The sequence below is a fragment of the Kryptolebias marmoratus genome, linkage group LG17, assembly GCF_001649575.2.
Source record: "Kryptolebias marmoratus isolate JLee-2015 linkage group LG17, ASM164957v2, whole genome shotgun sequence".
In the NCBI taxonomy this organism is placed as follows: Eukaryota; Metazoa; Chordata; class Actinopteri; order Cyprinodontiformes; family Rivulidae; genus Kryptolebias; species Kryptolebias marmoratus.
Genome location: NC_051446.1, coordinates 20,220,172 through 20,290,473, shown reverse-complemented (window position 1 = coordinate 20,290,473; position 70,302 = coordinate 20,220,172). Strand labels below are relative to the sequence as shown.

At 40.9% G+C, this 70,302-nt stretch overlaps 4 protein-coding genes and 1 long non-coding RNA gene across 6 annotated transcripts in view; 4 read left to right on the top strand and 1 right to left on the bottom strand.

Annotated features, from left to right (window-relative positions):
* LOC108246095 (disintegrin and metalloproteinase domain-containing protein 12-like) overlaps positions 1–26,137 on the top strand; it is an 85,036-nt gene extending 58,899 nt beyond the window's left edge. The window contains exons 7-23 of one of the 2 annotated variants that reach the window (XM_025002256.2): positions 302–367; positions 1,475–1,546; positions 1,908–2,077; positions 3,173–3,257; positions 5,147–5,295; positions 12,439–12,616; positions 15,807–15,896; positions 16,024–16,219; positions 16,315–16,423; positions 16,727–16,925; positions 18,843–18,920; positions 19,986–20,094; positions 20,493–20,628; positions 21,119–21,233; positions 22,241–22,501; positions 24,987–25,168; positions 25,578–26,137. In XM_025002256.2, coding sequence (XP_024858024.1) covers positions 302–367; positions 1,475–1,546; positions 1,908–2,077; positions 3,173–3,257; positions 5,147–5,295; positions 12,439–12,616; positions 15,807–15,896; positions 16,024–16,219; positions 16,315–16,423; positions 16,727–16,925; positions 18,843–18,920; positions 19,986–20,094; positions 20,493–20,628; positions 21,119–21,233; positions 22,241–22,501; positions 24,987–25,168; positions 25,578–25,647 — 2,265 coding nt within the window. In that variant the 3' untranslated portion in view covers positions 25,648–26,137. The remainder of the gene's footprint in view (positions 1–301; positions 368–1,474; positions 1,547–1,907; positions 2,078–3,172; positions 3,258–5,146; positions 5,296–12,438; positions 12,617–15,806; positions 15,897–16,023; positions 16,220–16,314; positions 16,424–16,726; positions 16,926–18,842; positions 18,921–19,985; positions 20,095–20,492; positions 20,629–21,118; positions 21,234–22,240; positions 22,502–24,986; positions 25,169–25,577) is intronic. The other variant, XM_037981011.1, reaches the window with a different exon arrangement.
* A 3,870-nt stretch (positions 26,138–30,007) lies between these two features.
* LOC108246936 (BRCA2 and CDKN1A interacting protein) lies at positions 30,008–32,639 on the bottom strand. The gene is made up of 7 exons (XM_017434718.3): positions 32,396–32,639; positions 32,159–32,233; positions 31,989–32,069; positions 31,814–31,903; positions 31,542–31,729; positions 30,866–31,034; positions 30,008–30,775 (listed from the first exon to the last, which is right to left on the bottom strand). Exons 1-7 carry the CDS (start codon positions 32,534–32,536, stop codon positions 30,605–30,607), a joined length of 915 nt encoding a protein of 304 aa, XP_017290207.1. The 5' UTR covers positions 32,537–32,639; the 3' UTR covers positions 30,008–30,604.
* Positions 32,640–32,935: 296 nt separating this feature from the next.
* uros (uroporphyrinogen III synthase) lies at positions 32,936–37,120 on the top strand. Its single transcript, XM_017435683.3, has 9 exons — positions 32,936–33,438; positions 33,525–33,608; positions 34,020–34,116; positions 34,230–34,304; positions 35,710–35,784; positions 35,896–35,979; positions 36,116–36,201; positions 36,679–36,777; positions 36,856–37,120. Exons 1-9 carry the CDS (start codon positions 33,376–33,378, stop codon positions 36,976–36,978), a joined length of 786 nt encoding a protein of 261 aa, XP_017291172.1. The 5' UTR covers positions 32,936–33,375; the 3' UTR covers positions 36,979–37,120.
* Positions 37,121–37,267: 147 nt separating this feature from the next.
* On the top strand, positions 37,268–42,938 carry mmp21 (matrix metallopeptidase 21). Its single transcript, XM_017434386.3, has 7 exons — positions 37,268–37,585; positions 38,014–38,842; positions 39,758–39,897; positions 39,975–40,116; positions 40,208–40,465; positions 40,546–40,718; positions 41,838–42,938. The coding sequence occupies exons 1-7, from the start codon at positions 37,439–37,441 to the stop codon at positions 42,141–42,143; spliced, it is 1,995 nt and encodes a 664-aa protein (XP_017289875.1). The 5' UTR covers positions 37,268–37,438; the 3' UTR covers positions 42,144–42,938.
* A 16,103-nt stretch (positions 42,939–59,041) lies between these two features.
* LOC119617908 lies at positions 59,042–60,791 on the top strand. Its single transcript, XR_005234362.1, has 2 exons — positions 59,042–60,260; positions 60,403–60,791. It is a non-coding gene; the product is annotated as an uncharacterized LOC119617908 (long non-coding RNA).
* Positions 60,792–70,302: the final 9,511 nt, after the last annotated feature.

Sequence of the window (70,302 nt, the reverse complement as noted above, 5' to 3'; positions counted from 1 at the left end):
AGCATTTGTCCAGAAGCAGTGATTTATTAGTTAATAAGCTTGTTCCTGTACAGTGTTGTGTGACCTCAGCAGTTCCTACTGGGTCAGACGTAAAGGCTAACTGATTGCTTTGTGCTGATTCTCATTTGTGCTTCATTTTGTATGACATGCATGAGAAAAGTCATATTGAGTGGGCACCTGATGAATTTAGGCTGCCCTTTATATCCTCCTTTCTCTTTCTCAAACTTATTCCTCATTCCAGTGTCTATATCGCTCTCTTGCACCTTTCCCACCGATTATTTTTCCGTGCACTTCCTTCCAGCATAAACGCCACCTCCAGACAACAACCAAGTACGTGGAGCTCATCATCGTGGCTGACAACAGAGAGGTAAGCAGAGGTCACAACCTCTTCACCTTCTGTGCAGAATCCATGATGAAACAGACCCCGAGCTCACATGCTAAATGGCCCTTTTCTCATGACGCATGGATAAGACGGCTCCATTAAGGCCATGTTGTCACCTCTGATGTGTCACTAACTCATCTGTGTCACTCCTCGGCTCCTTCTGCAGCCTTCTGCATACATCATGGCAGAACATGACTCACAAATGAGGCTTTAAATGCTCTCTAAGCAATCCTAAATCTTCAACTTAACATCTTAAAGAGAGGAGAGTGTTCTTCGCAGGCATGAGACCTACACTGTAGGTCAGCATCACATGATTATAAAGCAGGAAAACAAATAACATGTAACCTGAGAAAACTTGCTAAACTGTAGGTAAAATTAACAAAACAGTGGCTAAAAGCTATAACTAATTAAACCATACATCAAATAAGAAAATCTGTAGGTAAAATCTAAAATTTGCTAAATCAAAGCTGAAGACTAAAATGAGCAAAACTGTAGATAAAATTGGAAAAACTGTAGCCTGATGCTAAAGTTTGCATAACTGTCTCTAAAGGTAAAAATAAAAGCTAAAAGGAGCCTAAGAAGGCAAAAAAAAAAGAGAAGCAGATTTCAAAGAGCACAATATTCAGAAGGAACCCGAAGAGATCTCAATGTGTTTCTATGGGGATTTTCTTTTAAATAAGGTAAGGTTGAATATTTTGTGTAATAGTATAAAAGCTACAAAAATCAAAAATCACAGCACACTATTACCCATCAAGCTGAATGTTTTGATTTATGGACACTTAAAAATAGTAGAGTAGTAGTAGAAAGGAACTAGCATAAACAGGAAAACAATAGTGTGCATTATGATTCAGCATCAGTTATTTCTTTAGCTTAAAAGCTTTAACAAGAAGCTCCTTGATGATAACAAGTGCTGCAGAAGCAGTAGCTGAATTAACGCTTTGCGAATTGTCGCCCAACACAAAACTCAGCGTTGAAAATGTTCCAAATTTGTGCAAGTTTCTTTTTTTTCTTTTTGTGTGAGCATAATAAACATTCAAGAACACACTCTTTCCGTCCCTTTCATGTTTTATTCTGTTTGCTTGTGCCGTTCAGTTTCAGAAGCAAGGTAAAGACATGGAGAAGGTCAAACAGCGGCTGGCTGAGATCGCCAATTATGTGGACAAGGTAACAATTGAAGGAAACGAGTGAACGTGGGGTTGGAATGTGATTTATTAGAGGTCACATCAAGCCTGGTGAGAATTATGCGACCTGTGAGCAGAGGCTGATTGGATTATGAATGGAAGATCGATTTCAGAACTCAGCTGAGACATGTTGTAAAGAGAACAGTGCGAAAGATTGTGCCGTGTCAGTTGAATAAAACAGGAACAGAAGATAATTTATTCTTAATAGGAAGTGGTAGTTTGAAGGACCTCAAAGTCCCTTGTCATTTCATGGAACAATTTTCATAAAATCTATCTGCAGATAGTAAAAGAAATGAAACATAATAGTAGACATGTCTCCTACCCCTTCTTCCCCCTACCCTCAGTTCTACAGGGCTTTGAATATCCGAGTGGCATTGGTGGGGCTCGAGGTATGGAGTGACGCTGACAAGTGTCCCATCACCCAGGACCCCTTCACCACCTTACACGAGTTTTTAGACTGGAGGAAGGTCAAATTATTACCTCAGAAGCCACATGACAACGCCCAGCTAATCAGGTAGATTATTTAAACCAGCATTTCTCAATTCGCTTAAAAGGAACTCAAAATTAAAGCACTTTATATGGCATTTATCTTCTTAGAGAATATAAACGACAGATGTAGTGTCACCTATTTGGTTTTGGCAGTGGTTTTCTGAAACCAGACATGGTCATATTAGGAGTGAAACTGACAGAAAACATGTGCATACTTTTACAGTAGCAACTTATCCATCACAATGTAACCACATCTTCTAAAATAAAACCCTTCTGAATAACCCTTTTAACTCAAAACTGGACTACAGTATTTTCCAGTGAGTACAATTTAAAAGTTTTCACCAAAACCTTCAAGAAAAATGTTTGTTGATAAATTAAATTTGGTTTTGTGCTTAACCAGCCATGAGAGGAAACCAGGCTCTAATCTACGTGAGACAAAAGCACAGTTGTTTTAGACCAGGGGTGCCGCTCTCCTGCATGTTTTAGATGTGTTCTTGCTTTAAAACACCTGGTTTAAATGGATGACTTGTTGCCGTGCTCCTGGAGAACATGATGATTTGGTGAGGAGGTAATTAAACTATTTGAATCAGGTGCGTTAGGCAGAAAAACCTAAAACTCCCAGGACAGCGGCCCTCGAGGCCTGGAGTTTGACACCCTTGTTTTAGACAATACATCCCAGTCCAATTAGTCCTCTGCAAAACTGATATTGAGATTGCACACATTGATATTAGATATGGATACATTTCTTTTACGTTGTGCAGCCCTAGTGAGATGGTAACCACTTTGTTCTTTTCCTAAAAGTTTCAAAACAAAGCAACTGGACTTCTGTTCTATAGTAGAAGACATTTTGTTTCCTGTCTGAGAACTTTTTCATTTCAAAACTGGAAAATGCGGAGTTCCAAGCTTTAAACTTCGAAGACCCTAACGACGCTCAGGAGGGAGAGGAATGAGTTTCATCTGCGTGTCAGTTTAGCTGCATAAACAAACCATCTCCAGATGAGAAGTAAAACATCTTCAACTGCAGAGCAAAAGTCCTGTTGCTTTGTTTTTACAACCTTTAGGATTTGCCATGTCCTGGTTGACTAAGAATACACACCAGCACTTTGTTCTCTGTTTTTAGTGGCGTGTACTTCCAAGGCACCACCATCGGAATGGCACCCATCATGAGTATGTGCACGGCAGAGCAGTCGGGAGGAATTGTTATGGTGCGTCAATTTACTCAGACTTTCAAATGGTTTTAGTTCCTCTAGAGGGCAATACATATTGGCAGATCTCCCTTCTTCCTGCCTTGTGTCCTTTACTCTGTTCTCCCTCTTGTCCCACAAAAAAACTTTTAAATATTCCATTGGAGTTAAAGTTGAAAGAATGATTCCAGAGCTGATATTGCCTGCTATCAACTTTAGGGCAAACACATCATTAAGTCCTTTTATAGGAAGGTCAAGTGAAAGGAATATATGGTATCAGTGATAAATCAGTACATATCGATTGCATGAGTGGAAATGGTTTGCTTTTTAATGAGGTGCAATAAACGAGTGAATTTAGGGCTACAGTATGTCGCAGCCTGAATGAAAATGCAGGGGTATGACCCATTACAGAGCTGCAATCCTATACGTTGTGCTTTAATGTTGCTTTAGCACAAACCATGGTGTCATTTTACTTTCACTGTCTCTCTCTCTCTCTCTGGAGATGATTAACATCCTTCCTAAAGATTGTTCTCCACTTTCATCCTCTCAGATTATGAAGTTGGGACCCGATCATTATGATAAAGTGTACATGCACCCATTTTTGAGGTTGAAGACGAAAGGATTAACCGCTGACGTTTTTTGTTGGACAAATCGCAACCATCTTGCCTGAATTTCGTCTCTTTGTTTAGAGAGTACTCTTGGGCTCATTAGTTCAAAAGTGCTCATTATTATTATTCTTTTAAGCAGTTAAACTAAAAGAAGACATCTGGAATCTCTATGTAGCAGCCATAATTGTTTTGTTGATTTAATTGGTGCAATGAAATGCAGCATAGATGATTTTCATGAAGTGCCCTCTTGAGTGTCTCAGCTTGGTCTGTTGTGCTTGTGTGTTTTTTTTTTCCAGGAAACAAAATCAGAGGTTGTTGTTGTAGTTTTTTTGTTGTTTGGTTGTTTCATTCCCATTAATCCAGGCTGCTGGGTTGGATCGTAGTGCTGACAGCTGATTTTTGTTCCTTTCAAAAGCCCCCAGCAGAGCGGTTCGTCAGGCTGAGCTCGACTCGTGCGGCTCTGCTGAATAATGCACGGTGTCAGAAAATTCCAGAGGCAAGGTGCTCTGACACGCGGCTCTGCATCCATGAAGAGCTGATAGCTCCTGCACCTGCATTATTAATCTGGCCTTTTCATGTGTTCATGTTCGACACACCTTGCAGGAAATCCTCAGCAGCTTTCAGTCAACACGTCACCGCAGCTTCATCTTTCTGCTGCTTAACTTTTAAACAGTTTATCTGTGATTCTCATGTTGTCCTTTTAGAGCTTTTTTATGTGCTTAGTGGCTAGTTATTGCCCACCGGCGAAGGTGATACGGTTTTTGCTTGTGTCTGTGTGCCAAAAAAAAACCCCTGTGAACTAGTGGTCAGATTTTACTGAAACTCAAAGCGTCTACAACTGATTGACTTTTGGAGTCAACCTCATTCAAGATGGCTGCCACAGCAAGGCGGAAACTTTAATTTTCTTCTTTCTTTGGGAGGATGTAGCAGCACATGTGGCCTGTCAGAATTTGCTTTAGCAAGATGAAGATCTGTTTGTTTTTACAGAACCACGATGTGGTGAAAACACTCAACAAAGCCCAGATTCGTCTGAATTGTTTAATTTGGGCAATTTGTAATTATGCTCATTTGCTCCAAGTCCTAATTCTTCAGCCTGTCTAATAGGGAGCAACAATTTGCTTTGCACTGAATCTTTTATATAACGTTATCAAAATAATCTGTTACTAATTACCTTTCTGTGTTTATTTCTGCGTCAGAGCTGTCAGGCCAACAGATTTCTTTTCCGCACATTTTTTTTCACGCCTAGAAATATGAAAGTAAGTCTCATTGGAGAGGTAAGATTTCACTCTGGTCCATTTTTAGGATCATTCGGACAATCCTCTGGGAGCTGCAGTCACTCTGGCCCACGAACTTGGACACAACTTTGGGATGAACCACGACACACCGGAACGGGGGTGCGGCTGCAGAGTGACAGTGGATCGTGGGGGCTGCATCATGACTCCTTCCACTGGGTAGGTCGCATCATTCATCGACGCAATTAAAACTCAATCAATCTACAAGATGGATTACTCCTTATTCTTTGCTGCACTGTTTAATATTTTCTTACCTTTTTTGTTGTTTTTTTTCATCTTCGAGTCTCCAAAACCACAAAGAAATACATAATCACGATGTGATGTAGTAGTTCTCCCTCAAAGGCCCAGATTATGATCTTAGGTAAACATCATTCCACATGTGCTCCCTTTTATAATTTATTGTCTGTTGAGTGGTAAGCAAATGAAGCCTTTTTTTTCATTGTTGGTCCATTGAGTTTTATAGCGGATTCAACAGCTGCACGGATGCCCCGAAGCAAACTGACTCACTCTGAATGAGGGAAAATCAACGGGTCATTGGCAGTGCATGGTCCAGACGGCACAGTTTGACAAATTCTGATACAAAATCGAGTCGAATCTTCAAAACATGAGACGATATTCAAGTCTGCACAATTGTTTTGTGTGTAACTAAATGACAAGACTGAAATATCCTGTAGCTGCAGAAATTTGGGGGATGTTCTGGTTGGAAACTGCAGCCAAGGTCGGCTGGTGTGTGGGAGCCACAGACGAGTGTTTATGCTGGAAACATCTCTCTGTATTTGATTTGGACCGGACCCACAGAAAGCACAGGAACACTCTTCTCAATTATAGACTTAGCAAACAGCACAAGGATGTGAGGTTTACAGATTTATATTTAACCCTGACTGAGGGTTTCCCTGGGTAAGAACTTTGCCAAAAATGGCAACGCATTGAGCACAAAAAGGAGAACGAAATGTTTGGTGAGGTGTAAATAAAATATTTTTCTCTGTCAGTCGTCCTGCAGCTCTGTCTGTCGCTATCATTCTCGCCTTTTCACAGTGAAGCTATTCTTTGAAATACACGCAACTTTAATGTTTAAAAATCTCCCTCCAGCTTCGAATAAATAGTTAACGACATCAGAAAACTTTCTACTATCCAGCTTTTATCACACTGAAACTGGATCACAGGTCACATGTAGCACAGATAAACATCAGCAAATATTAGAAAAATGAAATACTTTAAATCAACTTGAATTATAGAGAGAAATAAAGGAAGATATGTTACTTTGTATTGTTCTGCTCACTTCTGAGGCATTTATGGCATTCGATTAGACAAGAAAAATATTCTATAATTCTATAATTCTTCAATGTAAGGCATATTATTTGACATAGGGATGTTTAATTAGGATGAAAAATAGGATTCGAGACCCAAAGGATTTTTGAGAAACATATTCTTCTGAGGTTAAATCCAGGTCAGCATCATATTTTCTTTGGCGCTGTGCTGCATTTTTTTTTTTTTTTACAAGTGGATCTCAGTGTGCTTGTAGTTTTATGGCGTAATTTACCACATGTAGCTGAAATCACCTGAATGTTGCCCGCTGTAAAAAGTGGCTGCCAAGTTTTTCTGTTCAGGAAATTAGGTCTTTTCTGAGCACAGCGGGATCGTACCGAGATCAGGCCTTGAACGAGTTTTAACAAACTGATTATCAGACTCTTGAAAAGCTCTGGCAACCCTCATCTCCACTTTATTAAAAAAAACTAAAGTCTCGTATTTTACTTAACAGGAAGAAGAGCCCCATCTTGCTCCTATCTTGATTCACATCAACCATGACCGGTTTTGTTGTGGCTTCAAGAGCAGGAGATAAAGGGATGCAGTTTGCTCTTGTTAAACTGTAGTGGGGTGTTAGGGATCGTTAGTCGGATGTTTGGCGAGGGGACAATCAAACTGCAAGCTGTTCCTGAACCAGCAGCACATCTGCAAAAAGCACCGCTTGTTTCCTGTTCAAACTGGCCAAGGCCAAATGTGACCCCCCCACAACTTCTTTCCATCTGACTCTCCATTCCGCTGATAGCTCTAAACAAGAACAGACTGGTGATTCTTATCATCTGAAATTATTTCCTCTGAAAGCACACCAAACAAACCTTTCAAAGCCTCTTCAAGGACACAAAGACACATATATGCATTTCTAAAAACTAATGCAGAAACTTCATATTGGTTTTGTATTTCAATATATCATGCCTCTTCTCCATACTTGGGGTCTTGTAAAGATGGTTGGCTTTGAGTTCATTAATTCTGAGATGAAGGAACCTTTGATTGTTCCATTGAAGAAAGTCAGGTAATAAACTGAGGCTCGGGTATTGCCTGTCTGCTTCCAGGAGCAGCAGCAGCTCCAGAACCTGAGGATCAGTCGGCCAACGTTGGTCTCAGCACTCTAACGATGGAGTCTGACAAGTTCATCTTCACGCAGGAGAAAGTGGGGGAGCAGGCCCAGGTGGCCATCGCTGATATGGCTCACCCTGATAATCCCATTCGCTGCCCAGTATGTGCTCACTTGCTGTTTTTTTTTTTTTCTCGCTGACTCTTTTTTTCCTTTTTCTTCGACTTGTCATTCATCAAGGAACACCATTATTTGAACACTTTTTATTTAAAGAGGTTTATGCTACGTCAAGATCTTGCTTAGATTTTGTCAGACAGGTTACAAGGCTTTGTAATTACTTCACTATTCAAGTATATTTTTTTTCATTTCAAAATAAAGTAAGTTAAAATAGAGTTTTAGATTCTCATACATTTCTTTCCAGGGTGAATCTTTGCATGTTTTAACTGTAGTGGAGCTTTATATTACTCACATGTAACTTTAATTTTATGTGAACATTGTCAGACTTTATTTGACTCTTTTAGTTTTTGTAGTTCATCATGTTTTCTGAAACAAAACCCTGGTGTTGTTGCTGAGCTCTTTCTCCATTTAAGTTTGGGAAATAAAACTGATCACTGCTTTAAGGTTTTTCCCTTAAAAAAAAAAGGCAGGGAGGATATATCAGGGCAGAGAAATGTGAGGATTACAGCTGCATTCTCAGTAAATCATAACTTTGCAAACGCCTGACTAAAAGAAGGTGGTTTCCAAGCTTATAAAAAACAACCACAGAACTGTCTGCTGAATTTGTACCAAAAAATGTTGGGAGGTTTTGTTTTATTAATCATTACACCTTCATAATGATAATCAGTTTATTTCATTTTTTAAATATATACTTCATATTCCGTGTACATAGTTCTTTAAAAATTTAGATAATTGAATATTCAACGAGAAGATGGGACGCTTGAGAATTGAAATCTCTTTTTCAAGCATGTCCGTGGCGTAATAAAACAGTTTAAATTGATACAGCCTAATGAGTCATGCATGCTGAGCTGTCAATGGACTTATGAATAATCTGAAATCACAGAATGTCAGTTCAAGGAACTGAATTAAAATGTATCTTATGCCTGCAGTAAAACAGCATCTCACTGGTTCTCTTGCCTTATTTAATTAGATCTACAGGGAAATCAATGTGAAAATGCTTTTCAGTACCTACAATGTAGGCCAGACTGCCAGATTCAGAGGGCCAAAACAGATTATATCACCTAATGTTCAGAATATGCGGCACAATGGATGCAAAGTGAATCAACAGTACTAAATATTTATCATTTATCACTTTAGTTTGGCATCATTCAGATGTGACTCAAAGTCTTTCATTGGGTAATAAACTATGGCAGTAGAATCATAAAAAGTCACATTTTGAATTCTCTAAAAAGTGTTCCCAGAAGTGTTGGGAAATGATTTAGCCAATGTTCCATCAGAAAAACTATGTTTTTGAATAAATTTATGAAAATATGGCCACGTAAGCTGTGCTGAACAGGTTTTCTTGAATTCTCTGTGAGCTATAACCGTAAGAACTAGAAATGAGAAGCGTTCCCTGCCCACTAATTTTATAATAAAATGTCTTGAATTTCAAAGCAATATTTAGCCTTAAGAGTGTAGTAACCATTAATGACGATGGGGATTATTTTCCCTACAGTCTACAAAAGCATGTCACGCTAATTAGTTTTCATGTTAGTGCCAAGTTTGTGAAGGTTTGTTTTTCTACAATTTGGGTTTTTTGGATCATGTTTAATATAGATTTGAGATTTGTTGCTATATTTTTTTACCTAACACTACATTACACTGAGTGTCCTTTATTCAGTTTAGTGGAAATATTTCACTGAAAAAGTCTGCAAATCTGAGTTTCTTATCCGTTTAAAACATTTGAGAGTTTGTTTGTGAGTTGTCAGAGATTATTTGTGTTTTAACAAACTACTTATTTGCTCTAATCCTTCTAAAAATTGGAGGTAATTGTTTGCTGTGTGAATTTATTAGCTCATTAGTATCGTCACAGTATGGGAGAGATCGTGGTTGTCGATGACAGACCAGAAAATGATTCAGTGTCACAGACCTCACACAGATCCATCAAACCTCATCTCTGTCGCTGCTGCTTTGCCACAAAGATTTCTTTATACTTTATCATCGACCGTCGTTCCTCTGATGCTTTGGGGTTAACTATCAAACACCGACTGTTGGTTCAAGGTGAACAAAACGGGGCAAAGCTTGAAAGATTTTAGCCCGTAGTGGAACTGGAGCTCGATCAAGTGGAAAGCAATGGCTCCGTTTGAGACGGAACAAAGACGAGTGTTAAAGACCAGACGGAGGTGAGCACAACTCATCTTAAATTGAGAACAGGCTGAGAACAAGCTTAAGGGCCACAGAGTCATGCACCTTTTATTTTTTTGGAGGTGGTGAGCTGGACTTTTAAGCCACGGCTGGTTGTCCACAGTGTCTTTATTTACTGTAAGCTCCGTATGGGCCAACCTTAACTGGCTCTGAAAGGGGTTTTTAGTGGCTCTTGGGACTGCAGCTGCTTAAATGCCATCCAGTGTATTTCATCAGGGCCTTTGCCATCACAGACATTACTCTTTTTTTCCCTCCCCAGGACTGTTGCTGGGTAAACCAATTATTTCTGTATTGCCGCTCATAAAGAACAGCTGGATCCCTGAACCACTCATGTACTTCAGTTACTCTGAAAAAAAGGGGGGGGGGAGTGAAGGAAAACAAGGATGTGAGTGTTTATCATGAATTACATTTGCTCGTAATTGAAGAGCAGGGCTGAGTTCATGGAAATTGAATGATTGCAGCGAAAGGAGNGGGGGGGGTGCAGCATGACTGAGCAATTTAGGCTCCAGCTTTTAGGGCAAAGAGGAAATCAACAACAGAAGTTGCAAAGGAAGTGACCTTCCTGTTGAGCAGCAACTTTGACGGCTGTACATCAGAAAAAAGAGGGTGGGAAAAAGGGTACAATTACAAGTTTTTGTAGTTATTTACCTTTACTAATTCCTGTCATAAAAATTTTTCTGTGATCTTTTGCTTTAGCACAGAATGTTTGAAGCTCTACTTTCACCCTATACAACCTATGGACATGGTTGGGGGGGGGGTCCAGAAACATGATTTGATGCAAGCTGCCTCCCCACATCAAAGACAAGCCAAAAATGAGGTCATGTCAGAACATTCAAAGCGTTGTGACGCAGTTAAAACTCTATTTGATGTGAAAACGAGAGCAAAAGACAGATGGAAAGGGCTGCCATAACTGAGCAACATGGAGGCACCTCCTTCCTGCAAGTTTAAAACAATCACAAGAGATATTTTCAACAGTTTCCAAATCGGTAGGCCCAGTGGATTTCAGTTTAAGGCCCGGCCTTACACGAGTGGCTGACTTTAACTCAACAGCTCGAGCATTTAAACTCATGTTTCTCTGGTTTTAACACCTCAGAGAGTTACAGCCATTAGTCAGTACTTTAAAAGCACTTGCCCTATATTACGTAGGTCTGCTTTGTGTGATCAAAACAAGCTAAGATCATCACTGGCGGCAGATCTTTCAGGAGCTGTGTTTTGTTGGTTCAAGATGTGGCTTGCCTTGGTGTGTTTCACATGGATGCTTTTTACCTAAATTTAGATCTTGGGAGTTTTGGAAACTCTATTAACACATCAGACTTAGGCTGAAACCCATTTCCTAGTGTGGCCCGTACCCCTGTATCTTGGCCTTCGATTCAAAGTCACAAAGGATAGAAGTGAAATAATTCCACTATGAAATTGGACACATTCATCAAGGCTAATCAGTCGTCAACTGACCGGTTTCTTTTACATAAACAGAAGTAATGTTGTGTGATTGTTGTGATATCGAACATTTGGGTGATTTCATGAGTCATATTTAAATGACTCAGTCATTAAAACAAACTAATGAGGACACTTTTTATGGAATAATACTTTACCTCAACGCTCTGTAGCTTACATTATTCTAAACATGCATTCTGACTCTTTTGCTTGACATCCAGATGTTGAGCATATTGCAGCCACTCCTGCTCTTTTTTTTTTCTTTTTTTTGTATTATGCTTACTGCAAAAAACGTTAGAAATCCCACTTCTGTAATAAAAAAAATAGTTTCACTGGCCCTTTCAAAGGAGAGGAAGTCAACCGTTTCAAGCTCCGATAGGAAAGTGGGTGGCAGAAGTAGGAGAGGTGCGGAGGTATGATTGATGGCATACTTCACAATGCACATTTTGAAAATTCAAGAGCCCTTTATATGGCTTGTTGAAAGAGCTGACCTGAATTTCTCACTTCCTGTCACTTACCTGTGTGCTCGGAGACAAGCGCAGCTATAAATGGGAGGATTACATTCAGATTCGCCTATAAAACTCAGCCCCATGCTGATTTTTTTAACATTTGTAGAGTTATTAAAAATCTCATATGGTGCTTTTGTATCGTGTGGCATGCACTGAGAATGTGATAGAAATCTACACATATTCATGCACATTTTACACACTCTCTTTCATCCGAGGTGCTCTGTTATCACAGAAAAGCTCAATAAAGCCACATGAGGTTCTTAACAAAGCTTTTGGCAAGCAGAGTCTCGGGTTTTGTACTTTCCCTGCAGATCCAAAAGTTGTAATAAAAGCCCCCCCATTCTCCCAAATTTATGCCTTACAAATCTAGCAAAGCATTTTTGAGTTGAGTTTTTATAATTCTGTCTCATAACGTATGCCTAATCATATCTCCTTCACACGGGGAGATCTGTCTCTGCAGCCCTGCGCTGTTTGCATGCTGATGGTGCTTTCAGAGAGGCTGCTGAGCCACAGCGGTTAATTGATTTTGTGATTAACAGTAATTATCACTGATTACATCAGAAGGAGGAGGGCTCTCAGGGGCAACCTCAGCCATCGTCCTCCTTGCTCTGCGTGTCACTCACAAATCGTTTCTCTCGCTCACAGGTATCCCTTCCCCACGGTGTTCAGCAGCTGCAGCAAGAAGGACCTGACAGCTAGTTTTGAGAAAGGTGTTGGGATGTGTCTGTTTAACATGCCTGAGCTGAAGGTGCTCTACGGCGGGCAGAAATGTGGCAACGGCTACGTGGAGGAGGGGGAGGAGTGTGACTGTGGAGAACTGGAGGTGAGGGTGCTATATAACACAATAAACAGACTTTTCTTTACTTCAAACCGCCTACAAATCCAGTAAACAACAACACAACAAACAAACGCACAAGGACACAGGCAGAAACATGATTGCCCACCTTTCACCTTTTGGCATCGGGCGATAAAAATATGTTTGGTTCATGCAAGCACTTTTTTATTTATACTTATTCATAACCTTTCCACAGAGCTATCCCTTTAAAATCTAACAGCAAAGTTTGTATTTTTAATTTTTTTTTTTTTATTCAAACACCTCCAAGAACTGAGTTAAAGATCCAAGTGGGATTTTATTCAGCCTGAGAGCTGAAGAGGTGTTTAGGAGTAGTGCTGTCTGACTTTAATAAAAGTTGCTGAAAGGAAACACAGCTGACAGTTTCACCCTGTCAGCTGGTGAATTATTTAAGTGAATCCACATTGACATGCACATATGTAATGGTTGCACATGTTGCTCGCTCTTCCAAGGGCAGGATGCAAAACCGTGGCACAGCCGACAATTAGCAGAGGTGGGGACGTGGAGAAGACAGTTATTCTGATTAGGAAGGATGGTTTGAATTATGTAACAGCCCAAATGAGAGAATGCCTTGTTGTCTTCTGTGGTTTGTTTATATTTTTATTTTTGTGGGCTGTTCAGTTCAGCTAGGGCTGAGCTGAAAGTGTCTCTGTTCTTCAAAACAAAGAGCTACCACAACCTCTGCAGCCCAAGCCAGCAGCAGTAATCAGGCTCTCACCGGGCTGAGCGGCATTGTCCCAAACCAGGCCAGATCAGACTGCTCCACCATTAAAATAAAGCCCTCATTAAACAGCCTGGATCCCGCTCCTCACAATCACAAGTTACTTCTTGTGGCCCCTAAGGGCCATGGGAAAGGCCCCTTTATGGATTTTCAGCCTGAAAGGGGGTTTCTGGAAGGCCCATCATGTCAGCCATGTCCCCTGCCAGCTCCATCCATCCTCCTCCTCCTGACTCTTACGGCACTCTGATGCACGGTATACCCAGACTATAACTGCGACAGGGAACGGCCCAACCCTCGGGGGTCCAGTCAACCTGCCTCTGTGTGAGATCATACAGTTAAGCTCAAAATGATGCCAAATTTTGATTTATAGTGAGTTTTTACTGACCAATAAGTTTCCCCTAACTGGAAATGATATAAACACATGGCAAACGAGGATAAGATGCTGCACTGGAGTAACTTCTGTCACCATTTCTGTTGATTTTTCAGATACACCACACGCAGACTGAGCCATGTTCTTTCACTGTAATCATTGAGTCAGTTTGACCTCATAACAGTCCCACTTTTATATTTGTCTGTTTTTTTTTTTGTTGTTATCTCCGCTGGGATTCTGGCGTATTCCTCGTTGATGACGATCTCCACACATTTGACGCTGAAAGGAGCCAGCTTTCATAATTCTGAACTTAAACTCTAGATTAGCCAATCCAAATTTGCTGATATTGCTTTTTGTTAGCCATTTCATGACCACTTTGACTGAAGTGTCTCTTGGAAAGCTCACAGCCCAGTAAAGACTTTTTTTTTCTGCACATGAACGGATGTTTTTATTGAGCTTTTTTTCCTTGAGACTGCGGTATACAAAAAAAGGCAACCATCAGCTAATAATCTTTCATCCTAACTGTATGTGCACGAGCAGACTCACAAACACCGACACACTGAATCTTATCCGGCGAGACTTGATTAAATTCTGTCGTCCGTCGGCATCAGGAGGCAGAGAGCTGCTGATTGGTTCAGTGCATGGATCATGATAACAGCTAACATAAAACAGATGTTCTACCGGAGTGTGATAAAAAAATGTTACGTTATAGAGGTGTGTTGCAGATACGGCTCATCCCTCGCCGCACTGCAGAAAGACTGATTCAGGAACGTCTTCATATGTTAGTTTTATTGATTAAATTTGTTCTATCCTGAAACAAATGAACTTATCAGACGTCTTTTAATGTAATTTAAAAAATGTGAGGTATTCCGTTTATATCTTGACTTGAGATAATAAGAAATAAGTGGGCAATTAAGAACCTTAATTGGAAAATGTGATACCAATATTTAGCTAATAAGATAGTTTTTCTTTTTTGCCAATTTGAAGAATATTACATTATAGCAAAAGGCAAACTAATAGTCTTGTTTTCCATCAGCATGAGTGACCTATTGTAAACAAAATATGTTGGTTTATTTATAGATTATTAAAAACTGTTTAAACTTGTGCAGACTGATGATATATTAGTATTTTAAAAAATGGTTCAGTTTGAAAGAGTTGGATTTATGCTATAATAACAATGACTGTGATAGTTTCACCTCTCTGAAACCTGAATGATTCTGTCTCTGTATGCCGCTCTTAAAATAGCAAATAAACTTATCACACAAACTAAGAAAATTTGAGTTTAGTTGCTTATTTATTTGTTATAACAATATTTCTTGGCAGTAAATCTTAGACCTTTGGAGAGCCTGTTTATTTCCCCTTAAATGGTGTCACATTTGTTAGGAAAACGCTTTTGTGGCTTGAGCAGCAGAGTTGAGTACGTGGGCTGTCAATGGCAGAATAAGTTGTTTGGCAGAACAGATTTAGCAAGTTTTTCATGGGTGCAACCCACATACTGAACTCTGCTGCATTTACTAACGAATGTGGCACCATTTAAGGGGAAATAAACAGGCTTTTCAATAATATAAGATTTATCGCCCAGAAGCATTGATACAACAAATAAAAAATTTACCAAACCCAAATTTTCCTCATTTTTTGTTCTGTGTTTATTTGTTTGTGGTCAGATACTATCTAAAGTGATAGCTTGAGATTTATATTGTTTTCAGCTTGTATTTGTCTGTGTTAGTTTAGTTTTATTAACATTTTTATTTTAATAAAATAAGTTATTTCAGTTAATATTGGTCTTTTATTTTTTTTAGATGTTATACATCGTTTCAGTTTTTTGCACTTTTTTCTGTTCATTTGCATAATAATCAAGTCTTATAGAAGCATTATTTTAAAGACACCCTCCTCCACCCTTCAGAGTACAGTCCTGCCAGGGCTGCTTCCCCTCTGATAAGAAAGTCTAAGCTCTTCCTCTGACGTGAAATATGATCTTCTTGTGCGTAGCTGGGTTTTTTTTTCCCACCCTTTAGCTTTCATTTACTTACATTTCCTTTGGGTTTTTATTTCAAAAATTGTGTTTGCAGGAATGCATGAATCCTTGCTGCAATGCTACTACCTGCACCCTGAAAGGAGATGCTGTCTGTGCCCATGGACACTGCTGTCAGGACTGCCAGGTAATATGTACACTGATGGTAATATTTGAGCATTTGTTTCAATGATATTTGTTTGATAGTCCTCCAGAGCTCACCGTATCATCTGTCCAAGCTGAGCTTTGAGTTTTAATCAGCCATTTGTGTGCAGCTGAAGCCAGCAGGAACCCCGTGCCGTGAGTCCAGTAACTCCTGCGACCTGCCCGAGTTTTGCACCGGCGGTAGCCCCCACTGCCCCACCAACGTCTACCTACACGATGGCCACTCCTGCCACAATGTGGACGGCTACTGTTATAATGGCATATGCCAGACCCACGAGCAGCAGTGCATCACTCTGTGGGGCAAAGGTGCGTAGAAAGCCTCCTCTCTGGTCCAGCTCGACTACGAGTGGTTCAGAAATAGTTGCGAGCTTTTGAAGGTGTTTTTATATTGTTTCTTGCAGGAGCCAAGCCAGCTCCAGGGATCTGCTTTGAAAGGGTCAACTTAGCAGGAGACCCTTATGGCAACTGTGGCAAGGATTCAAAAGGCTCTTTTGCCAAATGTGAAGCACGGTAAGAACTAATGCTCCCACAGAAATCAGCACATGAGAAAAGCTTTTAGATCTGAATCACTGTTAGAAAAATAGCTGTCACGTTTAGCAATGGAAGTGATTATTATTTGCAGCCATAATTGAGGAATACATGGTCTTTTAATGCAGCTAGGTCCATCACTGAAATGGCTCTGGTCCTAAAATGGCAGTTTGTCTGTCCGTTTAATTGGGCAGCAGCAGCAAGGGAAGTTATAACAAGAGAAAACAGTGACATGAAACTGTGTTGCTCAATTGTTTTCCCTGTCCTTGTCCGCTGTGTATACAGAGATGCTAAATGTGGCAAAATCCAGTGTCAAGGAGGAGCGAACCGCCCAGTAATTGGCACCAACGCTGTTTCCATAGAAACAAATATACCCCTGCAAGAAGGCGGAAGGATACTGTGCCGAGGTACACATGTCTACTTGGGTGATGACATGCCCGATCCCGGCCTGGTTCTGACGGGGACGAAGTGCGGGGATGGAATGGTGAGAGCTAAAGCTTGAGAACAATACATCAGTACAATACAGGGCAATTTTAAGGTACTTTCTGGGATAATGTTGCTTCTTAGGTTTTATTACATTTATATAGTACAATAATTCAGAGAAACTAGAGACGAGTATTTTCAGTCAATTGCAAGACAACCGTGAGTAAATAAACTTTTAATTTAAAAAAAACAGGACATATCAACGTCTAATCATTGTACTGTATTCGATGAAGTTTATTATGTAATGAGCATAGGATATTTCTGAGGAAATAAAGAATATATATAGTAAACTGTAAGCAATGGCTCAATCTCAGTAATCTAGTTACCCACTGCAAGAAAGTGCAAGAAAGTAAATACATGACATTTGGGGTATTTAAACTTGTTATTGCAGAGGCTGAGATTTGCAAATAAAATTAAAAAGTCATGATTATCAGTGTCACAGTGACCCAGAGGAACTTTGTTCAGGGTCAGAATGTCTGCCAGTGTTATGAAAACTTGCTTGTTTGTGAAGACAGTGTCTACGTGGAATGTGTCCAACTGTGTCCAATCACTGCCTTAGAGATAATGTAAAAATATAAGCATCATTGTTGCAACTCTCGGAGGGAAATTCATCCTGCAAGACTATCCGAACCATGTGAAACTGTAGTATGATTGTTCAAACAAATCTCCCAGCTGTCAATTTTTGAGACCTTCGTTGAACTACAAAGTAAAATCCTCACAGCGCTGGAAACACCAGCCATCCACAAATCAGCCAGCAAAGCTGTCAACCATCCACAGGTCATTGCTGATTTGGTGATAGTTGACAGCTTTGTTAAAATAAAAAAAAATGTTTCTCTTTGCAGATATTTTGAGAAACACTTTTAGAACTTTTCCCGCCTTTTTCATGCTAATATGTTTGTAGCAAAGTTAGCATACTTGATCAAAACACAGCAAATCTCTCTTTGCATAACAAACATACCAGAAGTTAAGTTAAATGTGACAATAAAATCAAATGTCAGCTCTTGATAAAAAAAACAACATCTAGAGTATTTTTTTATTTATTTTTTAAGCTTCAATCTTCAGTCGGCACAACTACAGACCTTCCTAAGCTTAAAGCTTTTTTTAGTCATGAACAAGATGAGAGACTTTTGCTGAAACATGTACAGAGGTTGTACAGTCTTTTTTTTTACTAAAACCCAAGTTTTCAAGGATTTATTTTAAGTTGCTTTGTTTTTTATTAAGAGCTGGATGGCGATGGCTCAAAGTCCACTTCTGGCCCTCGAGCCACATCTTTGTCGCAGAGCATGCCTGCAACTGTTTTATTCTTTCATTTCTTAAACCTTCACTTTGTATCCGCTACACCGTTACTGCGTGAAAACAAAGTATAAATGGATTTGCTTAAAATAAGGGTGGAATAAGTGAAAGGGCATGACTAAGATGTTAAGGATTTTCTCATTGTGGTTTATTCTTGCACGGGCTCGGACACTTTATAGACTCGCCATTATTCAGTCTATTTGGCATCTCCCAGTGGTCATCAGTTTCAGCAGGAGGTCACTTCACTGATTCACTTACTCCAATTACACTAATTTACTTCTTTATAAACCTCCACCCAAATGAAAGATCCAGCCTCTTCCTTCTTCCTCCATTGCTCTCTGTGCCAGCTGCTGTTCTCCCTCACATTTAGCTCTGTTTGGGTGTGGTGCCTTTAAGGGGGCTATACTGTAACTTTTAAAGGATCAGATTTGATGTATTTTAATTACATTTAATTCAATTCTGATTTACAGCCATAGAGGATATTTAGAAGAAATGCCAAAGTGGATGCCGCTGTTCTTCTTCCCTTAAAAAATTAAAGGATTTAGGTTTTTTGGGTTGGTTTTTTTTTCGCCAGTGTGCTCTTTGAGCTCCCCCTGTCAATTTTTAATGTCTTTGTCTGCCTCAGATGTGTCTGAACCGTCAGTGCCAGAACGTCAGCGTCTTTAATGTGCACGAGTGTGCGGCCAAGTGCAGCGGTCGAGGGGTAAGTACGGCACCTCGCCGTCGTATTTCAGACACACATCTCGGCCCGGTTAATGCCCCGTTTCTACCTGGCAGAAGCTCCTGAAGCTGCAGCCTGCTCAGAATTCAGTTTATTGTACGACGGTCGGGGAATAAATGGTGAAGCCTCGCAATAAATCACTGCGAGCGTTGAAAGGATCAATCAATTAGATATAATGATCTCATTTGTGTTCAACTCTAGGTGCCATTCATCATACACTCAGGCTGCCATTCTTGTCATAAAACCTGTATTAAAATTTGTTAGCCAAATTTAGTTTGGAGAAATGCAAAGACACACAGCTTTAGGATTTAGATTCAGAATTTTTTCTCATTTCTATGGGTGGTCCTATTTGAGACGAGTTATGCAGCTTAGTGGTATTAAAATCTCTAACCGGTCCCAGAGGTTTGGGTTTTAACTGGTTAAGTCGTTCCTTCATCGCACAAATCGAAGAAACGGTTGTGACTGCCCCTTAAAATGAAACATCACCAGTTATTAGGGGGTCATATTCGCTCGTGCAGTTCCAGTCAGGACGCAACTATAAAACGCTAAGGGATGTTTAAAGGCCTGAAAAAAAAGGATGTGGCTCCTGCAGGAAAGGGGGCACCCCTGCATGCAGAGATTAGATCAAGATGTCGCTCCAAAGAGAAGCGATCACCTGTTCCGAATTACCCAGGCAGGGAATCCTTCAAGACTTTGCTGCTTCTGCACAACAGGAAGACAAGAGGGTGAGACTGTTAAAAAAGCAGCATTAAAGGACAGGGTCTGCTTTGTTTTTCGTATCGGACATCTTGATTCGCTTATGTAGAAATATTTTTAAACTTCTCAGTCAGAAATACCCAAAACATCTTGTTTAACACGACAACTTTGTTTAAACGAGTTATTGGGTTTAAACAAAGAGGCATTTCGAATTTTAGCCACTTTGGAATAAAAATTTATATTAAATTTACCCTACAAGTTCATAAACGTCCCTTTTTGCTGGCCTTTTGAATCTTGCTTTGCATTATAAAGGTGCGGAGTGACGCTTCTTGTCCTTTTATCACGCTGCAGGTGTGCAACAACAACAAGAACTGTCACTGCGAGGCTCACTGGGGGCCTCCTTTCTGCGACAAGGCAGGTTTTGGAGGAAGTGTGGACAGCGGCCCCATCAGACTTGCAGGTAAGCTAACAGGAAACACAATCAAACCACTTAGTTGTTGCATTATAGTCCGTTTAGTGTTGTAACAAACCCTAATCAGCCAATACATTAAAACCATCAATCTTAATAGATGCTGTACAAGCCTCCTCATTCTATTCCTTCTTTTTCATCAAACCTTATAACAATGACCTAGTAATAATAATATGATGCTAATAAAGTTCTTAAGTTTTCCAAATTCCATTTTGTCCACCTCTGTAACTGTTTTTATAATAAAAGCAGCCTAACTCCTGAGTGGAAGCGTTAAAGGAGGCAAACATGTGCACTATTTACTAAAATCATTCCACAAAAGCTTACAGAAAACTGCAGACAGCAAAACAAAGAGAGGACCGTTCTGAAAATGGCCTTTTTCTTCTGAGCAGACAGCAGGAAGGTGACGGTGGGCGTCCTGGTGTCTCTCCTCACTGTGCTGGTAGCTGCTCTGATCGTCTGCATCAAGAGGAAGACCCTGATGGGTCTGCTCTTCACCGGCAAAAAGAACCCCATCGGGAAGCTCAGGTTAGAATGAAGTCATTTGTAAAAAGAAATGGTCTTTTCTTTTCCATGCAGCACTTCTTTTTTTTTGTAAATATTATGTGTGCAAAAGATATTATTGAGCAAGGAAATATTTATTTGTTCAACATTAACACTACTGTTTTCCTGTTTTTAATTTTTTTGTTTGCTGCATTTAGGAGATGGCTGCTGACTTTTGTAACTTTTATACTTAAAATTATTAACTTTATTTACAAAAAAAAAGTACTCAGATCTCTTCAGTTCCTTCAGAAACCTTGTTCTCTTCCAAATCTGCTTCAGCAAACTTGTTCTAATATTGTCCTCTTCTGCTACTTTTACTTTTTAGTTAGCTTTTTGCTACTTTTAGCTTTTAGCTAGCCTTCTGCTACTTTAGATTTTAGCTACCCTGTACCCAATAGTTTATTTGTTTTAACTCTTGGATCAGAAGAATAAAATGGCTAAATATAAATGTTTCCCTTCTCGTTTTGTGTAACAGATCAGAAGCGGCTGCGATCACCGGACCATCAGCTCCTAAACCTCCATCCACAGCGAGCGCAACATCTCCATCCCGACCGGCGCTGCCGCTGCCGCACAGTGCCACCATCTTCAAGGTCACTACAGCAGATTGCACGTCTGAGTCTGACTGTCCGTCTGACGGACACGCAAACTGTCGGTATCTGCAAACGGAGACGAACAAAAGGAGGTTGAGCAGCAGACGAGCTCTGCCGCAGCCGCTCTCACAAGTCGTTCTTGGCCGGATGGATGTGTTGTTTTCACACAAATGGCAGCTCATTCAAATCCAATTAAGCCGTCCCTCTGAACGTGGACGGGTGGAGGAGGCGATGGTAATGGAGTCGGGGAGGGCTCAGGACACTTGAATGCATTTCTTGTCATTAACAGTTGCCTGTTTCAGAGAGAAATTGATTTATCTGCATGTTGGCCGCATGAATAATGTTGACGGAGCTGCTCAGTTGACACCTAAAGCAATTTTGTCGCTAATAATTGCAAGACAGAGAGCTCGTTTTTGCTGTAATGGCTTGTGTGGCCCCGTCGCCGTGTGCCTTAACCAGCGCATTACTGCCTTGACATTATTTGTAATAGGAAGCGATCCGACCGGTGTAGGTTTGCTGGGGGATGAAAGAAGCTGGGTCAGAGGGGTTGCAGGGTGCCACAGGAGTGAGGCGGGCTCGTCTGTATTAGCATGAGGTTGATATTTTCAGTTAGCAGCATGTGCTTTTCATTTGGCAAGAGGAGAAAAGATGTAAGGGCTGTTTGATGTGAGCGCAGTGCAGGTGAGGTCATTTTCCAGTTGGGAGATGAGTGTAATAAGCTGCTCACATCTGGTGTGGGCTAAATAGGAAGCAGCCAGATATTTTGGCTTAAATTAATGTCAACCCTCTCTAAATGGGAGTGTGTGTGGCCCGTTAGCTGCGTCCATTTTAGAATTAGGCCAAACGGACGCCTAAGGGACAGTTTAGGTCTTTAATTAGTTACCGGTGGAGGATTGGGGTAATTCTGAGTGATGGATTTACTGACAGCGTCAGGAGGAGGAGGTGAACAGGATGGTTTTCTGAAAGAGCTCAGACGGTTTGACCAACTGGCTTTTGTCTTTCTGCAGTCTCCTCACCGGGGGGCCGAGGCGGGGCCCCCGCAGGCTCCGTACCCCGCTCACAGCCTGCGCAGACTCCCCCAGTGCCCTCCGGTTCACCTCAGCCACCCGGTCCCCCTGTCCCTCACGCTGTCCCTCTCCCCCGGGCCCCGGCAGCCGAGGCCCCCGGCCCCTCCGCCTCACCGAGCCCCTCCCCCTCACATCCACGCGGCGCCCAGGGGAGCGTCGTTTCGCAGCGTGTCACACCATAACTCCTGCAGGATGGTGATGGTGAGTGAGTCTCCTGTTCCCTCGGTTTTATTTGACGATGTTACTGTAATTCGTCTGGAGAGGCTTTTAACCGCCTTCGCAGCCCGTGACACCTAACCAGAGGAACCACGGCGCCCTGCTCCCGCTTTCAGGCTGGTGTTTTGATGTTGATTGTTTTCACGGCACTTTTGCGTCCTATAAAACTTTTAGTCTTGTTGAAACTAACCAGGGTAAACCAGGAGCTGCTGGCATCCAGGCGTGACGTTGAATCTGCAACACAAAACGCCACATAAATAATGAAAATGGAGCCAGACTTGTGTGTGTGTGTGTGTGTGTGTGTGTGTGTGTGTGTGTGTGTGTGTGTGGTGGCTCTAAATATCACACAGTAGTAAACCTGCTGCCACAGCCACGGCAGACTTTAGTTATGGCCTTCCAGGCTGTAAAGGTTGGAGGAAAGAGAAAGTTAGAGATTTTTGGAGGTAAATCTCCAACTCTGTGATCCTCAAAGACTTCGACTTTTATTTGGTTTGATTTTACCCTCTCTGTGGCAGAGGGAACCAAACAAAAAGAGCAAAATGAGACAAACTGATCAGTGTTTTACTTATAGATGGAAAATGCATTTTACAAGTCTGGCTCTGCCTGGTTCCAGCCTCACTTAGCTGCTTTTTTTTCAACCTTAAAGTTTTAAAGTGTTGGTCATAAATAAAAAAGGAGCTATCTGAAAATGTCCCCTTGGCTTTAGTAAAAGTTAATTAACATTTGGAATGAACATCACGTGAAGAAAGGCGACCATCAAAGTTTCTAGATGTGAAGTTTGGTTTTGGACATTTGATAACGATATTACAGTCGTGCTTTTGTCTTTTAGGGTCTTTAAAAGACTTCATTGCTGAATAATTTCAACATTAATACATTCATTTTTGTTTTCTTTACAATTTTATTTGTTTATGTGAAGAACTGAGACTCATAAGGGCAGCAGAAGGTTTTCAACTTCTGGTGACGGTGTACGCAGAGACAAAACAGGATTTTCACTTCCAAGACTTTTATTTTTACTGAGACTAAAGTTTGCGAGTTTGCTTCAAAGCAAACAAACCACAAGGTTGAATTTGCCACTCACGAGGTGCAGTGAATGCATCATGATTTGAAGGTAAGGTTGAGAGGAGATAAAGATGATGAGATGACATTTCTTCTCCTCCAGCCTGAAGATGAAATGAGACATTTTCAGACCTGAGGGCATTTTGGCCTTCAGACACTTATCAAGCTCAGAAAAAGGAAAAAAAAACTCCTAAAATGTTCCTTTTATTGCACAAAGGTGCATTTAGATTTTGCAGCGACATCGACTGCCTTTAAAACAATAAATTTTACACAAATGTTCTTCCTTTCTTTAACAGGACGGTGTACTTTAACAGACGTTTCAAATTATAGCTGTGGAATAAGATCCTCCTGGAAAATGTGTGGAGGATTATGAAATGCAACAATTCTGTTCTTTTCAATACTCTTAAGACAACTTTTACAAGAAGTGGAAGACAAAACAAGACCCGAGCCTCTTCATCAAGTCGTGGTCTCCTTCATCCCAGGGTCGTGAGACGGAGCAGAAAAGTTGTCAAAACTTTGCCAAACTTTTCTTTTTTTAAATGTGTCACTTGGCTAAAATAAAGGTCTGATTTCATTCAGCAAATGAAATCAGTTTAGAGACAAACAGACTATTTGGAGTTTATACTGGCTGTAAAAATAAAAGATTTCCATACCACCTCACTTTCTTCGGAAACGGCATTTAATAAGTAAAAAACTATATTTGGCGTAAGATTGCTGACAAACAGATATTAACAAGCTGCATTTTGTGCATTTCCTCAAAGTAATAGGTATAAAATCTGTAAGCGTGTGGTTTCCTGAGGACTGGTGACTGTCACACCTGTTCACCAGGTGCTCCTGGCTCAGTTTAGTTTTTCAGAAGAAGGCTCTCTCAGCTGCTCCTAGTTGATGTCAGAATGTGAAAGTGATTCCTTTTGGCAGCAGACTTCTCTGACAGGATCTCTGGCAGCTGTTTGGCAGCTTTCGAGATGTTGACAGAAGACATAAACCTTCGGTGAACGCTCTCTGCTGGGGGGCGCTGGAGCTCAGCTTCCCCTCAGAGTTTGGGGATTTTCTTTCGGTGGGGGAGGCCGCTTTGCTTTGCTGAATCTGCAGAAGCGTTTTGCGTCGATTAATCACCTTATCAGACGTTTTGTTGTGAATGGAGCTCGTTCGCTGGCTGTCAGTGGGAGCTCCGGGGCTCTTGTGGCTCTTTTGTGTTGTTTGTGAATTTGAATAAAGGACAGGAAGCATCTCTAGTTCTCTAAAGTAGATTAAAACCACATGATGGCCCTTCCCATCATATGTTGTCTCAACGGGGTTGCCAAGGTGCCTAAAAGGAGACAGCAAGCGATCAGATCGGCTGTAATAGGTTGCGTGTGAGTGCCCTCTTGTGGCCATCCTTGATTATTAGGTTTATATGTATTTGCTTCTGCAGGAGCTGGAGAAACCCAGTCCTCCACAGAAACCGCTGCCTGCCAACCCCAGGAGCTCCCGTCTGGTGCGAAGTCCCTCTTTGGTGCAGGACCTCTCTGCAGGCCGAGGGTCTTCTGTTATACGTGGACCTGCACCAGTACCAGGTGTGCCCAGACCCGGGCGCCCGGTCCCACACCCCAACAGGTGAGCATTGTTCTGAAACTGTTCCCGTATTTTTAGACACAGTTTTCTTGCAGCCTGGTGAACCTTTGCCCATCTTTACTTCTGAGATATTCAGCCTCTAAAATGAGTCTTTTTGGATCCAGTCCTATAAAAGACCTGTTGTCAAAAAAACAAGTTTGTTGCAAAAATTCTCCTCCAGCTGTTTATTTTACATTCCTCTTACTTTTGCAGCCTTTTATCACCCTGTCCTAACTTTTTAAGATGTGTTTCTGCCCTTTTTTAAAAAAAAATGGGTACAATTTTTTAGTTTTAAAGTTTTTTTTTTAATTTATACTTTACACAGCGACCCAACTTTTTTGGATTTGGGGTTGTAAAAAATACAAACTGTTGTATCTCACATATATTTATGTCTCTGTCTTTTCATCTCCAGGCCGAGTCCCAAGCAACCCCCAACACTACCAAAGCCTTGCATTATCGCCAACGTTAAATACAGCAGCTGAGACTTTGGCCAGAAGGGACATCGTTGAGATACAAAAAAAAACGAAGAATGAATTCCTAATTTGCACTATAAAAGCTCTGAGAGCCCTAAAACGATGGTGGCGTCTCTGAGTTGTGAATCAAGAGATTTGCCGTGTCCCTTTGGTGCTCCGTCTCCAAAATGGTGCTACGAGTCTGCGCTCAGGTTCATGTAAAGTATTTATATTCTGTATTTATTGCCACCCAGTGCACTGTGCCAGACACTTTTACCACACGGTAGCAACTTTAAATCTTTTTTTTTTTTTTACTTCACTTTTTCTACATACACTGATTTTTTTTTTGTTTGTTTGTTTTGATTTTTAGAAGAAAAAACAAAAAGACATGATGTGAAACTGCAATCGTCAAAATGTTCCCGGGACTTTTTTCGTTGTGATTTTTGCTCTCTATAAAAAAAAAAAAAAAAAAGTACTTTGCAGCGACGGATGAGCCCTCTGGGGTTTTCTCGAAGGGAAATGCTCCGTGTAGCATCTTTGAGCCAATCTGGCAAGACTTGAAACAGCTACGGGGGAAAAAAAAGAAAAGAAAACGGAGTTACGGCGAGAGCTCTGCGGTGTTTGTCCTAATCAGAGGGTTATCGGATGGCCTTTCTTCTTTACAGAAATATAACAGAAAGTTCAACAAAGTGCCACTAATTCTTTTTTTTTTTTTTTGCAAGACTGAAGAAGCTCTCCTGACGGCACTGAGCACAGATCTTAAACGAGCTGAAATCGAGAAAGCATCCGTCTGTCTGGAAGGTAAACTTTGTGCTTTTTAAAGGTTCGATCTATGCCTCCCTCTCTGCACAAAAACAAACTCGAATCAGACTGTGCTCACATGCAAACATCTGCCGCTCGGCTCCGCTTGCTCATAAATATGTCAGGAAGGACTTGAAAAGGATGCATTTCTGGTTCTGTGAAGTTAAACGATGTCCAAAGAGCCACAGCAAACAAGCAGTTGTTCATTTCTTTAGTTTCCTGTTTCAGTTTGGCTCCTAACAGCCAGTTTACAGGAACGTGACGGCGTTTTATTACTCTGGTACAGTATATACACGCACACAGTCCTGTACCGACATATAGGTTGCTTTTATACTTTTCTTATTGTCATTTTTTTATTAAATGCACATTTTTCCTTTGCATTTCCTTTGCTTTTCCAATACTCTGTACTAATAGACAACGTTCGAGTGTAGTCACATGTTCCGTCCGTATGTTCTTTGTATCTCGTGTTACAGGTGAACACACTTTTATGAAGAATGCTTTTTTTCTTACTAATGACTGTTTGATATTTTCTATGTAAAAAAAGAAAAGAAAAAAAAAAGAAAAAATGATATATAAAAATAATAAAGTGTTATTCATGGTGTTTCAACACACAAACAGTGAAACTGTTTCTAAAACAGAAAGGAACATTTGTGGGATGTTTTCTTGTATGCGTGTGTGTTTTTGCACTTTTTTCACTTAACGCTGGTGTGGTGTCGTGAAAGTGAGTCACTACGTGCACAGAACTCACTTTCAAAGACCGTTATTTTTTTTAAATCTACAAACATGAACCGTTTTGTCTGAAACTGCAGCTCAGAAAGGTTTGTTGAAAAAAACTCCTGAGTTTTTAGCATGATCCAGAACAGATTCTTACTCAGCCTTCTCATTTTACTGGCTTACAAAGCAGCTGTAGTAGTAGTAGTAGTAGTGGTAATAGTAGTAGTAGTAGTCCTTTTGTGATATAGAGCATTGTTGGCCTTCATGGTTGCCTCAGGTGCTTCTTCCTTGGGGAAGTTGCTATTTTAACGTTTTTGCTTCAATCTGAGAGGTATTTTACACTTTTTAAAGCCATTTCTGAAAAAAAAAAAAAAATTAAATTAAGCCTCATTATGCAAAAATAAATAAATAAAATAACAGTTATTCATTGCTAAGCATTCAGATTTAAATAAAAAACTTGGCTATAGTAACAGACTCCTGATAATCGGGTGTTTGGTGGACAGGCAGGATTTTATTTGCTAATTGTCAACCTCATTCAAGATGGCTGCCACAGCCGACTGACCCTCAGAAATACAAGTCGATCCGTTTTACAGATGTTGACCTGATATTTGGTGTGGTAGTAGCTGAGACTGACCCCCAACGCCTACTCTGAGAGCTAACAGACTACAAATGTATTTGGGGTCAACGCTGTACGTCTGTTAGCAAAATATCTCTTGAGTTTTGGCGGTTTGGCTGCGGCTGATTGGAATTATGAGTCTGTTAAATCCAGATGTTCCTTCATGCTGCTACGGCTGTACACGCAGCCTGCGTGTACAGCCGTAGCAGCATGAAGCATGCAGGATGGAGAACATTCATGTGTTCACCTCTTTTCTCCAGGTTATTTGAAGGATCTTATCTTCAGCAGGTTCTGACTCTCTCTGTGGTTCGTGGATCAACTTTCTCCATCTAATCCATCTCTGATTTAAAGTGACATGAAGTTAGTGGGGGGGGGAAGAAGACATTTTAATCTTCTCGTCATGTTGAGTCTAAGTGACTTCTTCCCTGACAGCCGAGGAGGAGCAGATCTGGTTTTGGTGTCTGGGAGCTCACAGGTAAGAAGTCTATGGCAATATTCATGTTTTATTGCTAAATCAGTATGAATTTCACTTAGCTTGTCAAATTCATGTTGAGCTCGAAGGGACATTTTTACCGTTTTCCCTTCTCTTGATCTGGTGTCAGTGAGCTCAGCCTTCCTCAGCAGATGCCCTGGTCCCTGCGAGGCTGTCCAAGCTCCTGCCTGATTGGCAGTCCGCACAAAGGCTCCATCGCGCCCGTCAGGGGGACCGCCTGCTGCTAAAAGCCCCATCCACCGGAGCTGCCAAAGCAGATTTTCCAATATGAGCGATGATGACTTTGGACCTTTTGTCTCGTTTGTTTTTTGCCGTGTGTATAACCCTCGAAGGACGCAAGCCAACTGGGAGGACAAAATCAACGAGATGCTAAATGTATTGCAGATGTTTCATGAGGCAGATGTTCACTGAGAACGACAACTTCTCTGGGTCCTGAACCCATGGCTGTGACGATGGTACGCGTGCTCATGTGAGGATTCTGCATGGAAATAAAACGATTTGAACATTAGGGTTGTGTTCCTGCATCCAAAAAGTGAAACCCCTAAGAATGAAAAGTTTTAGTTTCAGACTGAGATCATTTTATGTTGAGAAACGACGGAGCTGCAGGATCAGAGTGTGTCATGAGTGACTCTCAGCTGCAGATTCCTCCCGCAGGTAGAGCAGAAACTTGTCGATCAGTTTCCTCCCGGCAGTTATCTTGAAATGTTTTGCGATACTTCTTCTTTGTCAGACTGCTCGAGCCGTGGACGGATCCACTCTTCATCTTTGGAGCTCAGTCCCACAGGCCGAGGCTGCCTCAGCGGCTCGTCTCCAACGAGTACATCCTGTCAAAAAAGGTCTGAAAATAACCTTTGGGTGTGAGTTTCTGCTTCATCTCTGTCAGATGTTTGAAGCAGATTACAAAGAGCTCCCTTGTGGCTCATGTTCCTAATTATTACAATAAGTCTGAGCTACCTGATGTCAATCAAATCCTTTAAAGTTCCTTGAAATCCTCACAGTTGGTTCGATCTCTTTTATTTGAATTAATGTTTACATCTTTTGTTTCTAGGTGTGTGTTTTTTTGTTTTGTTTTTAAAACGCACTGCTGTACTTTTTCAATCCGCCCCCTAGTGAGGGCAAAGACGTCCTGCAGGACATGTTGGACCCTGAGGGATCCGCACAAAGAAACAAAACGGTGCCGATAAGAGGCTGTGCAGCAGATACACGGATGTGTGACTCAGTGAGGGGAAACACACGTTTTACTAAATATTTGTCATCAATGAAAGCTACAGGCTGATTTACAATCCAGACATTTATGGTCATGTCATGTAAACACTTTGCAGAAGGCAGATTTGTCAACTCAGCTGATATGTTGGAAATAAGATTAGTTAGTCTAATATGGCTACGTTTTTTTTTTTAGATTTTGTCTTAATTTGTCTTTTCCTGCTCGACTCCTGCTGTGCTCAGCAGTACTGCCGTCATCCTGAACGTTATTTTTAATTCATGAGTTATAAAAAAAAAAAGAAAAGAGCTCCAGCACTTTATCAAAGCTGCAAACACCCGCTTAAACCTCCTGTCGACATAAACAAGATTAAGATTCAGTAAGATTCGGACACTTTGATGCAAACTGCAGGACACCATTTGTCAAACAAGTCTGCTAACCTTATTTCCAGCCCAACTGTCTTTTTTTTGGTTTAAATGGATTTTTTTAGTTGCTGTTAAATGAAAAAACCCACAACTGAGACAATAGGATGACGTGTTGCAAACAAACAGACATCTACAAATTATTGAAAGATATAATTTAATGATTTTTCAATCATTTCAAGAGATATAAATGTACGAATTCAAGTACTCATAATGGGACGTTGGCTCAATTATCCATCATGCTTTAATAACAAAAACAGAAATTGCTAACTAACAAAATTACAACTAGCCATGTCAAGAAAAGTATGAGTTTTCTCAAAAGATAGTCTGAGTGGCAAAAAAAACACACCTTTAGATCAAGTTTTTCACACAACAAACTGTCGTTTAAGAAGAATCAGACTGCTCTTGACGCAGCTCTTTGCAGTTTTATAAAAATATCCTTTTTATTAAAGAAGTGTGATGGATAAATGAGCCCAAAAAAATCTTAACTGGGAAAATGTCATGTTGTCATTTTTAAAACCTATAAGCTAGTTTAAAAACTATTTATAGGAGGTACAGTGTGAATCTATTCATACTGACAGGTTGTTTTCTGGTACGTTGTACTAAATTAGGTCAATAAAAAAACATGTTGGAAGCTGAAAACCACAATCAAACAAACACTATTGTATCTGATGGCGATAAGATGATCTTTTACGTAAATAGACAAGCATCTCGAGCGTCCGCCTGAGCCTTAAATGATTTCACACGGTCAGGTATTCCTTCAGTTTGTCCATGATAGCAGGCATTTTGTCTGCGGGTATCAACATCACTGTCCTAAAAGGCTTCATGGGTACGTCGTCAAACGACCACCTGCCGCTCAGACAGGAATCTGCGTCTTCCTGGACCGAGTAGTGGAACTTCACGATGGCTTGCTGCAACAAGATAAAACATTGAGGCTTGTTTATTTCATAGCTGATACGAGATTAAATATTTAGCTGCTGCCTGGACTGATTTGACTTCACCTCGTAGAAGAACTCCTCCTCTGCGTTGACGAACATGTACTCCTCTTTAGGAGCTCCTCCTCTGGCTGGGATATTCGCGGACGCCTCTTTGCACGTCTTGCTGATCATCAGGCAGTAGTGACACTTCCCACTGGGCTTGTTTGTCTTCTGAGCTTCAGCCATTTCTTCCCTAAAGGACAAATTAATATTTGTTATTTTTCTGCATTCTACCATTGACAAAAAAAAAAGCCTCAGTCTGGAAGGACATTCATTAAACCATTCTATCTTAGGAGTGGGCATCTTTAAGTACCTTATTGTAAAACCATAAACACTGATTTATTCATGCCAATAAAAGAGTGCTTAACTTTGATTGTGGGGAACATCTGATTGTTTTATTAACTTTGTCACTGAATTTAAAATTACATATTTGTGTCCAAAATCCAAAAAAAGTAAGTCTGGACTTGATCTGAATTACATTTGCTATTCCTCCACAGTCAAATCTTTACATCCCCTAATAACTGGAAACCCTTTTCCCCTTTTTATTTCCACTTTTCACTCATTTTATTTCAATCTTCCACGCTAGAACCGTTTTCGCATTCTGCAGACTAAAACGCTCTTTCACCAAGTGATATTCTTCTTCTTCTTTTGTGACTTTAAGCAGATGGAGGGAAGTGCAGGCGGAGAGAGCGGCACTCACTGGAGCTGTTTGTGCAGAGGGAGGGCGATCTGCGGAGGCACGTTGATGAAGCGCTCACTCAGCAGAAGCCCCACAGGCTTGGTCGTGTCATTCAAGATCTGCTGGAGCTGTTCCGTTACGCTGTGGGGGGAGTTCTTCTCGCACTGGTCCACAATCAGCTCCTTGACCTCCTCCACACACTGAACGCCCTGCAAAAAAAACAAAAAAAAACCCATCTGATTTCAGTTTAGATTCGCTGCATCGATCCAGCAGAAAAAGTGCAGCCATGTTACCTTTCTCTCTGTGAGGTTGAGCATCGTTATAAAGCCAAACACTTCATCTGGGTCATCGTTGTCATCGCTGTCCTCTGGAACTTCAGCTTGCTGCCAAATGAAGGTATGATGGTTAAGAACAGCTGAAACAAGTTAACTTAACATTTCAGACCAGAACAAACCATGAAAGACGCACCTTGATGACGCTTCCAATATGGTTCTGCTGGATGATGATGTCTGTCATCTCTGATGTGTTTACATGAGCCTTCAGAAAGAGCTGTGGCCCACACACAAGAAAACTGACGTCAGTGGCACCACAATAACAATCAGTAGCTCATATATGAATATGAACACACAGATCCACACCTGCTGCAACAGTTTCTTAATGCCGTTGAAGTCGTTGTCTGAAATGGTGTGGGCTTCAAAATCCACCACGACCTCCTGGAAGAACAAAGAAAAAGTTACAAATTAGGATAGAGAAATAAAAAAACGGCACTATTATCAAAACTAACAATAAAAATACTATTGAGCCACTCTAGTGACATAAATGGACTGTTAGCTGGCTAGCTTAGCGGCTACGCGTCGTTCTTACGACTTCGTCACCTCGTTGATTTCCTCCTCCGACGCATCGCTGTCGTCCTCCCCAGATTCGTCGTCGTCCTCCGGATTCTCCTCCGAGCTGTTGTCGCTTTCTTCGGGATTTTCTCCCAGCCCCACGGCTCTCCTCTTAGCTGACGAAGCCATGTCGAAGCGTGAAAACACGTGTGTATATTTTTAAGTGGGGCGGGGAGAAGGTTAAAGTTCAACAAGTTAAAGGCTGGAAACTAACGTTTAGTGGTCGCCATTTTGGCTCTAAATGCATAGTTTCGAAACGCTGTTCGGAGCCGCAATGTCGGCTCATTGGAGCGGTTGGAACTGGAATAAACCATTTAACTAAACTAAATTAACTTTCAAAGCTGTATTTTACTGTAATAATTACTGGATTACACAATGTAATTGTATAATACGATTATAAATATACTGTCTGTTAATTTTGTTTTGTGAATATATTTAAGATATATAAGATTATCAAACAGGCATCTCCACGGACACCCCTTCCCTGACTGAGAATGAAGTGGTCTACATAAACAGCTGAAGGTACATCAATTTTATGCGACGCTTTGGTGTTTTTTAACCTTTTATCGTTGGTTGTATTGTGGCGTTATAAATGCTAGGCGAAATAACTGTTAATATCACCGACTGGTTCTTTCAATAAGGATGTCACGACAGCTAACCTGTCACCTATTATGTTTTGCTAATGTAAACCATAACAAACCGACTTAGCTAACATTGTCCAACTTCTCGACTCTGGCTTTAGCTGTACATTGTCAACATTTATCTATTTTAATAGTCGTTTTTCGTAATCGTGACTCATCAGTGTTGCTATCATCAGCGTGCATGTGACAGTTTTTTGGGTGTAGCTGAGCTAAAAGAGCCTCCACACCCCTCTTGTCTGTTATGGTTTCTGCACATTTGAGTTCCTGAAAGTTGCAGCAGCAGGTTAAAATTCACCTTGTGTTGTTTAAGTCTCCTTCTTTGTCAGGATGCATGTGTTGCTCCTTAAAGAACCAAGAGACGGAGAGTCTGGACCTGATCCTTACATTCAGGTAGACGCGATTTTCTTAAAATCCAGCAGGTTTTAAGATTATGTTGTTTAATTAAACCAAGTGTTTTTATTGTTTTGACTCTAAAGGAGCTGGAATCACAAGGACACAAAGCAACCCTAATACCAGTTCTGTCCTTTAAGTTTGTCTCACTGAACACCCTGTCGGATAAGGTAAATAATTGCCAGTAATTAAATCAATGCGTCATTTATTTTCATTTCTTAAACTTCACGCGCCAGGCATTAAGCAAAATATCTCCTGAATCACAAAGTGAATTGTAATTAAACTTTAAGATAATGTTGCATCTAAAAATATTTACCTTTTGGAGTCAGCCATTACAGCTTATCAACATTAGCCATCACTAAAATGTCTCTAACTCAGTCAGCTTTACACATATGTAGCTAAAATTTGATGTGGTAGTAGCTGAGGGTCATCCACAATTGTCCATCTGAGCTGGACAACTCATCACGCATAAAATGACCAAGACGACCTTAGTTTGAAACTCTGGCATAGAAGTCAGCGGGCTATAACCGTGTCTTCTAGGAACGCCTTTAAAAGTTTAAAATGTTATATTTGTTTTTCAGCTTTTCCAACCAGAGAAACACGGCGGACTGATATTTACCAGTCCGAGAGCTGTGGAGGCTGTGAAGACGTGTTTGGAAGCAGAAGGAAGGCGAGAAGGTGAATTTATCACATGAAACAAATAGATTTTAACCGTTAGCCTCCTCTTTTTCTGCCAAGCCAGGAATTAAAATTACATTGGTTACAAATAATGTTTTTCTTTTATTATTCAGAATGGGACAAATGTGTAAAAGACAAATGGAACCTGAAATCCGTCTATGTGGTTGGGAAGGCAACTGCGGCGTTAGGTGAGTTTCTACATCATCCGTCACCACGTTTTTCTTCAAGGGATTTTCTTCATGGGTCGTTGGCCTTTTCAACCAATTCTAAATGTGTTGGAGTGCGACAGACACCTGTGTGTGAAGCGGTTTGACCACCCTCAGTGTGACGTTTTACACAAGTGACAGTTTGCTGCGAACAACAGAGATAGGGTTTGGTCTTTAGGAAACGAGCAGCTGCTTCCTAAAGTTTGCTTTACCTGATCCTGTGACTTCTTTATTGTCGTGTTCGATTATTTAGATAAAACACTTTTTCTGTTTATCTGGCGGCACTGAGACCTTTCCTGCTCAGCACTTTGTGGCTCTTATTGTCACAAATCAGATGTTTTCAGTTTCAACTTTAAACTCCATACTGCTGTGTCTAAAATGTCCTACAGGAATCCCACATTTAGATTTACCAGACCACAGGTTAGTTTTAAATTCAGCAGCTTTAGGGTCACTTTAATGGGGGAAAAAATATTCATTTGTTTCCAAGTTTTGACATTAAACTCATGTCGATAATAAAGTTAAGCCCAAGAGAGCAGAGAGCTCTACTGTCTTTAATATTGTTATTTATTTACTTATTTATCTGGTAAAATCATCATCGTTAAAGATGGACGAAGCTTCGCTGTCTTCTCGCGCTGCTCGGTTTTGTTTGGGCGCCGCCGTTTTGTCCCGCTTACACACCCTCCCAACTCGCTGACGGGCACGTGTCAATCAGTGTAACGTGACACTTTTTAAGCGTTGAGTAACTAAACATACAGCTGCATGGTAAGAACTACACAAATGAACAATATCCGAATGTATGTCCCATTTGTTTTCATGGAGGGGCGGGGCTTAAAACTCATACTGCAGCCAGCCACCAGGGGGCGCTCGTCCTTTGTGACATCAAGGTCCGGTTTCCTGTCCCGTCTCTAGTTATGATATATTTCAGTGCTGCAGCCTAAACTACTAAAACCTTTTGAAAAGTTTATATATAAGGTACAAAAATACTAACACTTCTTATTATCACAATGTACTTTTCTGAAATATAAAATCACTTGTTCATTTACGCAAGGCATAAGTGAAAATGTACATTTTTTTTCTAGGCCAGGGCTGGACTTAATTTTGGTTCCTCTTTTAATGTTAAAATAACTTTATTCTTATTATTAAGACCTTAAAATTGAAACTGGAAAAGAAGAACAAAATGTTGTTGTTTTTTTAAGACTGAAACTCTTTATGATAATTTACTTTTTACTCTGATATAAATATAATCCTATTTAAAGGCTCTCTTAATTCTCTTTTTCAACCTAGCAAGGTGTGAAATTCTCCACCTGGTGTTTTTGTTTCTTCTAACCTTTTATAGATAAAGTTTTATTATTTTTTTGAACAGGGTTGTTTTAATCTTTGTCCACAGTGCAGAGTCTGGGTCTGACGCCGCTGGGGGAGGACACCGGTACCGCAGACGTCTTATCACCTTTCATCATCCAAAGTACGCTGTGATATATTTAAATTTTTGTGCTCCTTCATCAGTCTCGACGTTAATAGAATCTTTTAATTGTTCTAATAACGTGTATGACTTGATGCTTGATTCCTTTCTTAGGAGAGGATAAAAATATCCCGCCACTTCTTTTCCCCTGTGGTTCAATTAAAAGAGAAGTCTTGCCCACGGCTTTGAGGGAACACGGTGAGCATTCTCCTCTTTTTGTGTCTCACAATTAAAGCTCAGGTCGATAAAACGCCCTTTGGGGTTAAGCTAATTAACAAAATAGTGATTGCATTACCTTTTTTGCCACTGTGGGGATCTGTTTCTTTGTTTCCAGGGGTTCCTCTGGAGACGCTGACTGTCTATCAAACCACCGAGCATCCTGATCTGGAGAAGAATCTGAAGAACTATTTCACCGAGCAGGTGAAACTTCATCTCCTTTTTTGTTGTTTCTTTTAAAAAAACACTTTTTCTATTTAGCAAACTGCCCGTCCGTATGTGTGTGTGCTCGTTTGTCTGTAGTGTCAGCAAAATATCTCACGAACCAGAAAGTAATCACCAGATGTTCGCCTACAAATGATTAACTTTTGGAATCAGCACAAAACAAGATGGTTGCCACGGCCAAGCTGATGTTAAAACACATAAAAATGGCTACAACTGGGTTTGAGCTAAAGTTAGGTGTGGTTGGAGCTGAGAGTCATCCTCATTACATCATTTGAGCTTCATCAAATCCTGCAAGATCTCCCCGTGTTGCAGAGGATCACACTTAATTTACACAATTTGACCAAAACGGCGAAAACTCCATCTCGTCTTATCATAAAATGATGTTAGTTTTCAACTCTGGCACGGAAGGTGGGGAGTGATATGCCTTTTCATTTATTTTCGTTTTTTTTTCTCCAGGGCGCTCCAGCGAGCGTGGGCTTCTTCAGCCCGTCCGGAGTGACGTTTTGCTTGAAAGCGATCCGGAGGCTGTCAGGTGACCGGCTGACTCGCATAAAGGTGCAGCATTTTTTAACAAAGTCGCGCTCAAAAAGATGTTTATGTTTCCGGCGCCTCAAAGTGTGGTTTGGTTTCCAGTTCGCAGCCATCGGGCCGACCACGCGGGACGCCATGGCCGCAGCAGGTCTGAGAGTGAGCTGCACTGCGGAGAAGCCGACAGCTGAGCACCTGGCAGCAGCCATAACCGAGGCTCTGCAGTGACCACTGATTTATATACTACTATAGATTTCTTTGACTTCAATCTTTTTTTTTTTTTTTTTTTTTACCAATGTTTGAGCTTCAAATTTGCACTGAAAAGTAAAAAAAAAAAAAACTGGCTTTTAATAAAGTAAAATGTAAATTATTTTCAAAAACAAACCTCATTCAGTTTTTTTTATTGTAAAAGACTCCGGTGTTGGAACCCTAACCCTTTCACTGCTCAGATAAAAGTGAAGCGTTTTACTTTTTCCACAGTTTAGTGACAGTTCATTAAAGTCGTCGGAGCACGAGCGACACGTCCGTGGCCGACTTAAAACGCGTTTACTTTTCACCCACAGCTGCAAAAAGTGTGCCGCCCTCGAGCGGTCGCGCCCTTCAGGTGGGTGGAGAAACTCCGGATGTTCCTATAAAGCCGAGCCGCTCCGGGGTTTCATCCCGCTTCGCACAGACACACGAGGACACGATGCTGACTTTCATCCAGCTGATCGCTTTGCTTTTTCTGACCAACTCGAGCGGCGCCGAGAAGCTTTTCCACAACCGGGATCACTCGGACGTGCAGACGCCGCCGTCTCGCCACGCTCCTGCTGTAGCAGATGAGTTCGAAGCTGAGGTAAACTTTTTAATCGCCTTGTGTCTGCGCCTGTTAGCAAAATATCTCATGAACCACTGGATGGATTTTACTGAAACGGTCAGAAAGTAAATGTTGGGCGTACATCGATCCAGTGGAAGATGGACGTCACAGCGAATCAACCCAACTCAACGCAAAAATGGCTACATTTCAGGCGCTTTTACAGAAATTCAGCTCAAATCTCATGTGGTAGTAGCTGAAAGTTATTAACACAGTCTAAGTGTGACATCTGGCATATGACTTCTCAAATTTTGACCAGAAGGCTTCAACTCCATCATTTTAAGATGATCTCCGTCTAAAGCTCTGGCATTAAAGGCTGCAGACATTCCTTCAAGGAATGCTAGTTCTTTAATTAAGTAATGTTTTTCCAGTTTTGTCACCTAATGATTAAGTTCTGGATCTTCTTCCAGCTCTTTCTCTCCAGATATGGGTTCATCAAGCCGGTTGACTGGGAGGAGAACCAGTTGTTGGATTCAGACGCTTCTTTCCCGGATGACTTCCTGGATGACCTGCAAGCCAGAATCCAGGAGGGGACATCAGTGTCTCGATCGAGGGACAGTCCTCAAAGTGGTCCCCATGAGCTCCACAAAAGCCAAGCTGAGAACCAGGCATTCGTTTCAGCCCTTAAAGAGTTCCAGAGGGTGTCAGGCCTGCCTGTTACCGGGGCGTTCGATGAGGCCACGAAGGAGGCGATGAACAAACCGAGGTGCGGGGTCCCTGACAAGAAGACGGACCCGGACGCCCCTGTAGAACCCGAGACCAGTCAGACGGACGGCTTTAATGAGACTGACAGCGACAACACAGCAAGTGACGCCTTCGGCAGCTCTGCTAATTCCTCAGAAGATGACGCGTTCAGTTTTAACAACACAGAAAGTCTCCTCGTGGGCGTTTCCAACGATACGAACGCGAATGCGACGTCGCCGGACAGCTTCAGCTACGACGGCGCGAACACAAGCCAGGGCGACGCAGCGAGGCGCAGAAAGCGTCGCCTCGCCTCTCTCGTGTTGGAAAGGCGCCGGAGGAGAGATCTGGGTGGATCCGGTTCAGCGGCGTTTTCCAAGACGGTGCTGAGGTGGCGGCTGATCGGAGAGGGCTACAGCAGTCAGCTGACCGTGGAGGAGCAGAGGTACGTCTTCAGGCTGGCCTTCAGGATGTGGAGCGAGGTGTCGCCGCTGGAGTTTGTGGAGGACGCGCGGTCGCCGCTGGAGGAAGTTGATATCAAGCTGGGCTTCGGCACAGGTAGGCATCAGCCAAGACGCTCATTTGGACGTAGAAGTCGAAAAAATCTGTACTTTGGCTTCCTAAGTAACCAGAATAGTTAACTGTCCCGTGTTTTTTACAGCAGCTCACCAAAAGCTTTACCAGATTTGATGTGAATTTATTTTGAGCAGCTTTGGATTCTGGTGACTCAAACTGCATCAAGATGCAGATCTGAAACAGTTTGAGTGCCAAGATTTTGGAACATCACACCTGGGGAGAGCAGTTTCCTCCTCATATGACCATTTTTACATTTTATACAGTTTAAATCTCCCTCTGCCAAAGGAGATAGGACAATAATGTCTGTTATTTCCTGAAGCACTGGATGGATTTTAATGAAGCTCTCAGAAAGTTATCACTGAATGTACATCTCCAACCGGTTACATTTTGTAGTCGCACCAATTCAAGATGGCCACCACAGCCAACTGACCTTAGTAAACACAAAAATGGCTATACTCAGTCAGTTTTACAGATGTTAAATTAAAATTTGCCGTGATGGTAGCTGAGAGTCATCCTCAAAACATACTCCAAGATGTAGCTCTGGTGACCATCTTGAATTAAACTCTGCCAAGAAAGTTGACTGTCGACATGCATTCCTTTAAGGAATTCTAGTCCTTGGATATTCGGTCATTTCTCAAATTTTAAAGAAAGGTGGTAAATTTTAAATTCCATTTTTGACAATTTTATGAGGTGATAAAATCAGAAGCATCAGTAAAACAGTTTAAAAGAGGTGAAAACCAACGTAGACTGCAGCAGCTGCAAGATTTGCCCCAACTTTGAGCATCAAAAATTGATTTTTTTATCATATATCCCCATCCTTGGCGGTTGTGTTGAATACTGCACTGCAAAAGGACACCGGTGCATTTTAATTATCCAGGACCTTTGTCCTCTGCACAGGAAGACATCTGGGATGCAGTCAGAAGTTTGACGGAACGGGACAGGAGTTTGCTCACGCCTGGTTCCTTGGTGACATCCACTTCGACGACGACGAGCATTTCACGGCTCCCAGCTCTCACAGCGGAATCAGCCTCCTCAAAGTAAGCATCGGATCAGGAACGGTTGACAGGAATACGGACAGGTGGAGTAACAGCACTTTGAATTCCCTGCCTGTTAGGTGGCGGTTCATGAGATCGGCCACGTTTTGGGACTTCCCCACACCTACAGACCTGGATCCATCATGCAGCCCAGCTATCTGCCTCATGAGTCAAGTTTTGAGATGGACTGGATGGACAGAAAGGCTATACAGCATCTGTATGGTACAGGATTATGCCGTCACCTGCTGGATACGCAAAAACTGAAGAGACTGACGGGAACAAGCTAACAGAAAAGCAAACTGTTTGATTGCAGGTGCGTGTAAAGGCCGGTTTGATACGGTGTTCGACTGGATCAGGAAGGAGAAGACGCCTTCTGGAGACGCGATCGTCCGCTTCAACACCTACTTCCTGAGGGACGGCTGGTACTGGCTGTACGAGAACAGAAACAACAGAACACGTTACGGCGATCCGGTGGCGCTGCAGATCGGCTGGCACGGGCTTCCCAGCGACGGGGTGGATGCACACGTCCACGTGTGGTCCAGGAAAAGAGACGCCGTTTACTTTTTTAAGGGTAGGGGAACAGTTTTCTGCAAATGAGAGGTCATTTGACTCTCAGTGATGCAAACAGTTGGTTCTTCTTTTCAAAAACAGGTACTCAGTTTTGGAGGTACAGAATTGAGAACGATCAGGTGTTCATTCAGGAGCCGGATGGTCATCGGTACCCGAGGATGATTTCTGAAGGTTTCCCCGGGGTGCCCGCTCCCATCGACACAGCCTTTTACGACAGGAGGGACTCCCACATCTACTTCTTCAAAGGCACTCTAGTAAGAATAATCCACCTTTTTTTTAATGGAGTTAAATTAAGATGCAAAATCTCATCAGGTTTTGGATCTACCACTTTCACTTCTACAGCTGCAGAAACACAAGCAGAGGGTTGTTCCTTTACAGGTTTTCCAACATTCGCCCAAAATTAATGGAATAATTTCAGTTTTGCAAACCTGATCATATGAAGTTGAACAAACCCAACCTCTCTGTTGAGCAAAAAAATCATTCAGCTTTTCTTTTTTTTATTGCAAACAAAACTGTAAACAGGATTAAACTTCTCATTGTCCAAAGAGGAAATGACTACAGCGTCAGGCCTGTTGTAGTTGGTGGCGACTTCAGACACCAGATTGTTGCTTTCAGATTAAAACAAATTACATTTGCCTGAGCGAAGGGCTTGAAAAAGTGCATGAGGATTTATTTAAAGTGTTTGGAAGAGGAATGGTAGGTTGAAATCTGTACTCAACGTACTTGTTGGAGCCAAAATACTATTTTATGCCTGACAATTTATGTTATCTATGGTATTTTTTTTAAATTCAGCTAAAAAAAGATGTGTTTTTGTGACGGACTGCTTATAACAAAAGGCCTAAAGATACAAATAGGCATTTTTTTAAAAAACAGCAAAAATCCAAATATATATTTTGAAAGATTTTCAGGAATCCAAAACAAATGTTACTCAATAACACTTTAAAATATGACAAATACTGACTCCTTTAAGGCAAAATATAAAGAAATGATGGTAACAGTACATGCTACAGGCTGGTACACATCTGGTACTAAGAAATACACACCAGATATGTACCTAGTAATTAACTTGCATGTACTAGGTACTTATCTGGAAGAACCGGGTACACATCTGGTGCATACCTGGTACATACTGGGTGCATACTTGGTAAGTAAGACGTTCTTTCAGCTGCTTCCTTCTTCAGGGGTTGCCACAGCGAGCAAACTCGCATGATCGATTTGGCAACTTAATTTAACTTGTAAGCACCCAGTACATACCCAGTACGTAATATGTACTGTTATTGTTTTATTAGTGTTCTAAAAGAAGGCATTCCTGCAGACAGAAATGCAGTTTTCTCAGTGATTTGTTGTAATTAGGCAGATTTCTGTCCAAACAGGTGTATGCATTCAGCGTGGAAGGCAGCAGCTTGGCAAGAGGCTTCCCCAAACCCATCAGAGACGTTTTCCCTCCAGTGGAGAGAGGAGACCATCCAGATGGCAACATCGACGCCGCCTACTTCTCCTACACCCACGGTGCCATCTTTCTGCTCAAGGGCACGCGCTTCTGGCGAGTGGCGGGCAGCCGCGAGCGCTGGCGCCGGCCCTTCCTGCCTCGGAACGGCTTGCTGCCGCACAAGCAGGTGGATCAGCAGTGGTTTGACATCTGCAACGTTCATCCTTCTGCTCTCAAACTAACCCGCTGAGGGCGCGGAGCTGAATTAAACCGCGCGTACAGATGTAGCCAGCTGATTTACCTGTAGGTAAACATGCTGCCGTGTGTCTCCACACACTCGCCGTTTAATCTTTTCAGCAGCGTAATTCTATTTAAAAGACAAAAACAACATTCTTGTTGGCTTATTTTCACAGAAGAGCGTTAATATTTTATGTAACAGCTGTTGTTTATCTTTTTCTCCTTGGAGATGTTGAGTTTGTTTGCACAAATATGTTTTATGACTCAGATTTTTCTGGTATCAGTGTGAGTACATCTGTAGAACATTTATTTAGTCTCCTCATGAACAAATGCAGTTTAATTAAAGGTAATTATTACAGACTTTGAAATAAATAAAAAGGTCATCCTGAATTATATATTGCCATGCAGTTCTGAAATGCAGGTACGCACTCAGTGTAAACAAAGCATTTTTATCTGCATACTTTACTCAATAAATCTGAGCATAAATATCTAACAATATATCAAAATTGTCAGACTTCTTTATCCCAAGGAAGTCACCATTTTGAATCTATTTTCAGTAACTTTGGCTGTTTTTTTGCAGCTTGTCACATATTTTGCTTACAAATGTTAAATTTGAGGAAATGTGCAGATTTTGTTTCTTCATAATTTTATTATTTTTTTAATTTTATGACCGGTGCGATCTTTATGACTTTGTAATGAGTGCCAAAGTTTAAGCCCCCCCCATTTGGTCAAAACTGATGTGATTTTCAATTAATTTACAAAAGAAATGAATGAATACCAAAATAAAAACAATTAAAGATAAAATGAACTTTTGAATATGGGTGTTAGTTTATAATTCTCTTTTTTCCAAATGAAGAATTTACTAACTTGTTTTTCTGCTGTAATATTTTCACTCATTTTTCCAGCGAAATGCTTCAGGTTTTGTAAATTCTTAAGATTTATTTGTCATGTTTTGCTCTTTTCAGTTTTAAAGCATTTCATCGAAGCTCAGTTTGATTAAACTGTGAGAGCCGAAACAAAACCTTCAGCTTTCACCACTTCAGATTTTTTTTTCATTGTGATAAATCTAATAGAAATTCAAGCTGAGTTTTAGGTGACCTTCTTGTACTAAAAGCTCTTTTTATCAGCTTGAGCTGAGTTTTTTTTTTCAGCCCGTGCCATTTTTGCCTCTAAAATTCGTCAGTGTTTACCGTAACGAAACACATTCTGTCACATTTATGTTTAACATCCGTTCCCTTTTTTTTTTCTCTAAAACCTACTTTAGCTCATTTAGTCTAAAAAGTTTGAATTTACTTCCAGTTTGTGTCTTATTTTTGCAGTGTTTTGCGCAAGAACAAATCTAAACTAGCACATAACGATGATGTAACAGACGGTTGTTGAAACGCTCTCTGAAACTCATCTTCTTTTCGGAGACGAAGCTCCAGGTGGGGCCCTGATAACTATCAATGTGCTGCAGGTGCTCCACGGGCAAAATTAATGAATTAAAATCGAAATCAATTAGAATAAAATGTGGTAAGTGGAGTTACAGAGGAGGTAGGTGTCAAGAGATGATTAGTCTGCTCGCAGATTTAAAGAGGGAGAATTAAAAGGACGGTTCAGATCCACTGGAGTGGGGTTCTGTGGAAAGGTTACGAACAATAAATGTTTTATCTGTTTTAGATAGCTTGGAGAAATCGGGTTTATTTCACACTAAGATTATCAGTGACAACACTCCCCCTTCCTAAAGGCGCCGCTGGACCAGAGAGAATTGCTGCCCTTTTATAAATCTCAGTTATTTCCACAGAATTGTATCTGCAAGCACAATTAACAGCAGGAAAATCCTAATATAGCTTTTATTTTAATTTAATGGTGTATTTATAGGGCTGCACAGTGGTGCAGTGGATAGTACTGTCCCCTCACTGCAAGACAGACCCAGGTTCGCCTGGGTTTTCTTCCCACAGACCAAAAAAAAACATGCATGTTAGGTTCATTGGAAACTCTAAATTGTCCCTCGGTGTGAATGGTTCTCTGTCTCGTTTGTCTCTATGTGTCCCTGTGATAGACTTACGACCTGTCCAGAGACAAGCTGTCCTCTCGCACAGTGACTGCTGGGGATAGACACCAGCTCACCAAGACCCAGAAAAAAACAGGCAAGTAAAAAAAAAAAAACGGATGTTTATTCATATACAGATACAGACGTGTGTTGAGTGTTAATAAATACCAGATTATGACATTTACAGCCTGGGCTAATTTACAGTGCTCATCCCCAGATGGGCCTTTAACAACTCAAACAGAAAAATAGTTTAAAACATTACACTCATTAAGACAATGCATGAAGCAACATTACAAGAAATCACAAAAACAACATTAAAAGGGTGGCAGTTATTCACGACTACAAAACTGATTGAAACTGATGAAATGTGACACTGACGGTGGAGTAAAAGTAAAAAAAGAAATGTCTGGTTCTGGTTTAGTTTCTGGAATAGTTGAGTTTTTTGAAAAAATTAATTAATTAAAAAAATCAGATTTCAGCGGGTTTGTTTTTCAAATTTTTGCAATATTTCCCAAAAGAAAAGTACAAATCAAATTAGATTTTGTTATTAAGGATAATTCATTTAATTTCTTATAATAAGTCTAATAAATTAGGCTTTTGATCCAGGTATTTATCTCCTAATGAGGCTCCATACATCTGCAGCACCCTGAAGGGTTTTATTCAGCCAAATGTTTTTTTTTACACCTTCACATTCCCAGCAGCCCAATGATGACTGCTTTTGCACAAACTGTTGATGCTCTCTTCTTTTTTATACTTTCAGATTGGCTAAATGAGCTCAGTCATGCAGACAGGAGTACGAGCTGCAGAGGCCTGAGAGAGAGACACAAACCCCTGCGTCACGGCTCCCCGGATCCTCACGGGAGGCTCTTCACAAGCCGGAGAACGGGACGAAACTCCCGGCAGCACATTCAAATATCAAATACCCAGGAACGCTTTCAAGACCTGAAGATAACTTGCGGTGCTGTCACTTCCACTCTGTCACAAAGCGACGCGGCAAACACAGAGGTAAATCCCTCTTATTTCAGCTGAGAGTCGTGCAGTAATGTGTTTCTTGGCTTTAACAAAACTGCTGCATGTCAGCTGGTGTGTTGCATTTAAATGCAAGGAATCTCTAGTTTTTCAAAGACAGCCTGGATGCCCTCATTCTGGGATTTCATACATGTTCTTTTACATAATGAACATGCATATTAAGAAATTGTCCTAATATCTCTGTAGCATGCCTAATTAAATCTTAATTTATGTTCGTTAATAATAAAGTAAACATCTATGCCTTCGGTATGGTCGTGATCTAGTGTTGCACTTTCATGAAAGCAACTTTAGACATCGATTGTGCAACTTATATGGCTGGAGTTCTGTTTTGCTTCATAAAAGTCCACATTTTACAAACTCCACAGCTTCATTTTTATAAATTTATAACTTAAAAGCCAAAACCAGTAAACTCACGGAGGAGATCTTCTAAGAGAAGTCAAATCAAAGAGCAGAAGATGTACAAGAATTAAAAAATAACTCCTCGTTATCCACCATTATTCTGTCAAATGAAAGTGACAGTCAGCAATAGTGAAGAAGACAGCTGGAGTGAAGGAGACGGGTGGGGTGGAGAAGTATATGAGGGTGGTGCAGGACATGTGAGGACGGTGAGACAGTGCGGACATGCGTGGGAGGAGGGACAGACGGGTTCAGGGTGGGATTACATCAGGGATCAGCTCTGAGCCCCTTCTGGTTTGCAGTGGCGATGGACGGGCGGATGATCTGCGGTGAGAGTGGGGAGCAGGTGGAAGAGAGCCTGGAGAGGTGGAGGCATGCACTGGAGAGAAGAGGAGACTGAATCCATGCGTGTGAATGAGGAGACGGGTGTCACAGAGAAGCTGCAGAAGAGTCCGAGTGCTGAAGGTGGATGAGTTTAGGCCCCCGAAGAGAGGGCAGGCAGGGTGGAGCGGATGGAGACGACTGTCGGGGGTGGTTCGTGACAGAAGGAGTAAAAGATTGTAGCGAGAACAGAGATGAAGATGTTCAGGTTTTAACTGGGAGGGACCAAAACTGACAGAGGGACGGCTCAGGCTGAGATGGTTTGGACATGTGCAGACGAGGGACAGTGGACAAAGGATGTTAAATAGATGCTCAGTCTCTTCAAAAAGATGGACAGTTTCTTAAAACGTCCTCATCTTCTTGGAGCTGTTCTGCACTTTTCCTCCAGATGCAGGGGTCTCCAAAACAAATGACCACTAGAGGGCAGCCTCAACACACAATCCACCTGCTCCTTAGGTCTGCCCTGTGGATTCACTGCTGTCAGTCTCTGAATTACTTCATGAAAAATTCAATATTATTTTAGGAGCAGTATAAGGACGATGAGGATTTCCTCCACATACTGCAGGTGTTTCTGTTTCCAGAAGCTTACTGTCGATGTTTACCCAAAGTGGAGTGAAATCTTTAATGGTAAGTTATGGTTTTTACCACACTGTGTTGTGGAAAATTGTGATTATTACCAAAGATTCGTCAGAGGCTGAGAGCAGATCAGTCTTTTCCAGCCCAAAGTATTAAGGGCAGAAAGCTGATTTTCAGTTGAAAGTTGAGCATTAGAGGCACCATTAACAAGGCCGAGGCTTGTTTACCGACTTTAAAATGGGTAAACAATTAAAAACTTTCTCACAGCTGTCTCCCCAAAGGAGACAACACGCACAAGAGTTGCACACGGAGGCACGCACTCTCAAAAAGAGTCCTGTTCACTCATCCCAAAACGCCCCCCCTACACACACACTTCTGTCTGCGCTCCTCCTGTCCAACCCTTCTGCTTCTCCTTTCACCCCCAGATGGAAAAGTTTGAATTAAAGAAGAGGGGAAAAAAAACACTTGCAAAACACTTCAAGACTACCTCTCACTTTCATATTCAAATCAATATTTCAAAAGCTTTATCATCAAATGCTTTTCAACAAAGTGCTCCTCACTGAGGATCCGTAATGTTGCGGAAAAAGTGAATGGGATTTGAAATTCACGAGCTTTCATGCTGTCATTATGGCGTGGAGGAGAAACTCTCTCCGAGTGATGGGGAAAACTGCCTGAGTTTGCAGTAAAAGGAGTTTTTCGGGTGTCGGAACAAGTGGGTTTGACTTTAAATCGCCTCCGAGTTAGACAGGGTCTTCTATGCCAAATGGAAATAGCATAATAATTACATGTTTCCTCTGGAGAATCGTCCACGGATCAAACAGCCTCATTTGAATGAGGAATCCAAATCATGCAAGTGTAATTAAGCTTTGTGTAGCCTCATGCATAATGTAGCGTCTAACTAAATACCTGATAAATAAATAGTGTGGGTGTATAGGAGGATATGTTTGTCATAGCACAAACAATCCACCCAGTAAAAGGCTGCTAATTTGCCTCCATGTGGGGGCAGAGGAATCCCTCCCACCCACTGCAAACTGAACCTTGACCTTTGGGCTCGAGGGGAGCTGAGGGAACGAAACAAGGAGGGCTTCTTTTTCTTCTTCTTTTTGACATTGTCAGTGTGAGTGACAACTGCAGGTCAACGGGAAGGGGGGAGGCTGTCCCACGCATGGTCACACAGAAGAGGCTGGCCGGGGGCCGCCACCTTTCGGTTCCAGCCTGGGAAAACGACGGGAGACGTGCCGTGGCAACCTTTTGTCAGAACAAACACGAATCCACAGACAGAATCACCGGATCATCTGAAGAGGAATCATGGCTGGATGTCAGAATAAATTCTCCGAGCTTGAACTGCAGCGAGAGAAGAAATCCAAACCAAACCACAGCCGAACTGTCGGCTCAGCTGGACTCCAGATATGAGGGAATTTTTGCATGAATTATTCCCTTAATTTGCCCGAGTGCATTCAAAGACTCCGGCTTACGAATAAAGTTCAATAATTTACTTTCAGCTGCCTTTGTTTGAGCAATCGTCTCAAGTTTTACTCGCTTCATGCAAACATGTGTGTGTTTAGCTTCGAACCAGTAACTTATCAAACAGCTTCTCTTCTCCCCTCACCGACATCGTCAGCTGTTCGTCTGTCTCCACTTCACATTCTGATCTTTTTCTTTCCTTTCTCCACCAGAACAGATGGAGTTAAACCCAGGAGGTGGTGGGGTGAACGATGCTTGAGTTTGAGCAGAGGAGGAGGTGGAGAGGGGGGGGGTTCAGATCAAGCTAATGTGACATCTTTTTCTTCTAGACTCTGGCTCTTTTGTTGCCAGAACTTTTTTACCTTCTGCTTGTTTGCAAAATGAAGAGCTTGTTTAAAGAAGAAAAAAAAAAAGTGATGAATGAGTGATGAACTGCCCTAAAAGCAGCACAGGAGCAATGAATGCCTCTGCCAACTGCTTTGCACTTTACCCCGGTGTGTTTCTGGACCCGATGATGTAAACGACTTTTAAAAACCTACAGGAGATATTAAGTGCGTTCATGTTTATCCTTTAAAGCTGACTCTGACTGGAAAAATACTACAAATAAAATCCTAGACGTGGGTATTTTATCGCACCTGAGGGCCACACTGAAGTCTGTTTACAGAGAATTTTATAGTTGCTTGCGACTGCAGCAGCAGCAGCTTTAGCACTTCCTGTGCGACCGTTCATCTGGTCGGAATTAAATTCTGTTTTTGCAAATTATTGACAGGAAGGAAAGTACTAAACTAAGTGTCCCCGCCATCTGTTATTGTTGGGAATTGAAACCAGCAGGAAGCTGCCATGTTGTATTTTTGGAACCAGAGTCTGAGTACTGATGATGTGGGGCTTTAAGTCCCGCCCACTCTCCCACAAACAATCCTGGTGTCACATTGACCTTTGTATTTGTATTTACAGCAAAACCTTTTAGAAAAATTCCTTTTTGAACATCCAGCAGCGACATGAATCAACATCTAAGTAAAATTGTTTGAGTTGTTTTTTTTTTTAATTTTTAATTTTTATTTAGTGTTTCGCTTGTTTGGGTTTAACTCCTTGGGCTTAAAACCTGTTGTGAGACCTGTCTGCTGCTTCAACTTCTGGGATCTTGGATAAGGTCCAGTATTTCTATTTACAATCAATGCTACAAACTGAGGTGGTCCAAAGAGCTATCTTCGACAGGTAAAAAAAAAAAAAAATTGTTTACAATCTTACCACGTTCCCAGATCTCATTAGTGACAAGAACAGAACAGAACAAACAAAAAGAAAAGCTTCTGATCAGAACAGCTATATCATGGTGTATCAGGAGCTTTCTTGGGTTTTCGCTCGTCCTGAGCTGCTGGTGGGAGCCGCTCACCCTCCATAACGAGGTCCAAGTACACAGAGGACAGCCCGCCTTTTCATCCGAGCGCACTCAGCCATTCACTCACTCAGGGTGACTGACTGCCACCTAACTCCGAATATTCTATTCCCGGAGAAATCTGCTGTAAAATATCACAAACACTGTGACACCTTTTCATTCTGTGACACATGACGAAACCCTGCTGCAACGCCATGTTTCCACTTTTTGTCACCAAAGTGCGTCGTCAAATCGTTATCTGAAATCTTCGCCTGCCTCCTTCCTTCCCTGCACTTTGCGCGGGTTCTCCTTAAACATACAAGTTGCGGTCTCCTGCGCTCATGAAAGATGCATTTCCAGGCGTCCCTCAGCTAAACAGCGGGATAGTTGTGCAGCTGAAACCTATTTGAAAATAGACCTCAGAGTCACTCCTCTCCAAACAGCTGCCATTATTCATGAATGTCAGCTCAGGAATGTTTTTCATATGTCAGCGTCAGAGAGATTATTTTATGTTACAACCTCTGGCTGGTGCTGGCGACGTTTTTCAATGTACCAAACAGTGCATCAGTAAAATAAATATTGCATGCTTTTCGCCTTGAAGGATGCGGTGTGTATTCTGAGCCATGCTCTGAGGAAGTGTGGCGTGTCAACCAGGAGAGAATTATGTCTGTGGAGGAGCAGCTCTCTCTTCCTCTGCGTTACTTTTTGGAATTTCGCCCTGGAGCTGGAGTTTTCGGGGGGCTTTGGCTCCCTTCCATGTAGGTCACACCTTATTATGGCGAATTTAAAACTTTTTTTTTTTCCTTCCATGCTAAGACTCCCTGTTTATAGAAAAAAGAAAAAGAAAAAGAGGTCTCCTGTGTGTGCATGTGTGCCACGGATTTAAACGGCACTGTTTCACCTCCTTCTCTGGAGTGTTTTGTTTGATCTAAATGAGAATTTGGGAGAAAGTGGAGCAGCTTGTGAAGGAGCGGTGAGAAATTGAGCCTGACGTTGCCACCTCATCGCCCTGAAATTGCGCGGCGCGCTTGTGCCAGTCTCTTTGTTTGGAGATTAATGTTGCGTCAGTCACATTCTTTGTAAGGAGGGGACTACCAGCCAAACTGCATGGCGAAATCTAGCTACATCAAAAAAAAAAAAAAACACCCATTCTGATGTGGAGGGGAAAACAGGAAAGCAGCATTTAGAGGGAATCATAAATGTATTTGACATGCATGGGCTCCTGCTGTTATGAGGTATTGATACTCTGCCAGTCAAAGCTTGCCGTATGTGGCATCATCAACCTCTGTTGTAACTTTGGCTATGTAGGTGGGATTCTGCAGAGCTTTTTTTTGTTTGTTTGTTTGGTGTGTGTGTGTGTGGGGCGTTGAACATTAGCAGGCCCCTCTTTCCTTTTTTTTTTTTTACTGCAGGCTTTGCTCAGGGACATGACACATTTCTGAGGGGCTTTGGATCCACTGGCCTGATAATTCCTTCAATTATTAAATGCTTGGCTGGCGAATGTGGTGAGCACACAAAGAAAGCAAATCTGTGCACACTCTGACAATAAATAATAATAAAAAAAAAACCATATGATTAGCACTCATTTCCTCTGCTAGTTCTTGAAGATACAGCCTGAAAATGGACTGGGATTTGGCGATAATAGAGGTTTTGCCCAAAACCTGCCCAGACATTCGAGCTCAATTATTCGAGCTTATTTCACTTTTTGCATAAATTGAAAGACACAAAACTGTCAGTTTTTGACATAAAACAGGTTGCCAACTTCCTTGCATGTCAGTCTTTTAAATCAAAGATCCCGCATGATCTGTGAGAGCTCAAAGCATGTGATGGGAATGACCCTCAGCTACTTCCCAATCAAATCTTAGCCCAATATCTTTAAAACGGACTGAGCTATAGCTATTTTTGTGTTGGTTATGGTTGATTAGTTGGGTCAGCCATCTCCAAAAGATAATCAGTTGTAGGTATACATCCAGTGATCTCCTTCTGGGAGTTTTTTATTAAAACCCATCCAGTGGTTCATGGGATATTTTGCTAACAGACAGGGTTGACGGCAACAGTTGATGCCAAAGTTTTAAACTAAGATCTTGTGCAATTTGTTTGCCCTTCAAGTATGCGTTGGAGATGACTCTCAGCTACTACTACAAACTTTAGCTCAATATCTGTAAAAATGAACGAGTTGCAGCTATTTTAGTGTTTTTTTTTAAAGCACATTAACTGTGGAGGCCATCTTGAATCGGACCGATTCCAAAGCGGAATCAGTTGTAGCGGTACATCCAATTAAAATCCACCCAGCCGTTCTTGAAATATTTTGCTAACAGACAAACCTGCCTTTTTATGCACAGGCTTTTTGAATAACTCGTTTTATATTCTAGAGAGGTAACAGTAGCAGAGTTTTAATGGGGGGAAGGGGGTCCTCACATTTTGGAGTCAAGTGTAAGAAAAGAAGCGAGCCGAGGGTCCTGTGAGGCTCTCTAATGAAGCTGTAGGTCTTGTTCCTCGCCGCGCTCCATTGAAGAAACAAAGCTAATCATACTAAGAGCAGACTGCGACAACAGAGGGACCAGGTGCTTGTCCTTTTTTTTTTTTTTTTACACCCCCTTCTCCTTTTTTTTTTCAGCGGAGCACCTGCCTATAACCATCTGCACCTGCTGTCTGTAATAAGACAAGAGTGCAGCACTCTCAGCACTCCCTGGATGTACAGTTGGATACCTGTGATAATGCCTCAAAGATATACAGAGCACATATCTCTGAAACCTGTCAAAAAGGGGAAGGGAGAAAAAAAAAAAAAAAAAAACACCTGCCTCAACGTGGACTATTTTTTGCCGCCGTGACATGAAGCTGGACAGAAAAGCACGGGGAGATCTAAGCGACAGTGACTGCTGGCAGCAGAACCGTCGGACAGCTTCAGATAAGTGTTGCAACATAAGGAAGCACCCCCCCCCCTTCCCTGTTTTTCTTTTTTAAATTTTTTTGTTCCCGCGGCATCTCGTTGTTGCATGATTTTAACCTCCTCAGCAACAGCCTCATGATGTATCTGGTTCACAGGGAGGGTCAAGGACAAGTCAAACTGCACACCCTCCTCCTGAAACAAAACTTGTGAGAAAGTGGAGAGAAATAAAAGAAAAAAAGACTCCCATAACTCACAGCTGCCACACAAACTCCCAGAAGCGAATAGTCTACTTTTTTTTGTGGATCAGTAAAAGTTCACAGCAGTTTAAGGTGCTTTTTTCCCCTCCTTTCTTACAGTTTAAGGTCGTTTAAAAACTGCCACAAGGTTGGATAAAGGACCCGAATGCAGGCAAGCAGGAGGTAGGCAGGTTGTGGAACCACAAATACAAACCAACAACTTTATTGGTCAAACAAAAGCACAGCAAAGCAAAACAAGAGTGAACAGAGAATCTGACAACGGACCTGAGGACACCAGGGCGTATGTGTCTGGGGAATGGTAACAGGAGTGCTGATTACTAACGGGAAACAGGTGGCGCCTGAACAGCTGGAAGTGGAGACAGCTGAGGACATCGAGCGGCTGTGACGATCATAAGAGCAGCTTAACAGAACAACCTATACAACTATTTACCCCTCAGTGAACCAAATGCTAACCCAAAATGGCTCAGTTTAAGGCCTAGCATTCTTCATCCACCGCCTTTCACGCCAGAGTTTTAGACTAATGTTATTTTATGATTAGAAATGACTGAAGCGGAGCTATTTTGGTTAAATCTTTAAAACAACACGAGGCACAGTCTCATGTGATATCTTGCATGATCTGTTAGTGCTTGTTCTGAATGACTCTCAGCTGCTACCACACCAAATTTTACCTCAATATTTGTAAAAATCCCTGAGGTAAAGCCATTTTTATGAAAGCTGCAGCAGCCATCTTGAACTGGGTTGATGCCAAAAGTTAATCAGTTGTAGGTATCCATCCAATAATTACTTTCTGGGTGTTTCATTGAAATCCATCAAGTGGGTTATGAGATATATTGGTAAAAGACAAACAGGGTTGACTCCATTAGTTAATGCCAAAGTTAACAGAAAAAGTATTGTGATGTGTTGCATTCATGTATGTGTTGGGGCTCAGTCTCAGCTACTACCACACCAAATTTTAGCTCAGTGTCTGTAAAATTGGCGCAGTCGTAGCCATTTTTGTGTTTTCTAAGGTCAGTTGGCTGTGGCGACCATCTTGAATTGGTTTCTGTCCAAACGTTGATCAGCTGTAGATGTTCATCCATTGATTATTTGTTGAAAGTTTTAATAAAATATGTTCAATGATTTGTGAGATATTATGCTAACAGACACATCCCAAAAAAAAACATCTGTTTGCTTTTTATTTTTGGACATGAGTACAAATTAATGTTGGTAAAACGACACTGTAGTTGTTTTAGATGTGCGAGGAGCGAGAGAGAAGGGGGACGAGGTCCAAATGGAGGTAAAGGTGCGCGGCGACGTACTTGAGCGTCCGGCCAACCTCAGCCTGCGACGCCGTGCCAGACTCTGCTCATCCAGATAAACAAATGCGAGACAAATTTCTCTTTGTTAGACCTGTGTGGACGGCTGCATAATGATGAAGGCCGGAGCTGCCGGAGCTGCCGGAGCTCGTAACCGGCCAGTAATGATGCTTGTGTCTGAGTGGACAATGAGGACAGAATGCATTCATACAGTCCGATCCGTCTGCCGCTCTCTACATTCTTCCTCCTCCGACCGTCTTGGCATTAATGCAAGCACAGTCAGTGTGCACAATTATCCTTGGTCGCATTCAGATCTGAGTTGAAGCCCAGGGCATCATTCTTATCATTCCTTTCAGTTTGGTAACGACTGATATCGCCACCGTTTGTTTGCTGGACGAATAAATCCTTGCATGGCTTGGACGAAATGTCAACACCACATTGGTTAAGACACCTGAAGTCTCTTTAAATTTCTCTTTAATTATGCATGGAGGATTCCTGATGGACTGCGTGTGGAAAGGAGGAGCCCGGACGCTGGTGGACTTTGCGTGACGCGAGCGTGCCGCTGAAGGCAGCCAACGGCTTTGATACCTGGCAGCCGGAGCTCCCCGCCCGTGATTAAAATTGCTTTCAGAATGCCGAGTGTCATTACGGCCCGAAAATTGGCCAGATCACAAGGTTACCGTGATAATGAGGAGAGGACGACGAGGCGAACCGCCGCAGCGAGACGTAGATTCAAATATTTACCATGCAGGGCTGGAGAGGTGGACCACGGCTCATTTTCCGAGGTCACATCCATTTAAACAAACACCATGAATGTTTAATTCTTGTGTTTAATGGAAGATGATTGGGGGGGGGACTGTCAGAGATGAGCTGATCATTTAAAATTCTCATTCCTTCCAATGCTCATTTATTTAGTACATGCAAGTTATTTGTTGTTAAATCCTAATCTCCATTTAAACACAAACGGGACATAGGTTTATTTATTCAAATCACTGAACTCTTTAGTTTGTTTCTAGCATTTCTCTGCCATGCTCCCTGGAAGCAACATGTCATGGTCTGAGTTTTTTTTAATGGATCTTTCTTTGGGTTTCTTGTATTTTAAGTTTGTCCCGTTTGAGTTATGGTCTGCTCTTGTGGTCATATTGTCATGATCTTTGGGTTTTTGTGTTTGTTTTTAGGTTTATTTTCTGATTAGTCACGATTTTCTTTGTGTTTTCTTTTGACCTGTTCAGCCCTGCGTCATTGGCCTTCGTGTCCCTCTTTGCCCTAACAAAGGGGCAGGCAATCCTGGTCCTGGAGGGCCACTATCCTGCATGTTTTCCTTGTTTCCCTGCTCCAACACACCTGATTCGGGGGTTAAATCACCTCTTCATGTTCTGCAGACGCCTGTTAATGACACTGATTGAAATCAGGTGTGTTGGAGCAGAGAAGCAAGTAAAATATGCAGGAAAGTGGCTCTGCAGGACCAGGGTTGCTCACCCCTGCCCTAAGATAATCACCCACACCTGTCCGCCCGCTCACTTAGCTCACCTGCTTGTCAGCTCAGTAATCACCACTTCCTGTTTAAAAGCCTTCTGCTGCTCATCTCTCCTGTCCCTCTGGGTCACTTTAGCTTTTGCTGTCTCGTCAGCTTTTTAATTGTTAATAAAGTTTTTGTTCTCGCTGAGCCACCTCTCAACAGCAACCGCGTCACCTATCCTCTGTAGTTCTCAGTTCAAGCTCTTACCACCTGCATTCCGTTAGTAATCAGCACATTATTTCTTGGTCAGATTGTTTGTTAATCTCCACGTTTCTTGCTGTTTGCTGGTTTCCTCTGTTGGTTTAGTGGATTTATTTTTTTTTAGATACTGCTGAAAACAGCCGGCTTTGTTGCCTTCATTTCAGTCCCGGTACAATTCATCATCCACCAATCATGATAGAAGTAACGACACAATTTTACGTAAAACTCTTTTTGTCAGTTTAGTCCAGCATTTCTCTGTCAGGAGTCTGCAAACTTTACAGTCGAGGGCTATTTCTGCCCATTCTCTTACTTAATAAAATGTATCCAAAGCTGCAGAAAAGTGCTTGAAACTTGAAATAGAAATAAAACGACTCATTATGTGTTACAGGATATGATGCTACATATAAAAAACTACAATTTAGGTCATTATGAAGTTAAAAATCTGTACAAAAAAAACCCCACCAGAGTTTTTTAATGTATAGTGTCTTATTTAAATAATAGTTAAACCCTGAACTATGCAAGCCTTAACTGAGTCCTTTTATTTGTAAAAATAATACAAGTATCCTACTTTGAAATAGTAGAACATAAGCTAGTATCCTAATAATTTATTAGCGTGAACATAATTAGGTCAGATTGCTGAATGTTTAATTGTGACTTAATGAATATCTTCTAATAAAGGCAGAGATCATTATTCTACTAAGGTTAAGCCTTTACTTTGTATTTTTTATTATCAAAGTGATCTGTCATGTTTGTAGAGCGCCTTATTTTAATAACTCACGATATAGTGATCTGACAGTGTGAGCAAATCTGCACTTTGTTACTTTTCTGCCCTCCGATGTGTTAAAAACATGTTTAATTTTCAGTCAGATTTCAGAGTAAGACCACACTATTTGTCTTGATATTAGATTAATGAAGTGGTTAACAGACTAACTGCTATGACAAAGTGATAAATATGTTTCTTCTTATTTGTATCTTGCTGCCTTTATTTGGGTAAAATTGGACAACAAGTCTTTTCTGTTGTGGTCATGAATATAAGCATCATTCTATTTAATTAATGTTTCGATTAAAGCTACAAGGAGGAACCAAAGAGCCGCATGTGGCCCAGGAACCACAGATTTCAGACCCTTGCCTCATATATATGGATGTTTACTCGTCATGTGTCTGTTTGTTGGACCTTGTTTGTTCCATATGATTTGTTTTCTCCGTTTTATCTTTACTTGTCTTTGCTTCTTCGTGTTGGCGGTTCTTCCCACGGCAAAGAACTCAAAGAGATGCAAGGACGGCGAAACTGAAGCTGACAACATACATACATACAACATATGACGTGTTAAACGTGTCCAGCTGCAAAAATCAGCCCGCTGGCGTGTGTTTTCTGTGAACCCCGAAACGAGACGCCCGTAAATCGGATCAGACGCTGAGTGGGCGTACGTTTCCTCTTGTCTGTTTTCGTTCAGCTGCCCTTCTGCTGCTCCTCCAAATGACTGACACTCTGATTTAGTTTTTATTACTGAATCTTACTCCGGTAATGAAGTTGGGACCGTTATGTTTCTCTCATTACCTTTTCATTAAAGATATGACTGGAAAACGGGGTTGCCATGGTGATGGCTCCGCGAAGTCTCCAAGCTAAATGCAGAGTTGCATTGTTTACTCTTTTGCCAAGACTTGTGTCTTCAATAGAAAGCGAAAGCTTTTTTTTTTTTTTTTTTTTCTTTCTCTCTCTGCAACATCCATCCTTTTTCTTTTATGGATCAAACAATGACCTGATGCAAATGGAACATTCTTCAGTGGTCGTGTTCCTTAATGCTAAAAGGTTCCATTAGCTTGCTCGTTTCTCCAAAAATGATAGATGATGCCACTCTGTGGAGTGAGGAGGGGAAAAAAGTGATTCACAGGCTCTAAGCAGTAATTTACACAGAAGACATTTTGAGAAAATGGTATTGAGCCATTTTGTCTAAATGACAGTTCGGCTTAATATCTGCAGAAACAGCTGCTGCCATTATTGAGTTTTACCTTGAAAACACAAGTGTGTTTCATTGGTTTGCAATGAATCTTAGTAAAAATAACATAAAAGCCCACCTCTCCATCCATCTAACCCTTCTTAAGGACACGTTACCCCCAACTAGCTTCTGTATAAAATTCAAGTTATCACGGTGTCCGGGAGCAACGTAAATGAAAGAGGGTAAAGACAGAGTTTCAGCCCTTTTTTCCTCATTTATCAGCTGCGTTTTCCAAACCATTAGCCCCGTCACGCTTCCTGTACTTTTCATGTCAACTGGCTGCCTTTGCCCTCCGTTCTGTGATTAGTTCAAGCAGGATGCTGCTCATCGATTTGCTCCGCTGGGTGTTGGTTAACTCTCTGTGAGTTTTTAATTGCTCATCTCGACTGTTAAAGCAGCACACCGCTGCCACAGAACATATATATTGTTTTTAAATTTCATTTTGGAAAATTATTGGAAGGAAAGCTCCTCAGCTGATTCAAAATGACGCCGATTAATAAATCGCACAAAAAGGAAATGTCTTATTTGGCTTCGGATAAATTATAAATCAGACTATTAAGTAATGTCGTATCGCAGAAGGAACATTTTGAGACCTTTTGGTTTTCCACATTAAGTGCTTTGAACACAAAATGTACCAAAATATTTCTTTCTCTATAAAAGACTGAGCAAAACAGTTGTTTCTGTGTTTTGTTAAGGACCACAGTTGGATAAAGAGCAGCAGTTTTGAGTTATCATTGTTTTTCCAAAAATGCTCGACTGGTTTCACATCCAGACTCCGACAGGTTCCCTCTGGCATGTTGTCTTGTTAACATGGAAACAATTATTCCCTTGTAAGATCCTCAGTGCTCAAGTTTTTCTTCTTCTTTCTCTCTTGGGATTGCCTATATTGTCTTCATAACAAATACACCCATACTGCAATAAAAACAAAGCTTTCTCCTTTTATTTGTTTATATATTTAGTATTATGTAAAATAGTTCCACCCCTGCTGCTCTGAACTGACGTTAAATTGTTCCGTTTTTGTGTCGTAAGATTGCTGTCATGGTTTTTGTGTTATTCTGACAATTTTCCAGAGGACTGTGACAAATGACTCCTGTCTTACACTTTAATCTAAAAAAAGAAAAAAGAAGTCTGATTGCTGCAGTGTCGAAGCTTATTCTCAGTTCTTAGTTAACACAAACAGAAACGCCACAGATGAGGTAAAACGCCTTGCTCTTCTCTCATTTATCGCCCATTTTCCTTTTGAGTTTGTTGCGTTTGCTGACAAAGATAACAACTTTAGCACAATTATCCTAACTTGAGGATAGCTGCTAAAGTAAACAAACACTGTAAGACAAAGACAGCGTTCACGGTTTTTACACTTTGCACAATTAGAGGTAGGCCGGTTGGAAAGTCGGATGACTTATTAGGCCAGTTTTTCTAAAATTGTTTTTGTCAGATTGTTCCTGTCAACATAACTGATCTTTTTTTTCTCGTGCAGCAACAGACACTGAATGAAAGGATACTGAAAGGATACCGATCAGGATACAGTACGTTATGCTGCTGCACCTCTCGTCCACACTCTACGTTTTTGCAGAAAAGTGGATGATTCAGTTTGTGGACTACAGAGATGTGGAGCTGCTTGGTAACGATGACAGAGCAGTCTATTTTGAACAAGTTCACTATCATTTTGTGCCGGAGAAACACATCGAGCTGTCATCGGGTGCTGAAATGGTCAATTACAAAGACTGTAAAGCTAAGCTACACGTGTTCTTTCTTTGCATTTTGAAACGCTGTTGATGTGATCGTGGCATAGGTATTTCAGTGTTTTTGTTAGATTGTGTAGGTGGAGAAAAAATGGTTAAAAAGTTACCTGGAGTCGTGAAGATGGGACCCGAGTTGACCAGGGTATGGTGGTAATTTTTAAAAGAACGATGTTTACCGGGAAAAAATGGTAAGACATTTATTTCTAGTTTTCATAGTCTATTATGTTTATTTGATTGTTTAGGAAATGTTACTTTTAGAAGAACTTTCTGCTTGGAACTGAGTTCATATCAAGCCTGAAGAAACTGTTGTAGACGTATGAATGTGTGCTGATCCACATCGGACCCCAGAGCTAAATCCCACCTTCACAGACAGTGTCTTTTACTAAAGTGTATACATTATTATAAGTACACTTATTAAATTGGTACATTTATAAATCAAAAAAGAAATTAGCATCATCAACATTTGCCATTTAAAAACACCTAATCAGCCTCCGTGCATAATTTTAATTGGTTTACCATCAAAGAATCACAGTTCGCTCCTGTTTATGTTACAGAGGCATTTACATTTAAATTGTAAACTTATTATTTCTGACAATAAATGCATGAAGCTGGAAACAGATTGTGTTTCAAAGCAGCTCGCCTCTGCTGATATTTCTCTGTTTTTAACTTCAGCATTTCAAATTTGCATTACCAGCTCAGAAACGCAAACCTTTAATATGCAACAATTTAAAGTCTCGTTTATGCACATTTTAACCCAACATGGTATTATTTTTTTATTTTCCTTTGCAAATGCATGATAATACACAGATAACACTTGCTAAAACCCATGAAAACTTGTGCATTTTTGTCAAAGCTTGGTAGATATCTATCTGTGCGTCTATATGAGAAACCGTTTGTCGACGCCAGACAGGAAATCAAATGGAGAAGTGAGCAGATGCACCGTCATTTAAAGGATTGAGAAACATCATCCATAATGAAGGTAAACACATGTAAAACTGTGGTCTTCAATTAAAATTCAGATAGCTCTGCTTCAAGACGTTTGTCCCTAACAAATGTCCAGAATATGCACTTTTACAGACAGCCGTGCTCGTTTTGTTCTCTCACCATATTGTCTTTGTCAGGCCCGCAGTTCTCTGTGAGCTGAGCAGCTTCTCACGGAGAGAAAGCCGAGCCAGGCGTGGAAATTACCGTAAACGACAGAAAAGCCGCGCCTCCTGGAATGAATCATCGTAAATGCAGAGAAAAGCTGAAATGAATGGCTGTAAATGTGGCAAACGTCGTGCTGCCTGATTGCTGTAAATGGCAGAAAAGCTGCACCGTCCAGAATAAATCAGTGTAAATTGTAGAAAATTTGTGTAGCTTAAAACGAATAACTGTAAATGTTAAAGGTGGGGCGGTTAGAGCTTAATTATTGATCATATCAATATCTGTGTTGGTCCGGATATTGATCAATATCAGTTAAATAAAAGTTTCACTTTCTCTCCTGCATAAAGGGAGAAAGTTTATTAAACTTTCGCATCTCGTGTGATAACTTTGCGCACTTTTATTTAAGAAAAAACAATCAGGACACGTTGGTTGGAGCTGGTGTTTGAGGAAAATTTGTTTTGTTGCTTTTCCATTGTTTCTGAACAAAAACTTACTTAGAAACATTGACCAAATTCTGTTCTGGGTGTTAACCAGTTAACAATCCAAAAGAAAAAAAAAAAGACAAAAACACTTTAGGGTCCAAAAAAACATTTATTTGATGAAGCATCCACGATAATTAATAAGGAGATTCGTATCAGATCTGTATCAACGATATTAAACCTGTGTTTAATTCTTATCATCCACCTCTAGTAAAGCTAGAAAAGCTGCTCTGCTGAAAAAGAATTACTGTAAACACAGGGAATCATGTGCAAATAAAACAATATGTGTTTATATATACATATAGAGAACCCTGGTGTATAATATGACTTTATTTTTCGTCCTATTTGATTAAAAAGCTGCAGAAAAAACATCGACAGCAGGAGGAATCGATGTCTGCGGCGCAATTAAATACAGCATCTCGTGGAGCAAAGAATTGTTTTAGCGAGTCAATATTTATTGGTAACGCCCTCGTTTCAAAATAATTGCGACTAAAGTTCAATCAAAATGTTGACAGCAGTCCTCAAATATACGGTAGCTCTCCGGGCCTCATAAAGGCAGTCGAGCAAAACTTCAATACTTCTGCTAAATGCCTTTTGGTTTGCCACTTCCTATCATGAGCTGAATGCCTTTTGAAGGTCTTTAATTTGCATCCTAATGCTGTGCCCTTGTTCAGTTTCATTTATAGTGCAGATGCAGAGAGAGGTTCATCTTCAAGAAGGAGGAAGGAATCATGAGCGAAATAATTTTATTTTTATATGTGCTCCATGCCACATGTGCTGGAGCACATGAAACTCACATGAAACAAAAAGTCACTCCATCTGCAAGTGGATTCATCCAAAAAATACACATGCAGGCATAAAATAATTAATTCTAATGCAGCTAAAAGGTAATTTAACCTAAATCGACAGCATGGCTGCACCGTCCCCTTGCTTCATGAATTGTTTATACGCCCTCCCCTTCATGTTTACATGTTTATTCAGCAGTGAACTCATGTACTCACAGTCAATATTAGAACAAGAGGATAAACAGCGTAAAAAAAGCACATTTAGAGAAATATCGGAGCTGTTTTCATGTCCAGTGAAAATGACAATGGTGTCACAGGGAACAGATTGAGCTCCAGACACAGTTTGGGCCTTTTTTTAAATTGTTATTATTATTATTATTATTATTATTATTATTATTATTATTATTATTATTATTATTATTATTATTATTATTATTATTATTATTATTATTCTAAGGAGGGTGTAAAAAGTAGGTTGGAGTGCTGGGGGTGAATGTGCTCAACACCCTGAGGCGATGACAAAAAAAATATGGGGCACTCTTGCTTTCTCTGTTACACACACACACACACACACACACTTACACAAACACACACTTCCTTTTTTTTTTTTTCGTCCTCTCTTCAGTGTTCCGTTTTACCCTTCTCTCTCATTATGTCTTCAATTATCAAGTCAGGGGAGCAACTCATTATTTTTAGACGCTTGTTCCGGTGTTCTTTCTGACACAGGAGGAAAGTCCATTTGCAAACACTTCTTAATACTTTTAGCTCTTTGTGTGAAAAATCATTTTAACGTTACACTGGAGGGGGGGGGGGCAACACTCACCTGTATATATTTCCACTTTTCTAGCCCCCAGGATTAAAATGTTCTGTTTTATGACGTGGCATTAAAGAGCAGGGAGTGCTCGCTGGTGGATTATTTCATTTTTAGATGCAGCGTTTTAATCATCAAATCAGGCGTTTTTACAGAAGTCCTGACCGGGCTGAGCGGCGCAGGACCCGCACCACGGGGACTGGATCTGATTTCATTATTAGCCCCGGTTTGACGGGCTTAGGTCTTAGATGTAGCGTGAACACCTTTACCCTTGGGTGGCTCCAGTTAATTACTTGAGCCCATAATGCCTGAGACACCACCTAATAAGTGTGGAGTGTTACAAATTATGATGCTTGAATTATAGCTTCCAAAATGAAGACCTAATATTTTTTTCCACATTAGGAACCTAAGCAGATCATATCTTTTTTTTTGTTTGTTTTGCATCTATGTGTCTATTTGCTACTTGTTTTTTATGTGTTTTAGATTAAATAGACAAAGCAATAACTGTAAAAAGCGCTTCAGCTGTTAATCGCAGGTTTATTCACCCAGGTTTTTGCTTTAGGATGTATTCTGAGACGGATATGTGGAAATATTAAATATAAGACTTCAATCTGGTGTTATCCGTTCTGCTTATGTGCACGTTAATTATCAAACTAAAGTAGGTTCTTGAAGAAAACAGCAGCCAAAATCCGAAAGAATATGATTTAACATTTGATTTCTTGCAACTAAATTGGTCTTTAATACCTTATCTTTATGACTGATAAAGATTCCCTTAGATTATTAGTGATGATCTTAAGATTTTTCTCTTTTTAAGGCAACTAAACTTCATTTTTTTGTTTTTGGAAAACATTTTGCCGCAAATCTGAAGAAATTTCTCAACTGTGTGTTAGGATAGTTCAGCTATTTTAAACTGAGGTTCTGTGATGTAGTTATAAACAATTAATATCTTACTTTTTTGCATCTGAACGAGCCCAGTTTGTAGAAATTAAGTTTAATTCTGTCCAGACTGACGTGCTGATGGCTAATTTGAGCCGGACCAAAGCCAAAGTGGATTCCTGCTGTTTAAAAACAGCTCCAGTCTCAAAGATTTCACAGCAGTTTATGGAAACACCACTTTATTAACCTTTACTCCTCTGTCAATTATGCATTACATGATTGTTTTCAGAGAAATATTACAATATTCCTGCCAGAAGTGCTTCAGGCTACACTGGGAGTGTTATAACTGGTACTGCTGCTGCTTTTTGCACTTGCAAATAACCCAGAAGTCAAGTAAATGACCTTGTATTGTATTTGACAGCAATGTAAAGGTTTAAAGAAACACCCTTCTGCTATGAAATGTAGAAATTGGAGTTGTTTTGTGTTGGCAGCAGGCCACTTTGGTCTTGAATCTGCTCAGACTAGCCGTTAGCGTTCAATCCGATTAAACTACTGAAGGCGTTCAAAAAGCTATCTCTGCCTTTCCACAGAACATCGCCTCAGAAATATCTGAACTGTTGCTTTAGTCAGCCTTGACGATGCCACTCAGGTTCTCTGCTGAAGACATTAGAGGCTGAGCAACATAACTTGTGGGTAAAAATACCACCGAGATGGATCCACAGCTTGTTCCGTGTGATATTAGCAGCTCCCTCCGCCGACACTGATTCTATTTGCAGCTCTTAGAGCAAGTCTGAAGGTGCTCGGGTTTGGCATTGTCTTATTGTTAGCGCCATGAAATTACACAGTTCTTCGAAATGCAGGGGAGGTGGGCTTTGTTATTAGGTGTATTTAGGGCGGCGTAGGTTTGTGACTACACGCGTGGGTTGGCAGTTAGGAGGGGAAAACTTGAGACAGTGCTTCTGTTTCTGAGAGCCCACTGTACAGAGGCCCTCCCACACAGCCTTTGTCTCTTGAGCTGGCACTCCAGCCTCCCAGAGCCCATTGAGTCCCACTGGATGCTCTCCACCGTGCTTTCTGGGTGAAATATAAGTGAGCCTCTTTAATTCTGTGACATCCATATCCATTCCTTTCACACATATAGCCTCCTTTCTCTGTAAACTGCAGCCAATACAATTTAATCCCATTTGGTTAGGCAACTTAAAGTCATCCAATTTCACAGATTAGGAGTTGGGGTTTTCTTGCACAATTTAGCTTGGCTATACTTTTGATGTTCCGGGCTTTCATCTCTGTGCATAAACACGCAGAAGTGTGGAGGACTAATACGAACAAATCATAAATAAATACAGCAGCATGTGACCGGCAGGGCAAAAAAAATAAAACGAGAAAATATTGATTTTTGCCGTAATTAAGATTTGTGTAAAAATGAGTCCATGAAGACACAATCTAGTGATCCCTGTTACTAAAATAGGATAAAATCTTCCTAATCTACCTTTAAATCGAAGTTTTCTAACAATTATGCCTGCAGAAATAATCTTTTTATTTCCTGTCAAATTGATAATTTTTCTCTGCTGGCTACTATAGCGCCAGGAAATCCCTTCGTATAATGTTTGGCCTTGTTGTGAAGCTTCCCCTTTTTAAATATGAAGCTGGAATTCCAGATAACATCACTCCAGACCAGTAAAAATTGAGTTATTAACAAACTACACAACATTTTGAAGCTTTTAAGACGAAGAATTTGAAAATAAAAATAACTCAATATTGAAAAACTCCTTATTTTTACTCATTTTGTCAGGTGATTAACAACTGATTAGCTTCTGAAGACAGTTCAACGTTCAGCGAAATGCCTATAACTCAGTGTGGTTTTTCAAAATTTGACCAGAAAAGGCCACAACTTCATCACTTCTCACCAGAAGATGACCTTAATTTAAAAGTCTGGCATCAAAATTGGCAGATCTTTAATTCAAAAATGTATTTTCTGCTCTAATCTTTTCTTTTTGCATTTTCTCCCCCAATTTTTTCACCTTTTTTTGCATTTTATGGTGGTTTTGCTTAGAGGGGAAGATATGAAATAAAAATGCTGGTTTCCAAACACAATAATACTTAATACTATCAGATAAACATACATATTTTATTCACTTTAAATTCCTTATTGCAGGAAGTTACACACGAGAACTATAACTTAATGGATATATTCTTTAAATAGTATTTTCTTTAAATAGTATTAAGATAAATAATATACATTTTACAACAAAAAGGCAAACTAATCTTTTTTGTTGTCTACTTCATTGCCATGAAAATATAAATAGGATTTTCTTCACGTTAAAGTGTTTTTATGTGTATTTTTTGCGAGACTGTGTTCTTTTTTTATTGTATTCTCACCTGTTAAACTAAAAGCTTCTTAATCCTTCAGTCGAGTTGGATTCCCATCATCCAGCCTTGTTACGTGTTGCAGCTCTTATTGTTTGTTTGTTCGGCAAGAAATAAAGAATTAAAGTATAAAGTAAAACCTAAATAGTGCAGAGTTTAAAAAAATAAATAGAAAATAAGAGAAAAATAAATTGAGAGAAGGAAAAAAAAACAAAAAAAAACTGGGATTGGTCTGTCTGTTGGAAACAAACACCGGTGGTTTTAATTTACTGACTGCATTAGAGAGCCGCTCTCCGACGAAGCGTGGTGTTGTCTCTATGACAGCAGGAAAAGTTATTAATGGTACAATAACAAGAGGCGAGCCTGGGCACATAATATTCCATCCTTTCTCAGCTTGTCTAATGACTTTCCCTGAAATGAAGGGCTGCCTGTTATTTCTCCATGCAGCTTTTTAAATGGGGTGATAAGAATGGAGGTGGAAGAAATGCAGCTCTTTGGGTTAATTGACATTTCATATAGACTTAACGAAACTTTACCATCAGGTAATAGGATCTACCTAAAATGATGTCATGGTTTGGAAGAAAAATATGTACCATAAAGGGCATCTTTGCCAAATGAAAATAAATGTTGCATAAAGTATTAAAGCATAAATAATGCAAAAGCAACCTCAACTTGTTGTATTTATTTTTTTACATATTTATTCTGTAATCTTGGAGCATATTTATGACCCATGAAGGATGCTGACCCTTTAGCATCTTTTTTTTTTTTTTGCCTTATTTGACGAGTGGAGGGTGTTACAGGGGTCCTTATTAAATTCAAACCGAAGGAGTTCGGCTGCAGATTTAGATGATGACCTCCTGCCTGGAAAGTTGCTGCTGTTCATGCAGCATTTATAAAGGCCAGCTCTGCAGGTTACGCTTTTTAATCACAATAACTGCACAAGGCTTCCCTGTGATTTATGTGTTTTACTAAAACAGTGAGGTGGTTGTTTGAGGAGAGGTCGAGTTGCAGGGCAGACAAGCGGATGGTAGGATCACAACAAACTACTGACTGCCATTTACATCGTTTCATCAGGGAAACGCTTCTTTTCTTAATATCATATAAGAAAGTTTTCAACTGATCTAAATTTCTAACTACGGGGTTTTTCACTTTTGAATTCTGACTAGACTGATGAGCTAAAGGCTAATCCAAGCAGGTCGAAGATCAGAACTGACTCATCTGTCTGAAAACAACTTTAAACACAACTATTTCACAGTAGTTTGTGCAAATCCTGTTTTAAAACCCTTTACACCACTGCCAGTTTTACATTACATGGTTGTTCCAGCAGAAGTATTATCACATTCCCACCAGAAGTGTTTCAGCTCGCTGCTGCCGCCACTGTTTTGTTATAAAGAGCCATAAAATTCTATGTAAATAACCACTTAATGTGAAACTGACAGTAATGTAAAGGTTTAAAAAATAGTGTTTGCATGAACTGCTATGAGACTTTTGAGGCCGGAGTTGTTTGAAGATGGCGGTGATGAGGGATGGACAGAGATTTTCACATATTCGATGTTTGTTTAAAAAGGGCTAATTCGAAGGATTAAAGTAGCCGTCTTTTTTAAATTATATACATTTGCAACTAGTAATAATAACCCAAGTTGTTTCCCAGTTTTTCCAAGGATTTGAAGAGTTCATTTCAGTGAGGAACAAATTGTAAATACAGTGAAATATTTCAAAAAGACCAAAGGTCATAGCCGTGATGTCCCGAAGGAGCTGAAGGTTTTGATATGTGAAAGGTTAAAATGGTTAACAGTGTGCTCAGGTAGTTACCATCCAAACAAAATGTAGAAATAAACTAAAAGCAAGAAAGCAGTAATGTGAATGCTGACTCAGAATTCACGGAATTCGACAATTTCCCTTTCAAACAGCTATCTACAACAGGTAAGATATTGTCTAACCTTTCCACAGAGCCCGACTTGAAAAGATCTGAACCATCCCTTTAACCTTATTGAGTATAATTCATTTCCCTGTTTTTTTTTTTTTTTGGTTTTGCCAGTGGTTCTCATATTGATTCCCTGCATGAGCCTGCAGAGTTATCACAAAACAAATTGCACAGACTCGAATTTGACAATCCTTTTATGAGGAGCGCTTCATTGATTTCTGGATGGTGGCTCTGTTTGGCTCCTTTACAGCGAAGGGGGGAAGAAGGGAGAGATGGGGAGAGGGGAGGGCGCAGCTCATTGTAATTGCCTCACTGCGTCCTGTCTGCGGCTCGTATGCAGCACGGCGCGGGAGAAGAAAGTTAAGGATGTTGTTGCGAGCGCGCGCTCTCTCTCCCCCTGTTGCCAGCCCCCCGTTCAGAATCGCATTGAGTTGCAACTTTTTCCCGGCAGGATCCAGCGTGTCAGCAAAATCTGTCCTGCAGCGCGAGTCTTGACACTGCAGTGACAGCGCAGCAATATTCCCCCCACTCCCTCTTGTTTGGGAACAAATTACCAGCAGCTTGACATCAGAAGGCTTCACGTGCGCTTCACCTCACCCCACCTACCTGCACAAATTACATATTTACCACAAAACAGCTAGGTTTGGAAACTATTTGTCTGTGTGTGTTTGTTACATAACTATCACATGAACCAGTTTTGATGAAACTTACAGAAAGTAATGAGTCTACAACTGATTAACTATTGGAGGCAAGCCAATTCAAGATGGCTGCCACATAAGCCAACACAAAAATGACTCTAACTCGGGCAGTTTTACAGATGTTGAGCTAAAATTTGATGTGGTAGTAGCTGAGAGTCACCCATGCAGTACTGTTTGAGGATGCACATAAGAAAGAAAGATCCACTGACTGTCACACACCTGAGTGTGCAAAATTTGTTGACGCATCCCCTGAGGGAGCAGCGAGCAGCAGCGGTGCCACACTCAGGAATCATTTGGTGAACTACCCCCCCACCCAATTCCAACCCTTAATGCTGAGTGTCAAGCAGGGTGGCAATGGGTCCTATTCTTACAGTCTATATGACCCGGCCAGGGATTGAACCCATAACCTCCCAGTTTCAGGGAAAACACTCTACCACTAGGCCACTGCACTGTTGTGTTTGAAGGCTTGACCAAAGCAGTTAGGACTCCACAGTCAACATGAAATGATCTTAGTTTAAAACTCCAGCGTTGCTGCTTTTGCTCTGTTTTATTGTGAGCAAGTATGACACCTCCTTATCCAAACCTCTCATTGTGTTCTTTCATTTCCCCCCCCCCCCCCATTTTGTTTCGAGCCCACTTGTGAGCACGAATCCGATGGAAATGAGACAGCGATCCCAGCAGTATTTTCCACATAAACAAATGTTTGTCCCCGAGCCATTACCGTCCTGATAGATAGGCCGGGTGCAGATATGCCAGGCGACGCTGAAATGAAATCAAATCGCTCACAGAAGATAGAGTGGAGCGTCTAATACTGTGTGGCGCTGCATCTGTGAGGGCCACCAGATGCAATTCACCTGCAAGGTTAAAAGTTTATCTGGAGCTCCGAGGCACGGCACGCTTCTAGTTTACTTCTCGGCATTTATCATTGTGGCACAGGATGGCCCGCTGCTTCAGCAAAATGAAAATAAATAAATAAATAAATAAAAGCCTTTGCGTCGCTGCGCCTTTTGTTTCCCTTTTCACAAAGTTTTGAAGGTGCTCTGTGGGAAAAAAAAAGGAGGGATGAAGAGCCGCTCTGTCTTCCTTTTTCTTTTTTTTTTTTTTTTTTGTTAACGCTCTGTGTGGAATAAAGCCACATTTTGAGTGCTGTCATGCGTCGAACACCGGGAGAAGCAGGAAAACAAACAGCCAGATTCCTCAAACAGAGGGAGCTGCTCGGCAGGGTGGGGAGCGTTAGGTGTTAATCAAGGTTGGAACAGCTAAGCTAACACCACAGAGCACATATTTAGTCACGAGAAAAAGGTGCACGATAAGATACAGCAGCTAAACTGTGGGAGGAATTTTCTGCTTTAACTTTTAGGAATTTTTAGCACATCCAGTTGTTGCTGATTCAGCAGTCAAACTATTTTCCTGTTTTTATTTTCATCATCCTTTTTTTTTTATTTTTCTTTGCATTTCGACTACTTCTGCATGCTTGGTGCTATTTTAGCCGTTCACATATTAAAATGTTCGCCTCATCCAGAAAAATGGCTGCATTGACTTCTGGGTTTTGCAGCTTTTATGTTTTTAAAAATATTGAACTTTTATTTACAAATATTATCTTCACAAAAATGCAGTCCCTTTAAAAACATTGTTCTCTTTAAAATTTGCATCAGTGTATTTAATCTGTTTTTGTCCTCTGCTACTTTTTAGGTAGTTGTTTGCTACTTTTAGCCTTAACAACTCAATTTCTAAAGCAAATTTCATCAAATTCCTGCATGCTTGCTCCTTTTTGGTCATCTTATGATGCTTTTAGTTTTTAGATACGGTCTTCTACCATTAGCTTTTAGCTAATCTTTGCTACTTTTAGGCTCTAGCTACCTTATTGCTCCAGATAGCCTCTTTCTACTTTAGATTTTAGCCAGTGTTTTACTACTTTTAGCATTAAGCTAGCAT

Coding starts and splice junctions, on each gene's coding strand:
- uros (XM_017435683.3), top strand. CDS start 33,376: ATGCATGTGTTGCTCCTTAAAGAACCAAGAGACGGAGAGTCTGGACCT. Junction 34,117..34,229: donor AGCAGAAGGAAGGCGAGAAG/GTGAATTTATCA, acceptor TTTATTATTCAG/AATGGGACAAATGTGTAAAA. Junction 35,785..35,895: donor ATCACCTTTCATCATCCAAA/GTACGCTGTGAT, acceptor TTCCTTTCTTAG/GAGAGGATAAAAATATCCCG.
- LOC108246936 (XM_017434718.3), bottom strand. CDS start 32,536: ATGGCTTCGTCAGCTAAGAGGAGAGCCGTGGGGCTGGGAGAAAATCCC. Junction 32,070..32,158: donor TTAAGAAACTGTTGCAGCAG/GTGTGGATCTGT, acceptor TGTGGGCCACAG/CTCTTTCTGAAGGCTCATGT. Junction 31,730..31,813: donor TCAACCTCACAGAGAGAAAG/GTAACATGGCTG, acceptor TTTTTTTTGCAG/GGCGTTCAGTGTGTGGAGGA.
- mmp21 (XM_017434386.3), top strand. CDS start 37,439: ATGCTGACTTTCATCCAGCTGATCGCTTTGCTTTTTCTGACCAACTCG. Junction 38,843..39,757: donor CAAGCTGGGCTTCGGCACAG/GTAGGCATCAGC, acceptor TCCTCTGCACAG/GAAGACATCTGGGATGCAGT. Junction 40,719..41,837: donor ACTTCTTCAAAGGCACTCTA/GTAAGAATAATC, acceptor CTGTCCAAACAG/GTGTATGCATTCAGCGTGGA.